The 57,400-nt window shown below is 39.5% G+C and overlaps 5 protein-coding genes across 10 annotated transcripts; 1 reads left to right on the forward strand and 4 right to left on the reverse strand.

Moving 5' to 3' along the window:
* The first annotated feature begins 6,217 nt into the window (after window positions 1-6,217).
* On the forward strand, window positions 6,218-23,875 carry LOC105025047 (zinc finger MYM-type protein 3). Of its 3 annotated transcripts, none has more exons than XM_034293450.1 (25): window positions 6,218-6,235; window positions 10,106-11,108; window positions 12,126-12,196; window positions 12,276-12,339; window positions 12,464-12,848; window positions 13,012-13,192; window positions 14,006-14,218; window positions 14,322-14,472; window positions 14,565-14,677; window positions 15,734-15,820; window positions 15,911-16,061; window positions 16,148-16,320; window positions 16,478-16,643; window positions 17,659-17,708; window positions 17,929-18,085; window positions 18,231-18,346; window positions 18,659-18,806; window positions 18,915-19,064; window positions 19,188-19,288; window positions 20,490-20,637; window positions 20,784-20,923; window positions 21,045-21,159; window positions 21,253-21,510; window positions 22,792-22,906; window positions 23,046-23,875. In XM_034293450.1, the coding sequence occupies exons 2-25, from the start codon at window positions 10,118-10,120 to the stop codon at window positions 23,230-23,232; spliced, it is 4,431 nt and encodes a 1,476-aa protein (XP_034149341.1). In that variant the 5' UTR covers window positions 6,218-6,235; window positions 10,106-10,117; the 3' UTR covers window positions 23,233-23,875. The 3 variants fall into 3 exon arrangements, with proteins under 3 accessions (XP_034149341.1, XP_012989971.2, XP_012989972.2); XM_013134517.3 differs by lacking the exon at window positions 6,218-6,235 and adding an exon at window positions 8,203-8,346; XM_013134518.3 differs by lacking the exon at window positions 6,218-6,235 and adding an exon at window positions 8,364-8,586.
* Window positions 23,876-24,823: 948 nt separating this feature from the next.
* On the reverse strand, window positions 24,824-29,603 carry cx39.9 (connexin 39.9). Of its 3 annotated transcripts, XM_010895410.4 has the most exons (3): window positions 29,288-29,602; window positions 25,579-26,753; window positions 24,824-25,449 (listed from the first exon to the last, which is right to left on the reverse strand). In XM_010895410.4, the coding sequence occupies exon 2, from the start codon at window positions 26,700-26,702 to the stop codon at window positions 25,620-25,622; it is 1,083 nt and encodes a 360-aa protein (XP_010893712.2). In that variant the 5' UTR covers window positions 26,703-26,753; window positions 29,288-29,602; the 3' UTR covers window positions 24,824-25,449; window positions 25,579-25,619. The 3 variants fall into 3 exon arrangements, with proteins under 3 accessions (XP_010893712.2, XP_019903508.2, XP_019903507.2); XM_020047949.3 differs by having other exon boundaries at window positions 24,824-26,604; window positions 29,288-29,603; XM_020047948.3 differs by having other exon boundaries at window positions 24,824-26,753.
* Window positions 29,604-32,596: 2,993 nt separating this feature from the next.
* cx27.5 (connexin 27.5) lies at window positions 32,597-36,519 on the reverse strand. Of its 2 annotated transcripts, none has more exons than XM_010895409.4 (2): window positions 36,418-36,519; window positions 32,597-35,002 (listed from the first exon to the last, which is right to left on the reverse strand). In XM_010895409.4, exon 2 carries the CDS (start codon window positions 34,986-34,988, stop codon window positions 34,266-34,268), a length of 723 nt encoding a protein of 240 aa, XP_010893711.1. In that variant the 5' UTR covers window positions 34,989-35,002; window positions 36,418-36,519; the 3' UTR covers window positions 32,597-34,265. The 2 variants fall into 2 exon arrangements, with proteins under 2 accessions (XP_010893711.1, XP_010893710.1); XM_010895408.5 differs by lacking the exon at window positions 36,418-36,519 and adding an exon at window positions 35,401-35,607.
* A 4,337-nt stretch (window positions 36,520-40,856) lies between these two features.
* igbp1 (immunoglobulin (CD79A) binding protein 1) lies at window positions 40,857-44,721 on the reverse strand. Its single transcript, XM_010895407.5, has 6 exons — window positions 44,447-44,721; window positions 43,739-44,041; window positions 43,316-43,511; window positions 43,155-43,231; window positions 42,905-43,014; window positions 40,857-41,784 (listed from the first exon to the last, which is right to left on the reverse strand). Exons 1-6 carry the CDS (start codon window positions 44,695-44,697, stop codon window positions 41,648-41,650), a joined length of 1,074 nt encoding a protein of 357 aa, XP_010893709.1. The 5' UTR covers window positions 44,698-44,721; the 3' UTR covers window positions 40,857-41,647.
* Window positions 44,722-48,677: 3,956 nt separating this feature from the next.
* wnt11f2 (wnt 11, family member 2) lies at window positions 48,678-50,816 on the reverse strand. The gene is made up of 5 exons (XM_020047981.2): window positions 50,743-50,816; window positions 50,347-50,582; window positions 49,950-50,227; window positions 49,465-49,757; window positions 48,678-49,319 (listed from the first exon to the last, which is right to left on the reverse strand). The coding sequence occupies exons 1-5, from the start codon at window positions 50,814-50,816 to the stop codon at window positions 49,145-49,147; spliced, it is 1,056 nt and encodes a 351-aa protein (XP_019903540.1). The 3' UTR covers window positions 48,678-49,144.
* Between the last annotated feature and the right edge of the window lie 6,584 nt (window positions 50,817-57,400).

The raw sequence follows: 57,400 nt of genomic DNA on the forward strand, positions 1-57,400 counted from the left end.
AACACCAGCAGATGACATGGCACCCCAAACCATCACTGACTGTGGAAACTTTACACTGGACTTCAAGCAACGTGGATTATGTGCCTCTCCTCTCTTCCTCCAGACTCTGGGACCTTGATTTCCAAGGAAATGCAAAATGTACTTTCCTCAGAGAACATAACTCAGCAGCAGTCCAGTCCTTTTTGTCTTTAGCCCAGGCGAGATGCTTCTGATGCTGTGTCTTGTTCAAGAGTGGCTTGACAAAAGGAATGCGACAGCTGAAACCCATATCTTGCATACGTCTGTGCGTGGTGGTTCTTGAAGCACTGACTCCAGCTACAGTCTTGTGGATCTCCCCCACATTTTTGAATGGGTTTTGTTTCACAATCCTCTCCAGGGTGCGGTCAACCCTATTGCTTGTACACTTTTTTTCTACCACATCTTTTCCTTCCCTTCGCTTCTCTATAAATGTGCTTGGACACAGAGCTCTGTGAACAGCCAGCCTATTTAGCAATGACCTTTTGTGTCTTGCCCTCCATGTGCAAGGTGTCAATGGTCGTCTTTTGGACAGCTGTCAAGTCAGCAGTCTTCCTCATGATTGTGTTGCCTACAGAACTAGACTGAGAAACCATTTAAAGGCCTTTGCAGGTATTTTGGGTTAATTATCTGATTATAGTGTGGCACCAGGTGTCTTCAATATTGAACCTTTTCACAATATTCAAATTTTCTGAGATACTGAATTTGGGGTTTTCATTAGTTGTCAGTTATAATCATCACAATTAAAAGAAATAAACACTTGAAATATATCAGTCTGCGTGAAATGAATGTATACATTATACATGTTTCACTTTTTGAATGGAATTACTGAAATAAATATACATTTTGATGATATTCAAATTTTTTGACCAGCACCTGTATACAGTACAGAGATTTCTCTGAATTCTCATAATCTTTTAATGATGTTATATACTTTAGATTATGAGATCCCCAAACTATTTCCAATTTTACATTGAGAAACGTTATTCTTAAATTGTTGCACTATTTGCCTGCGCAGTCTTTCACAGAGTGGTGAGCCTCTCCTCATCTTTACTTCTGAAAGACTCATTCTCTCTAAGTTGCTCTTTTTATACCCAGTCATGTTACTGACCTGTTGCCGATTAAACGAATTAGTTGTGAGATGTTCCGACATGTTCTTTATTTGGATTACACAACTTTTCCAGTCTTTTGATGTCCCTGTCCCTGCTTTTTTTTAGATGAGATGCTGGCATCAAATTCAAAGTAGGCATATATTTTTCAAGGAACAATAAATGTTTTCTGTTTCAACATCTTATATGTTGTCTTTGAGCTATTTACTATTGAATATAGGGTTTAAATGATTTTCACATCTTTCCATTCTGTTTTCATATGCATTTTACACAGCGTCACAACTTTTTTGGACATGGGGTTTTAGTTAGAAGCAATTGGATTTCAAGCGGGGGATTCTCCTTTACTTTTGAGTTTAACTCACTTGTGCTCACTCATTCCACCAGTTTGATTTAAAAACACGCAATGTTCTGTTTTGTGTCACCGTGTCAATTGCAATGGGCCTGGAGAAAAGAAAGTCTGAGGAGGTCAGACACAAGATTTTAGCATGGACGATCTCAAGACTGCAAGACCATTTCTAAATGGCCCTGTTTCCGCTATACGTCCACTGTTTCCAACCTCCCTGGACATGACTGCAAGAGACACTTGGATGGAAGATGGCTGTAAAGAATGGTTTGAAAGCATCTAATTGAACTTCCACACAGATTCCAGATTCAGACATAATGTACTAGTTTCGACTTGCACCATCCATCGATAACTCAATGAAAGTGATTTGTATGGAAGGAGACCCAGGAGAACCCCACTGCTTATAGAGACGTAAGAAAGCTTGACTGACAAAACCCCAAATACAATTCAGAAAGCACCCCAGAATGGTTCAAGACAAAATGATGTGTGTTCTGAAGTGGCTGTTAATGGTCAAAATCTAAATCCTATTGAAAACCTGTGGATAGATCTGAAATCAGCAGTTGTGAGGTCCCTTCAAATCTGAGAGAGCTGGAACTGTTTGCACAAGAAGAGTTGGCCAAACTGCCAATAAGGAGGTGCAGGAAGCTCAGCTACGGCTATAGAAAGCACTTGAATGCAATTGGTATTTAATAATGATCCTAAGTTGTCAATTTCTTGAATGAAATTTCAGTTTATTTTCCCGATTTAAAGGAATGTATTCAGTTCTGAATAAAAACAATAGTTCTGTAATGTGCCAGTATAATAAAAAATGGTGAATACCAAATTCTTTGTTAAATTTCAACTTTTTAAGGAAACTTTATTTGAAGAATGTGCACAGGTGCCAATGCTTTTGACCACCGCAGTAGTGATGACTACTTGATAAGGGAGTTGACTTCTCCAGTGAAAATCTAAATTAAATTCCATTAAAGCAGTTACTAGGCAATTGCCATTTGCAACGCCATAATTCTTAAAGAGCTCTGCCTTTTTTGTCTGAATTTCATTTAAGACAGAATATTTGCATTTAGGTTCCCTCTCCAAAAACACACAGGTTGCTAATATTCACAAATATGGAGTGGGAATGTTTTGATGCCCACAGGGATGGGATAAATAACAACAATAATTTTTTTTACCTGTTGTAAAATTTGTCTCAGCTAATTAGGTTTGACATTTATCTGACTTTTGCTGTTTTGAAATGTTGTTGAATTCCAAATCTAATTTCTTAAATTCCATGTTTGTAGATTAATAATACAGAGAGTCCAGTTCAGTGTAAGAATTGTCCCAAAGGTTACCATCATGGTAGCAGTCCAATCCATACAGTGAGGGACGCAACTGATTTGATCCCCTTCTGATTTTGTACGTTTGCCCACTGACAAAGAAATGATCAGTCTATAATTTTAATGGTAGGTTTATTTGAACAGTGGGCAAAGAGATACAGAATAACAACAACAATAATGTCAAAAATGTTATAAATTGATTTGCATTTTAATGAGTGATTGTAGACAAGATTGTAGATTGTGTAGGTCTATTACAAGATTGTAGACCTACACAAGACTGGAATGGGCTACAAGAGCATCGCCAAGCAGCTTGGTGAGAAAGGGACAACAGCTGGTGCGATTATTCACAAATGGAAGAAACAAAAGGACTGTCAATCTCCCTCGGTCTGGGGCTCCATGCAAGATCTCACCTTGTGGAGTTGCAATGATCATGAGAACGGTAAGGAATCAGCCCAGAACTACACAGGAGGATCTTGTCAATGATCTCAAGGCAGCTGGAACCACAGTCACCGAGAAAACAATTGGTAACACTACACCATGAAGGACTGAAATCCTGCAGTGCCCGCAAGGTCCCTTTGCTCAAGAAAGCACATGTACAGGCCTGTCTGAAGTTTGCCAATGAACATCTGAATGATTCAGAGGAGAACTGGGTGAAAGTGTTGTGGTCAGATGAGACCAAAATCGAGCTCTTTGGCATCCATTCAACTCGCTGTGTTTGGATGAGGAGGAATGCTGCCCATGACCCCAAGAACACCATCCCCACCGTCAAACATGAAGGTGGAAACATTATGCTTTTGGGGTGTTTTTCTGCTAAGAGGACAGGACAACTTCACCGCATCAAAGGGACGATGGACGGGGCCATGTACCATCAAATCTGGAATGAGAACCTCCTTCCCTCAGCCAGGGCATTGAAAATGGGTCGTGGATGTGAATTCCAGCATGACAATGAACCAAAACACACGGCCAAGACAACAAAGGAGAGGCTCAAGAAGAACCACATTAAGGTCCAGACCAGTCTTCAGACCACAGATGATCTGTAGAGGGAGCTGAAGGGTCAAGAACGCCAAATGCCAGCCACAAAACCAATGACTTGGAAAAGATCTGCAAAGAGGAGTGGGACAAAATCCCTCCTGAGATGTGTGCAAATCTGGTGGCCAACTGCAAGAAACATCTGACCTCATTGATTTTTTTGGGTTTTGACACCAAGTACAAAGTCATCATTAAAATCAGTCAATCATTAAAATTATAGACTGATCATTTCTTTGTCAGTGGGCAAACTTAAAAAATCAGCAGGGGATCAAATATTTTTTCCCTCACTATGTACAGTACACTCACTTAAGTATGCACCACTGTGTGAAATTCATAGGCAATCTGAAATAATTGTCTATGGCTATTTTAACTGGTCAGTGTTTATTTCCTAATAAAAACAATTTATAACATAAAATTTTTCATAATATAACATTTCAGAAATTCAACTATAAGGTGGATGGTTTTGAAATTCAAGTGGACCATTACTTCAGCAACTTCCGTTAACCAGCTTTGGGTTACAATGACTTGTTTACATTAGTGTGAGATAAACTGAAACTTTTAATATTGCTGACGTGACTTTTTATATTCTTTTATCTTCCACCATGGTGGAGTTAAGATATCACCTCAGATTTCAGAACAGTAATTCCCAATTAGCACTCCAGCACCTGGCTGCTTGTTACATAACGTAACATTAAAACCTCATACAAAAATAATATTTAAGTACATTGTTATATGGTTGAGTGCTTGCTCTGTATCTGGCAGACTAATTTGCTACCAAAGTACACACTTCGAAAGTAAATTACTTAATGTATACATATCAATGGGGAAAAAGGTCCTAAAGACATTAATGGGCACAAAAAGAAACATTCTAGACATAACTCTTCTTACACAATTCAAGCGATCAACAACAAACCAACATTAATGTGTTCAGACTGCCCCATAGTTTCTTCTATTTACATTTTTAATACAATGTTTACTTTTGTGATTATAAGTTTCCAAAATGTGTATCTGCTAACTTGGGTTTCAGTGATTCAGGTGTTTCTATTCAAAACTGTAATTCTTGACCAAGCTACAATACCTACTTTATATAATTCAAGCAATCCTACATTTTAATTACATAACATGTTTATAAACTGTAAAATATATATTATAGTTTAAGTCCTTAATGCAAATGACATTAAGGACTAATATATATATATATACATACACACACACACACACACACAGTGGGGATCACATTGTATGATTAAGTAATTAATTTGCATTTTATTGCATGACATAAGTATTTGATACATCAGAAAAGCAGAACTTAATATTTGGTACAGAAACCTTTGTTTGCAATTACAGAGATCATACGTTTCCTGTAGTTCTTGACCAGGTTTGCACACACTGCAGCAGGGATTTTGGCCCACTCCTCCATACTGAACTTCAACAGATCTTTCAGGTTTCGGGGCTGTCGCTGGGCAATACGGACTTTCAGCTCCCTCCAAAGATTTTCTATTGGGTTCAGGTCTGGAGACTGGCTAGGCCACTCCAGGACCTTGAGATGCTTCTTACGGAGCCACTCCTTAGTTGCCCTGGCTGTGTGTTTCGGGTCGTTGTCATGCTGGAAGACCCAGCCACGACCCATCTTCAATGCTCTTCCTGAAGGAAGGAGGTTGTTGGCCAAGATCTCGTGAAACATGGCCCCATCCATCCTCCCCTCAATACTGTGCAGTCGTCCTGTCCCCTTTGCAGAAAAGCATCCCCAAAGAATGATGTTTCCACCTCCATGCTTCACGGTTGGGATGGTGTACTTGGGTTGTACTCATCCTTCATCTTCCTCCAAACACGGTGAGTGGAGTTTAGACCAAAAAGCTCTATTTTTGTCTCATCAGACCACATGACCTTCTCCCATTCCTCTTTTGGATCATCCAGATGGTCATTGGCAAACTTCAGATGGGCCTGGTCATGCGCTGGCTTGAGCAGGGGGACCTTGCTTGCGCTGAAGGATTTTAATCCATGACAGCGTAGTGTGTTACTAATGGTTTTCTTTGAGACTGTGGCCTTAGCTCTCTTCCGGTCATTGACCAGGTCCTGCCGTGAGGCTGATCCCTCACCTTCCTCATGATCATTGATGCCCCACGAGGTGAGATCTTGCATGGAGCCCCAGACCCATGGAGATTGACCGTCATTTTGAACTTCTTCCATTTTCTAATAATTGTGCCAACAGTTGTTGCCTTCTCACCAAGCTGCTTGCCTATTGTCCTGTAGCCATTGGCCATTGTGGAGTGGTTGGAGTCTGTTTGATTGTGTGTTTTGGACAGGTGTCTTTTTTTACAATTAATGAGTTCAAACAGGTGCAGTTAATACAGGTAATGAGTGGAGAACAGGAGGGCTTCTTAAAGAAAAACGAACAGGTCGAGGGACTGAATTCTTACTGGTTGGTAGGTGATCAAATACTTATGTCATGCAATAAAATGCTAATTAATTATTTAAAAATCATGCAATGTGATTTTCTGGATTTAGATTCCGTCTCTCATAGTTGAAGTGTACCTATGATAAAAATGATAGACCTCCACATGCTTTGTAAGTAGGAAAACCTACAAAATCGGCAGTGTATCAAATACTTGTTCTCCCCACTGTATATATATAGTACAGTACTTAAAGTAATTTTCATAATTAGTGTTAACTTACTAAAACAGTATATTATTTTACACAGAAAGTCAAAACCAACTTTGTTTAAAATGTGTTGGCTTTCCCAACACAATATTCTTAAATAGTAATCAACTATGATTATATAACATTGCCAAATTTACATAATTAGAGTTAATTAACCCTTGAACAGTATCTCTTAAACCGTTCAAGATAGAGAGATCAAATTATCTTTGTTTCACATTTTTAGGCAATCCCAATAAAAATTATTGGGCCGGTTTCTCAGACATTGATTAAGCCTAGTGTAGGACTAAAAAATTAAGTTCCATAGAAAATTGCTATTTGTCCTAGACTTGGCTTTATCTGTGTCTGCAAAACCAGCCCATTAAGTAGAAAAAGCGAGACCAAACCAACTTTTTTCAAGAATTTGGACTGTGCCAAATTACCCAGTTTGGTTACACTTTATTTTGAGTCGAATTTCCATCTCTACATGTTCTATTGATAGTAATACTATCCACAAACATTGAACAAACCTTTGATAAGCAACTGTTTGCTACGGTTAGGGTTGGTGGTAGGGTTTAGAATAAGGGTTAAAGTTTGGGTTAGGATAAAGTTTAAGATTCGAGTTAGGGTTAGTAGGTAGTTTGTTAAAATGGTACTGATAGACCGTAGATAATCTGTAAAGCATGTCACTAGCAGAATATCACCTGTGAATAAAGACATTTAATTCAGAATAGCTTTAGTATAACCATGTATTGCTACATGAGACCTTATCACTTGAGCAAGAGGCTTGATGGCCAGAGCAAAAAGTGCACGTGTGTCTCATTCCTCTGTTTAGGTTAATTTGGGACAAGGATAGTACAGCAGCTCCTGAATAAAATGTGTATCCATTTAATGAACCTACTCTCAATGTTACAGTAATTTAGCGAGCATGTTAGATCATTCAACTTGATCAAAGGATTTTTCTGCTTCAAGAGATATGATAGAAAAGTTCATATTAGAACCTAACTTTTTGAACAATAGGACATGAACTCTTCAAATCTAATAACCAAACTTTTAAATCTGAACATTTAGATTTTGACATCAACCAGCTTTTGACATTTTATTATGTTTACAATAATTAAAGAATAATTAATCTTCATTTTTTGTTCCAATTATTATTATTTTTTATTAGAAATGGCTAATACTTTTCACTAATTGCTAGTTGATTAAGTCCATTGAGAACCAGTTCTCATTATAATGACCCAGACCAGAGGCATTCAATTCAAGAAAACAAGTCAACACACAGAACCACACAAATAACATATTACAAAAAATACAGATAGACACTTTTCATTTTTAAAACAAAAGACAAAATAATTATTCATAAGGGAAGACCGTATAGGAATATGTTTGATAAAATTTAATAGGTGTAGTTAACAGATGGCTGTTTGTTTAATTTGTTTTTGAATGTGGGAGGTTTATGTAACTAAAACTAAATCAGTTTGTAGGATATTTGTTTTAGTCACTGTCGGAGGTGAAATGAGCGACCAGAGTGTGATATTTACTGGAGCACCTGATTTTATTGTCCCAGATTAAGGAATGTATTCATTGAATTGTACCAGTGTGGCATTGTGTATGCGGGACAGTTAACAGTGTGTAATGGTCACAGTGATGATTGTTAAGGGGCTCTAGTAACAAAGTGGGTGGCAATGTGTACCTCAAGAAAAATAAATGGGATTGCAACCTCCTATGTTCAACCAGATATCTCGGGGTCATACATTATTCTGTGTGGTTGAACCTAGGTTTGTTGTGGAGTGAAGAGCTCGCGAGAAATCTGTAGCTTGAAACTAGCCAATGAGGAACATCGTACGGTTTCATAGTGCTTGCATTCAACATTTACAGCAACATTTCATATTTTCAGGTAAATTCACCATACTTTGAAGAAGTCTGTCATAATTTCGTTTTTATTCATTGATATTATCTTGAGATTTGGTTACAATCAGAATTGGCTGATGAAATAACGTTAGTTTGATGGCTAGCTTGCATGAATCAACGTAGCTCCGTAGCTAACATTAGCTAGCCCCTTTGAAGCTAGCTAGCTACAGTAGCTGCGTTGAACGGTAGCGGTCTTTGCAGAGTCAAACAGTAAGCAAGCAAGTAGGTAGGTAACTGTCTACTGTATGAATATTGTTGCGATTTATTATCTTTAGCAATTGTTGTGCTAACATCTAACTAACTAGCTAGCTTTCCAGTTACAGTAAGTACTAGCTAGCATTCGAACTTGCAGAAATGCAGACACCAGGGGATATATTCATTCCACCGTCACGGTTGTAAAACGTTTCATCTGTCTCAAAACGTTTTCCAACAAACATTGTTCACTCAATTAGTTTTAATCGGAAATTGTACAGTAGACGTTTTTATCTTTTGGAATAAATTGCAATGATCCTCGCGGAATTCACTGACTTTCATTCATGGCAGAATCGATCATTTTAGAAGTGGAGTTTCTGCAAAACACTTCACAGACTATTCAGATAATGTAGAACCGGAACACGTGGAAACCGCAGCCTTCAAATTAACTGCAACTACTGTTTAATAGGTTAATAAACGAACAGGCTTAACTTTAAACATTCGTTGGAATGAATACACCCCGGGGGAGGCGCGCCAAAAAGGCAAGTTTCCCTGATATAGCCAAGTGGATTGGTGGAACTAGGTAGCTAACTAGTACGAACATTTAGTTGTTTGTGCGAACTATATGCATGCATTTGTGGTATATCTTGATTTTTCTACGGTATAATGTTTGTACAACAATACATGTAAACCACCACAGAGTGCAACAATAATGTTCGCCAGATGTAGCTATACATTTTCACTCACTACAGTACTGATTGTACAAGGTAGAACGAAATGGAACTGGTCCGACGTTTAGCCGATTTCATAATCTTTCCAGAACAGTAAATATGTTATCAGCAGAGTGGACGTAGTTTAATTTATTCTATGCCAAAGTTTCAAAAAAGTGTTTAGAATCAGTGAAGGGGTGAGTTATTTCCAGATGTGTATCAACCATAGCGATGACTGTATTGAAGCCAGCGAGCAGCCATCTTGAGCCTCAGTAAAAATTAATTTGTGAAGCTATATAAGTGCATGTAGTATATGATCAACATTCATTTTTGCTTCATTTATTCACAGTTCAATTGTCAATAATAAAACGAAACCATCAACAAACTAACTTCTTAAATATTACTGGCCCACTACAACCAAAAATGTTATTCTTTAAAGATGCATTCTGCAATGTGTCACTACTGGTTGTAAGGATGTTGCTGTCAAACGAAAAGGGGTCTCCCCCCAAAAATTTGCTCCATTTGATCTGTGTGCCAATTTGTGTGATGTCATCAAAACCACTTGCTGTCAAAGTGCAAATTTTTTATGTTTTTCCCCCACATTTTCCTAATGTGATGACAGACATTAGATAGTGCAGTCTTGTCTGCAAGCCTAATATAATTCTCTCATAGCGTCAAGCTAAACTTTTCTACACCAACCAACTGGGAACAAGCATGTATCTACAATGAACTTGTTGCTTCCATTTTTCGATCTAACAACCACATTTTAGTGACATTAATACAAGTGCTGATATTTGAGACTGAAAGCAACGCATTTCTTTTATTTTTTATTAATTTTTTTAGGCAAAGTGTGCAATGGAACCTTCAGAGCATCCAGAAACCTCCGGCACTTCTCAGATAGCCAATGAGAATGTACACCTAGACCTGCTATCCTCACAGCCTGATATGGACCTGTTTTCTGGGCACACTGACATGGGCCTGCTCCCTGTGCAGACTGATTTAGACCTACTGTCTGCAACGAGTGATATGGATTTGCAGCCTACACAGACTGATATGGAGGTGTCCTACTCTGGCTCACTGGAAACAGAGACGCATGGTGGTGAGCGGCCGCCGGTTGATGAGATGACAAGATTTCTCACCCAGTCTGAAAGAGAGAGGCAGAAAACTCAGGACAGCCTTAGCATCCTGGGTGACCCAGACTCACTGGAACTGTCCAAAGCCCAGGTCGAGGAGTTTTATAGCCGTACAGTCCTTCCAGAATCAGACTTTCAGGAACCTTCAGTCTTTCCAGAATCTTCTGTCCTTCCCGAGCCCCCCGTCCTTCCCGAGCCCCCCGTCCTTCCCGAGCCCCCCGTCCTTCCCGAGCCCCCAGTCCTTCCCGAGCCCCCAGTCCTTCCCGAGCCCCCAGTCCTTCCCGAGCCCCCTGTCCTTCCAGAACCATCAGACTTACTAGGACCTTCAGGACCAGTCCTCTGTCAGGATAATATAAAAGTAGGGTTAGAAATGGTGGCTGAGCCAGGGACAGACAGGCTGGAGGACACAGAGGGAACTCCGACTGTAACCGAGGCACAGATGTCAGAAATAAGGGAGGAGCAGATGGACATAGTGAATGAAGGTCCTTCTGCAACTTCTCAAGACGATGTTGATCCAAATATGCCTTCGATAGTCAGTGTGGAGGGTTCACACTCTGAGGATGGTCCCGGCAAAGAGGAAGCCTTATCGTTCTATGGGTTGATGCCAAAGGTCGAAGACACAGGCAGTGTTGAGAAAAATGACAAAGAAAAGCCAGTTGGGGGCAGTATGTCTCCACTGTCATCCTGGGCCCAACCATTGACACCAGGTGAAGGTATGTGTACTACTAGGGACCCTTTAATGTTTGTATGGTGTTTTTCTTAGTATTCAATGTCACATGGGCAATTCTGGCATTATGCAAAATCACAACATTTGGCTTCACATAAGGGACAAAGAAAATAAGTTAAACTGTATTTTACATAGTTTTCTGAAATATTGTAACAAAATAATGATTATGAGACTAAATATGTCCACAATGCTATTTACATTTTTCTGGGCACTTGAAAGCAGTATACTGTTTACAGACCTTTTTATTTGACAGCATTTTCCATAGTTACTCCGTTTATGGTTATATTGTTCTTCTACAATGTTACTGCTATGTATGTCAATGCAGATCAGATCATCATAATTACAACAAATATTATTTAAGGTACATTCCTAAAGTATCACCAATATAATACTGACAGTGGCAGAGAATCCTGTCAAACCTTAAGGAAAGTTTGGTTTACAGAGAAAGTTTCAGGATAATGCATGTTGTAAAAAAAAAAAGTGTCATATAAAGGTATGGATCTTACATTGCCTGCTGCAGTCATCCGTCCTATCCTTACACAAACGCAGAAACCTAATCATTTAATTCGGTCTTTCTTGCTTCCATAACATCACTGCTTCGTTAGTAACTCTGCCAGTGTAAGTAGAAAAGCTGCCTCTGTTAACCCTTTTTAAAGGCCATGAAATATGATCTGATACGTCTGAAATGTTTTGGTCCCCCACTCTGTAATGGCTAGAATTCATGCAGATGCTGACACATTGTTTAAATACTTTGCTGACACTGGTGAAATACTTGGCTGACACTCTGGTGAAATAGTTCTACTCCTAAATGTCGACCTTAGGGATGTTAAGGAACATGGTTTAATTTGGAAGTACATTACATTTTTCGATGCTCATGGTGACCTTTGCATGGAATTGCCTATGTCTCTGTGCCAAAGACATCCTTGGGAAATGAAAACAAAAATAAACTGTCTTTCTCCTATGTCATAAACTGCCTTCAGTTTCTAATGATTGTGATTTTCAGCTGAGGAGCAACCTGAAACTGAGGTCGCCATTGAAGATCCAACAGTTTCTCAAAATGGTCAAAATACTATGGTAAAATGTTTTCCCTATAAATTCTACATTTTATTTAGTAGTAAGTGAATTTCTTAGTTACTGTTGTCATTTATTCTAGGGGAGAAGAGGCCGACCTCGTCGCGTAGAAGCAAGGAAAAGCACACAGACCCTGTCCCAACAAGGTAACACAGCTTCTTAATGAGCTGCTTATGTTTAGCCACAACATTTCCCCAAGTCTCTACAACTGTATGATGGTTCGTCTGTATGATTGTGATGTTTCCCTGATTGTTCTGGCTCCTAATGCAGACCAGCTATCAGACAGTGGCTCTGACGATACCGCCGATGATCCCAGGGACACCGACTTTGACCCTACACGCTGTGGCCTCCGGCGCTCCACAAGGGCCCTCCAAAGAAGCCACACCACCCAGTCCCCCCGGCTCATGTCCCCCAAGCCGTCTGGCTTCGCTCCTACCCCTGGGTACGCCCAAAGGTCTGCGGGTGCCCCCCCACCCCGACCGCCACCCCCTCGCCTCCCCACCAGAGTCCTCTGCGCCAACTGCAGTGGGATGCTGCAGAGCGGACAGACAGCCTACCAGCGCAGGGGTCAGCCTCAACTCTTCTGTAGCTCTACATGCCTTAACTCCTTTGGCAAAAAAGCCCCCAAGAAAAAGCCTTGTGCTTTTTGTAAAAGGTGAGCGTCTCGGGAGCTATTCAATGAAGGCATTCTCAAGCGTTTGCTGTTCATTCCAATAAGGGCAGTGGATGTATAACTGTCTCATAATTCTGTTTCACAGTACATTGGGAAGTCTGTGTGTGGGTTATTTTTAATCTCCGCAATGTTTCTTGTGTTTCAGGGACATGGGGAACAGTAAGGACACTGTGCTTGCGCAGGTTGGCCAGTCACAATCTTTCCAGGAGTTCTGCAACAACACGTGTCTCTCCCTATATGAGGCCCGCCTGGAGAAAGGCAGTAAACAGCCCCCCAAACCAAGTGCTGCTGCCCAAAGATGCAGTGTATGCAACCAGATGCGTGAGGTACTAAAGCTTTGGTCACAACATATTGGATGTACTGGTCCTAGTCTACGGGTTTTGTGTTGGATACAGTTTAGTCAGGAACTCTTAATAGGAATGAACTCCGTAGACATTAGGGGAATTATTTAACGCAAGATATGACTACACTTCCACAATGCTTTGCACTAAGCATTTTTTATTATTAAGCTTTTCATTATTTGTAATCATATTTTATATGGAAATTAATGTAAAGATTGAAGCTTCTGCTTTTGCAAAAAGTCATCAATTTGTTGCCTCAAAGCTGGCACCAGTCTTACCTGTTCTGGTTTGAGGCCCCCCCCCCCTGCTGTTAGTAATTGTATTGTAAATTAGCACTTTTTAATGCCAAGCCCTGCAACACCACACAATGATGTGATTATGGTATACATTCTTTAAAGGGGGCTTTGTGTTAGAAATTGTGTTAGGAACTGTTGATCAAATTAGGAATTTGATCAACAGACTTTAATCCTCTGTCATTTAATTGAATATTTGCAAATATTTTGGTCCTGAAGTATTTGTCTAAAGTTCACAGTATGATTTACATGTTTTTAACTTTGTGCAGTAATGTGATTATGAACTTTGCATTAGGCCGGAAGTTTGTCTTTGATAGCAATATACAAGTTCTTGCTGTTAAGTCTGCATGCTGTGAAGCGGCACTAAAAAAAATTCTTGCCAGCTACAAGATTTTGGTCAACTGAATAAACATTAAGGGAAATGAATGAATAATTGTAGCACATATTAAGTGTGTTTTAAGTGATCCCTGAGTTGGTCCTGTGTTTCTTCCATCGCCTCCCTTAGATCAACCATGAGGTGACCATGGGAAACACCATTCACCTCATGTGCAGTGACGCCTGCTTCAACCGTTTCCGGGCCACAAAGGGCCTGAAGACCAGCTGCTGTGATGCGTGTGGCACTTACATCAATACCTTCACGTCCCGGGCCGAGTATCTGCTACATGAGGGGCAACAGAGGAGGTTCTGCAACTCCTCCTGTCTCAGGCTCTATAAAATGGTGGGTCGGAGGAATTCTGTTTGCTTGAATGTACTAAAGGCTCGTTTCTGCTTGAAAATAGCGTTGATTTCGATGGCTGTTGTGTGTTGCCGTTTGATTTCAGAAAAACACTAAGGTGCTATCCTGCCATTGGTGTAGGACTCTGTGTAAGAACTTTGATATGCTGTCTAAAGTGGACCAGTATGGCAAGACGAAACACTTCTGCTCTTTGTGCTGTATAGCCTCACACAAAGTGAAAACATCGGGGCTCGCAGGTATCTCTACCCTTCTTGGCTTATTTGCTAAATCAAAATGTGGTGATGTCTGACTGTTAATCTTAATTGTTACTAATTTGTTAATTTTTCAGTGCCTAGTGAAGCGTGCAGTTTCTGCCGAAGCAGCCCGTCGGAGCCTTACTACTGTAAAACCAGTGAGAGTGTGTATGTCTTCTGTAGTCCTAGCTGTTGGAGTAGATTTCAGGTAGGATGACCCTGAATCCTCCCTGACTTTGGAAAACACAGCCATTCACGTAGGGGTGAAAGTACATTTACAGTTTGCCATCAATGAAGGCAGGATTTCCTGCACACAAAGCAGTTATCAAAATTAGTTACAAGAAAGAATTTGTCGCATTTTCTTGGTTCAGAATGTTTTTTTTATTTTTATTACCTGTAACAAATTCAGTTCAGCTATGAACTACAGATGCATCTTTGCTCAGGCAGTCAAAGTTTGTTGCCTACCCTCAAGTGCTAGTGTACTGTGTTTTTCATACAATTCTGCAATTCCCACTGCATCTTTTATTTGCGGCTGAATTACACATTTGTCTGGACGGTGGATGCTTGTACTTACGCATACTTGATTAACCTTTTCATATTTGTTGCCAAGAAAAGTTGGATCAGTTTTGCAACCTAAATACTGGCAAGTCAATTTCTCACAAGCATAACTGTCCAGTCTTTAATCAGATCTACTCATTGTTTGAACATGTTTTTTTTTTTTTTTTATTGAAACATGAATGCCAGATGCTTATGCAACATTGTTTTATGTGCATTTGTTTTAAACATACATTTTTAATGCCTGTTGTTCAATAAAAAGAAAAATCAATCAAAGGAGATTTCTGGTGAAAGATTCTGAAAGTGATTTAAAAAGGGCCTGTTAATATTTCCAGTGTGATGTACAGGCCTGGCTGTAGGTGCCTGTAAACAGAACAACTCTAATTAAAATGTGCATCAAGCTGCTACACTGGAGACCTCAAACCTTACTTAGAGCCCATTAAAATTAAAGCTCATCATGAATCACTTAAGTGTTGGGAGGGAGACCCTTTGAAAGCTTTTGCCTTTTTTACCTAAAAAAATCTATGGATCAGGGCTTATGTTCTTGCAAAACCTCCTAATATCATGTGGATGGGAACTGTCTGAGAGATTGAGTCTCTCTGTCACCAGTCCGTTGAGGTTGTTAGTTGTTTCGTTAAAATGCTTTACTGTTTATTCTCTACATTATTCTCCAATTTTACATATGATCAGTGCTGCTTTCTCTCTACAGAGAAACAATCCTAATGGAGACATCCGCTTCAACTGTCTCTCCTGTCATAACATGTTCAATGGGAAACCAGAAATCTTAGACTGGCAGGTGAGTCCGCTTTGCCTTTTTGTGTGTCTCCTACAGCTGTTTGTTTGAGCACCTAAAATAAAATGTCCAACATAATTTGTTTACTTTCAGGACGTAATATACCAGTTCTGCTGTAAGCAGTGTTGTGAGGACTACAAGCGCTTAAATGGTGTGGTTTCTGTGTGTGAGCACTGCAAGCAAGAGAAACCGCTGCATGAGAAGATGAAGTTCTCTGGGGTGGAAAAGACCTTCTGCAGTGATGGTTAGGATGATGCTTGAACTTCTGTGGTCATATTTAGACGAGACTAGACGGAGACTTATGTGTTGTTGTTGCCTTTGTTTACCAAGGATGCATACTGCTGTACAAGCGAGACTTTGCTCAGCAACTGGGCCTCTGCTGTATAACCTGCACATACTGTTCCCAAACCTGTTCCCGGGCGGTCACAGAGGAGAAGGATGGCAACATATGGGACTTCTGCAGTGAAGAGTGTAAAAACAAATACCTCCTGTGGTACCTGAAGGTATGTCCCAACCATCACATCTTTATACGCTGACCATAGGAGTGTCCTTGATCATTTAACACATGCGGACTTGGTCAGTATGTAGTGACGTCTGCTGAATGTGGAAATCTAGACATATCTGAGACATGAAGACATATAGGGCTCCGTCTTCTCCTAGGAAGCAAAGTGCCATGCCTGCAAGCGTCAAGGTCAGCTCCTGGAGACCATCCACTGGAGAGGAGAGATTAAACACTACTGTGACCAGCCGTGCCTCCTGCGCTTCTACAGTCAGCAGAACCAGCCCAACCTTGACCCCAAGCTGGCCCCTGAGGGCCGGTTCAACAGTGCGTTTGCTTCACTTACACAAAAATAATGTTGAATCCCAAATGAAGCCCTTTGCCCCCAGCCCTACGTCTGCACGCTCACACATGCCTCCCCTGACTGAGTGAGAAGGATCAGTGCTGTAGTGGCTGGTTAGACCCTCCCCTGACTGAGTGAGAAGGATCAGTGCTGTAGTAGCTGGTTAGACCCTCCCCTGACTGAGTGAGAAGGATCAGTGCTGTAGTAGCTGGTTAGACCCTCCCCTGACTGAGTGAGAAGGATCAGTGCTGTAGTGGCTGGTTAGACCCTCCCCTGACTGAGTGAGAAGGATCAGTGCTGTAGTGGCTGGTTAGACCCTCCCCTGACTGAGTGAGAAGGATCAGTGCTGTAGTGGCTGGTTAGACCCTCCCCTGACTGAGTGAGAAGGATCAGTGCTGTAGTGGCTGGTTAGACCCTCCCCTGACTGAGTGAGAAGGATCAGGGATGTGGAACACCATCAGGATTCATGTCTGGGCGTTGGATAGTCATGCCTTACCCTTGCCTTTGTCTGTTAGAACTTTGACATGGGAGGGATGAAATGGTTTCCTGAATGAAATGTTCAGTCACTGCAGAGGTATATTTTTTCGAACAGCTGCTGGAGGGATTTATTCATTTGAATGTTATGCATCTTTCGCATCACAAGTGTTTCCCGGAGTTGATCTTTTTTATTTTTTATCCCCTCACCACACTGTAAGTCTCCCTCAGAGATTCAACAGCAGCTTGGGACGATAAAGAGCACCAAGCAAGTGGGTAGGGCAAGGGTTTTGTTTGGGGTTTGCAGACATGCTCTCACACTTTTTTTCATAAACCAAATCCATATATGAGAATGTCATTTTTTTTTTTTTATAGGTGCTACTTTATGTAAACAGTATGCGTTTGATGTTTTTAGTGTTTATTCTCGAATGCCTTACATTTCCTTGAAGTCTATAAAGTGTTAACATGTGTTAGTCTCTCATGGTAATTGGCTATTAAAATTCTATATGTTTACTGAACATCCAGGTCATTCCCCTGAGTCTACATCACCCCCTGCTGCTACGAAGAAAAGTGAAGTAAGTGTGCTTTTTGACTTGTGGCTTCAAAAGGTGGGAGTGAAATACCACTGAAAGGGAGGGAAAACAATTATCCAGTAATAGTTACATGCACAGTAGTCCTCTAAGCTTGAAAAATATTTACATTGGAAATGAAGCTAAAGTATTTTTCTTTTCTATGTATGATCTGTTTATTGACGTGCCTATAAAGTGGTTTCAGTCAATATTTCTGTTATTTCAGGCCACAGGAAGCTGTGGGAAGAGGACTGTAGCCAAGCCTGCCCCTCCCTTCACTCCATCTATCTCCCAAAGGAACAAGTCCTCCATGTGTAAACCCATGATGGCCACAACCGGTGTCACGTGTAGATCTGAGATGAAGTCCCAGAGTTGTCAGACAGGTAATGTTGTATGTAAACGTGTGCCCCTTTTTATGGGATTCACTGATTGCTCTCAAAACACTTATAAAACATATACCACCGCCCTACACTGTATTGTACTGAAATGACCAATTGCTGTAATGTCATGAATGCGGTTTTGTTTCAGATGATTTCTTGCAGGCCCCACCTGCCGTGTTACCAGTCCCTGTGCCTGTGTTTGTTCCTGTCCCTTTGAATATGTACTGTCAGTACACTCCCATGCCAATGGCCTTGCCTCTGCCCGTGAGTTGGTTCTGTCCTGTTAACTGTTGTGCACAGTAATACCCAGGGATTTGTAGAATGAGTTCAGAGAGTGTAATGCAGCGTAATGTTGTTATTCAACCAGGTATGTTCTGGACCCCAGGCCACATGGTCCTGAAAGGCTCCCCCAGCCAGGGTCTCTGAAGTACTCCAGTTCAGTTTTCAATGTAATACTTCTGGTCCAGGGTTAATAGTCTGTTATGGAAGTGGTCCTCGCCCAAAGAGTTATAGAGAGCTGATGCTTGTGGTTGCCTTATTTATCCCCTTATTGTTTTGCTCTTTACTCTCTGTTAGCTCCCCGTCCCCATGTTCTTACCTGTCACACTGGATCATATCGATAAGCTTGTGGAATACATAAAAGAGCTGAAACTCCAGATCCCCTCAGATCCACTGGAGGCTGACATTCTGGCCATGGCAGACATGATAGCAGAGCAGAATAAAGGCAAGGGCTCCTGTCTCATCATGTTCTTCTACTTACTCTTCTCAAGTCAACTTGCTATTAACGTTTTAGATGGAATTTGATGATGCTTACAGGTGTTTGTATCTGCAGATCTAGCCAGTGACCAGAAAGCAGGACAGTTGTTGAGTGACTGCAGTTTATTTGAGACTTCATCCCAAGACGACATCCTCTCCTTGGCTGTCAACATGGCAGATGTACTGACGGAACCAGATCAAGAGCCTGTGAATGAGCTCACTAAAGGTGGGTTCATCCTCTATGCTAGACCGGGTTTATATTTACCCTGTGATTCCGCAAACAGCCAAATGAAAGGGATGTCTCCAATATATGGTACATGGTTTGTCTCGTTTCATGTGTGCTTTCCAGCTTCCCTGGATCTGAACCCCAATGAGGATTTGCTCTTTGACTGTGGGATGCCACCCCAGGCTACTTCACCAGAGCCAAGCTTCAACGTTGCTCTTCCAAAGGTAGAATTGTACAGCTTACAAAATCAATGTGTTCTGTTTGCTTTAAAAAGGGGTCGGGAATTAGGGAGACAAAGTTGGACGTCGTTCGAACTGTTCACATGTGTTCTCCACCAAAAAGACAAATAGGCTTACTGAACGGCCAAACCACTAGCCTATGTCATTTTACTATCCCCCGTAGTAGTAGAAGTTTAGCCTACCTATTCAGAACAGCTGTACTCCAAACAAACTAAGACAGTTGTGGGAATATGAATAGAATCAGGCCTGTTTTTATATTACAAATATTAATTGGTAAGCTTAAAATATTTGTATCCATATTATAAGGTAATCAATGCGCTAGGTTTGTGCAAATTCTCAAGCGCATGCAAGCATATGCAATATCAAATAAATGCCCATTGTTTCAGTGGCATATGAGGAAGCCAGTTGACTATAGTTTGACTCAATTTCAGAATCTGAAAAGTTACTTTTTGAATTATTTATATGTTTCTTGAGACATTGCTTTTGGATTATTTTGCTTAGTGGTGCTGAGGCTTTTTCTTTGTTATTATGGGAGGGGTTCCCAAATCAATCTTTGGATCCCCAAATTTTGCCTGTAGCCGACCCCTTTCCCATTGACGCTAACTTGAGTATCCCCTTCCTGATTGACCAACTTGTAGTTTTTCTATATTTTTAGAGATCTAACAGTGGTACTAATTTTATAATACATTAAGTGGTGTCAAAAAAGTTAAAATTATCATATGAGTGTGAATGTTTTGCGTCAGTTAATTGTTTTGTTGCCAGTCATTTTTTGATTGTCAGATTTATTGATAACCAGTGGTCATTTTCAATGTACTTAAACAGGTGCGAGGGGGTCAAAGGGTGAAATGGTTATTGAATAGCAAAGATATCCCTGTGGATTGGCAGGCTGGTAGGGGTGCGCCCCTGCACGTCTCATGGCTCATTCTAGTTAGGGCCACCGGTCTAAAAGATGGGCAGCTTACCGCTTACGTATTTCAGTATATTTTTAAAGCAAACGTTTTTTGGAGTATTTCCTGGGAATTGTATGCTCTTGTTTTGGTGGTCTCTTACTCCCTTCAACATACTGATGGTGAAGAGTGTTTTTACTGTGAGTCCTCTGAAGATATGAGGGTAACAAACAGACTAGACTAACTACTCCTTAACAGGTCATAGCAGTCGGAGGTCTAATATTGGCTTTGTGCTACAGGGTTCCAAGCGTCAGGCCATGTCAGAAATGACCCTCCATGACCCCTTGGACTGCCAGCCTCTCGGTGCTGGCTTAAACAGCTCCCTCGGGGTCAAAGCCTGGAACTCGTGGTCCAAAAGCAAGCACTCAGACAATGATGACAAAAAACGTAAGAATAGTCTGAAAGCTGAGTTCATAGAAATGTGTGGTATGGTTGTTTAAGTGCCTATCCTTGATATCCTTGAGTAAAATATACGTTATAATGTTTCACTTTTATCCAGATAATAAAATGTCCTGTAATTTTATTTTATACAGAGAAACCATTAGACCTTCTCTTGTGCAGTCCTACGGAATTGAATCATGGCCTGTCTGAGTTTGTCCAAGACATTGTTCATCCGAAAGGACCGTGCTATAAGCCTGACAGTGTATTTTACCTCTGTCTTGGGATTCAACAGGTCAGTCCCAATGTGTCATCATGACTTCAGTATACATATATTCTAAGAGTTCCTCATCCAAATATAAAATAGTATTATTTTTTAATACTAGTAGTTCAAAATGGTCTTGTGTATTTTCCAGTATCTCCTCGAAAACAACCGGATGGTGAATATCTTCACAGACCAGTTATATGTAACCTTCGCACAGGAGCTGAATAAAATTGTCAGCAAATGGCTGCCTTCCATGTCACCTAATGGTCAGTACATGATAGCATTTCTGTTTTTCTTTGTCTGTACATCATTTGGATTTATTGTACTTGGGGGTCTCTGTAATGTTTTCTGGGGTGCAGGTGGTCTGGTGTCTCGGGTCCTTGAGGAGCACCTGTGGGAGTGCAAACAGCTGGGTGTGTACTCGCCATTCGTCCTGCTCAACACCCTCATGTTCTTCAACACCAAATACTTTGGCCTGACCACGGTGGAGCAGCACCTCCAGCTGTCTTTCTCCACGGTCACGCGCCAGGCCAAGAGGAGATCCACACCGCATGGAACGGTCAAGTCGTCCAGTGTCTGCTACCGCCCCAAATCGCATCACAAAAGAACTAGCAAAGGTGAGCGTTTGTGCCCTCAAATCATAGGTGGGAGGGCTGGTCACCTGTCTTGACTTTGGCGTCACCATTCAACCCAGTAGCAGGCGGCAGGCTGGGATATGGAGTCATTTAATATGGTTTACTACAATGTCTACGTTTCAGTCATTTGGCTGCCGCTCCTATCCAGAGAGAGGCTGTTAGTGCCTTTGCTTTAAACTTGTGAATGGTCTGTTGTGTTTGCTGTTTGCTGCTTTCCCTCGCTGTCACCCTGCTTTATTGTATTGTTTGCGTACTCAATCGTGTTATGTTTGAGTACTTTTTGTTGCTCTTACTAATGATAATAATCATATTTAGTGTTTGGCGTTCTGTTCACCCCATCGCCCAGGACACCTGCTGCCGTGTTTTTACTTTCCACATTTGCTACAAAAGCAACCTGTCGCTGATACTCTTGTACTCATTACATGTGGATTTTAACTTGGTTCAAGTAGACGATGCCCTCATTCTGATATTGATTGGTCTTAACTGTATCCATTCAAAGATTGAGGAAGTAGACATCTGGCTGGGGAGGCTGCTCTGATATTAATCTGACAGCACACTCTAATATTCCCTTATATGGAAGTGTTCTGTGCTCAGTCAATGGCATTTTTCCCCCCCGGTTTTATACAATTTACATTGATGGACCGTTTTGTGATGAATACAGCCTAGACTCACATTAAATTGTATGTTTATAGGCTCTTTTGACTGACATAATTGTGTTTTGACGTGAATTTATTCTGTACTATTTCTGTAAGTGTTTCGATGACTGTGAGAATGGTTTTATAATATTTTACCTGTTGACCGTTTGTTGTATGAGACTAGGTTAACAACAGTGGGAGCTGTTGATGTAGATAGAAGGAAGATGTTGGTCCCCTTCCCCCCAGTTGGTTTAGTCATATTGCTATTCTGAGTGTGTCTGACAACTATTTATACCCCAGAGTGGAGTTCTTTGAAGAGCTTCTCTCAGCATAGGAGGTGTACGATGGTATGTGTCTTAGAACCAGTCCTGGCCCTACATACAAGAAATACTAACCCCTGACCTCCCACTGTTGGTCGACGAAAAACCGAGAAGCGAGAAATCTGTGGAGTAACTTGTGTAACATGATATTAGACAATATCTGATTGATTGAAACCTGTTTTAGATATAGCCTCAAGACTTTTTCTTATACATTTCCTGTCAGTGTTTTTATTCTGGCTTGTCCCTAATTGTAACCAAGTACCTACAATACACAAATGTAACCACAATGTTTTGTTCTGTTCATACAGAGGGTGGCTTGGGAAAGAGGAAACGGGATGAGCCGACTGAGCTGGAGCAGCAAGAGAATCGGATGAACCCCCTCAGATGCCCTGTCAAATTCTTTGAGTTTTATCTTTCCAAATGGTAAGCAATATGGATTGGCCAGGTATTCCCAACTGGGTTTGAAACACCAGTTTGAGGGCGTTGGGCTGGCTGAAGGTATTCATGTGACAGTGCGGTTTCCTTTTATTGGAGTCACATGTCTGTGCTTATGTTGTTCCAGCTCTGATGGTGTGCGGAGCAGCTGCAGTGCATTCTACCTGCAGCCAGAGCGTACTTGCATGGCAGAGAGTCCACGCTGGTACTCTGATGTCCCCATGGACAAGGGCAGGCTGGGAATTATGCTCAACAGGATCCTGGCTGTCAAGGACGTTTACGACGAGCACCCGGCCCAGGTCGACATGGACTGACCACGGCACTGCCCGACTACACGACAAGACCCCCATGTGGAAGCCGCTGCCCATGTGGAAGCCGCCAGCACAAAGGATGCCTTTTGTTTCCATGCGTGATCTGTCTCCTATACACCAGTAGTTCAGTGAACATTTACCCCACAATTACCATTGTAGCTAGAACGGAAGAATAAACTCAGCACTGCGCTGTACCACACTTGGTTGAAATAGTGTGTTTTAATTGGTTAAATACTTTGGGCATTGTCCACAACAATTATTAGAGATGACATGTCTCTGGTTTGTATTGAAACCCATATTTGTTTAAGAAGCAGCGGTGTAGAGGTACTTCAGAAACCTTCTAATTGACATTGCATTTCACACCCTACACCAGCCTCACTGGATTTTGTTTCATTCAAAAACCTCATGTTCATACAGTGATAGTATCAATAATGTGCAATTTGACACTTTTCTATTTACCATGTGGTCAGTGAGGGGTAAGCCATTTATTGCTGCCAGAGGGCTTCACATGTACTGTATCAAAGCTCATAGTAATCACAGGAAATTATTCATAACTGATTTGTGTGTGTATATAATATTGCCCCCATTTAGTAATTTCATATTGTAACAATTATAACACTTATTAAACTACCCAAAATAAGCTTAACATGATACCTTATTTTCAACTTATTTCTATCCTCCTTAATTGTTTTTAATTGACAACCTATTATGGTTTCATTCATTTTCAGTCCTAAATGTCTTGAAAAATTGATATGTACTATAAAGGTTTTTTTTGTCTTTTTCTAATTGAAGAATACATATAGAATCAAGAATGTCTTGTACAAATTATTTTGTAAACAAGTCATGGTTGTAAAATCAATGAGATGCATTCTGTATCTTGGAGACAAATGTAAATGTGGTCTGTTATTAAGTCTGTGCCCAAAACATTACACAGTAGTAAACTAATTTCCAGTCAACTTAATCAGCATATTAACGGTTCATTAGGAAACTGTCCCAGCAGCTAAGGAGTTTGACCTGTAGCCGAAAGATGTCCAGTTTGACTCCTGTGCTGGGAAAAGGGCGAGTTCAAGCAAATGGATGGCTGCTGAGTTGAAGATTTTTCTCGACTGTTGGGCTGAACAGCAAACTCCTTAACCCAGCAACATGCTCTGTATCCAGGGCCAATGCACTGTATCTTGAACCTGTGCTTGTTTCAAATGTATGTGTTCTGTCTGTGGGTGTGGTGGGGTTAGTAATAGATTAGAAGACACATTTCTGTTGTGTGCTGTTACATGGACAATAAAGTTATTGTATTGAACACTTTAAAATATGCTTTAAATAGCAAATGTTTGGCTGATAGGAGAAAACGGTTGACAAAGCTTTTGACCTAACCTCTCTCTGCATCCTTACTCCCTAGCATCCCTATCTAGAAATGGTATTTGTCCAGTAACTAACCTTTTCCTTTGGGTTGCAGTGTGAGTCTTGACTGTTGGCCAAGAGATTGGTCTGTTCAGTGACATAACTGTTTAAAGAAAAGTGGTATGCTGTTTACAAGACAGTACACATGACCAGTGGCATTGAGGGAATTCCAAACATTTGATGCAGTTTTCTGAAATAAGTTTATTATGATTGGAACAACCTTGAACATGTAAACAGAATGATCCTAAGCCTCTACAGAAGGTTTCTGTTGCTGGCCCCTGTCATGTTGGGTGACTTTCTGTTTCACCCCTCAAATTTCATCTTTAGAAATAGATTCATTGATTCATATGTCTTAGAATTTTTTTTTTTTTATTGTTTCTCCCAATCCTTTTTTTCTCAATGAAAGACACATTCTACACAGTGATGTTTAGATATGAGCAGCCTAACAAAGCAGGCTTAAAAGTTCACTTGACTGGATGGCGGAAACCAAAAGTAAAAATTTTCCGTGTTCAATTTTGCCTCCTCTGCTGAAAAGCTGGATTGTGTTTCTTTCTTGTTCTGATGGTTCCATTGCAGGCATGGATCCAATCATTTTCTCTTAATGAGGCCAGAGAATGTGACATCCATTTAAAATAAAACCAGAGTGTGCCTTATTGCTATAGTACACCAGCTACCAATGCAATTAGAAAAGTAAAACGTTCTGTGATGTCATACCAGCTTTCAGCCAATCGACATTCAGGATTTGAACCACCCAGGTTGTAACAGTCTTGTATGCACCCTGGTATTCCACCAAGGAAATTGCTTCCATAGCTCCAGCTGACCCTGAGAATGTGTTAAGAGCAGAATCAACAACTACTGAATAGCAAAGTAATTTAATTTTAAAAGGCCAGTTACAGGTTAAACATTCTGTTATAATATATTTAAAAATGTTTGAGTCTTTAGGCCAAGCACCTGTATAAAAGCCTGTGGTGGAAATGTGCCACAACTGTTCCTCAGATCTTCAGATCATCTAGTCTGGTCTTTATGTTGCTGTGTTTGCTGGATCGACTGGGTCGGCGTTGGTTCTCCGCAGGCGACCCTGGAGCAGAACTGGATCCTTTCTTTTCTGTTGTCTCACCCCCTTCTGGTTTACTGTTCCTCTCTACAGCCAGGTTGTCTCTGTTCTGCTTGTACGCTACTTTGCTGCTGTAGGGATGGTAGGTAGAGCCCGGCTCAGTCAATATATACTGGTCTGCATGGTAGGGCTCGTGGACCGGGGGTGGCCTAGGAAAATAGTTATAGTCTGGGACAAACGGTACCACTGCCTCGCTATGGATTTTGGACCCTGTCTCACTAATGGACTGGGCACGCCGGTAACGGAGTCCCTGGCGAAATTTGGTGTAACCCAGGTGATACATCTCCACCAGGTTCAGCAGCAGTGAGATGCACGCCACTGCCAGCATGAAGAGGATGAATATAGTCTTCTCCGTGGGTCTGGAGATGTAGCAGTTCACCACGTTGGGGCAGGGCGACCGGTCACACGTGTACAGGGGCATCAGCTCGAAACCGTACAGCAGGTACTGAGCCACAAGGAATCCAACCTCAAACAGGGTCTTGAAGATGATGTTGAAAACGTAGGTGCGCAACAGCACCCCCCGCAGGCGGATGCGGCCTTGGTCGTCCCGGACCGGGATCTTCTTGGCTTTGGTGTCAGTCAGCAGATGCTGCTTGTCATTGTGGGTGACCAGCTGTTCAGCCAAGTCTTTCTCCTTCTGCTTCTGTTTCTCTTCCATGCGTACCAGGTGCAGGATGTGACCCAGGTAGATCAGCGTGGGGGTGGACACAAAAATGATCTGCAGCACCCAGAAGCGGATGTGAGAGATTGGGAAAGTCTTGTCGTAGCAGACATTTTGACAACCAGGCTGCTTTGTGTCGCAGGTGAAGCCCGACTGCTCGTCACCCCAAACCTTCTCCGCCGCAGTTCCCAGCACCAGGATCCTGAAGATGAAGAGCACGGTCAGCCACACCTTGCCCACCACAGTGGAGTGCTCCTGGGCACTCTCCAGTAGTTTGCCTAATAAGTTCCAGTCCCCCATAGTGGCTTATTCATTCATAGGTTATATCTTATGGCGATCCGGAACAGGAAACTGTAATCAGAATAAAAACAATATAAATTAATTTGTATTTGAACTTGCTAAATGAGTATTGGTGAGAAGAAAAGAAATCTAAACTCTGCTATGGTAGCTCCCAGTTAATGCAGATCAAAGAAATGTCCGTCTTTCAAAACAAAACTTCAACAAGGAGACTTGAGAGAAGCCCTTCGAAGTAGCTACATAGTTTAGTAGCTGGGAGTGGAGTAATGGGGCACAAGTCAAACACATCATGAGCTTTGCATATAACTGTCCAAACATTGGACAACCTGGAGCAAATTTGTTAAGAGGAATGGATCTAAATCCCCCTGTGTACTAAGCTGTTACTGCAGCTAAATGTGGATATTAATTTGTTTCATGTTTAGTTTCATTGTTTCAAAATAAAATATCAAACCAAACAAAATGAAGTCTGAATGCTGTTGTAAGACCATATATATAAATGTGCATTTGTATGTGTTTCAGGGTTTTCAAGTTTTTGTGGCTTTTTATACTATTTTTTTTAAATATATTATACATTTATTTCCTAGTCCTACATTCATTTAATCTATGCAGTGACCAATAAACTAAAATATACGAGCGACAGGAATGTCCAGGCTTTGACCAGTTACCAGTCTACAGTCTTGCCGTTGGGAGAAAGTTAGAAAAATATGTAGAAAAGCCAAGGGTGGTTCATGCATATGTGTTTAGGTTTTCCCTTCATTACCCTGAAATTCCTTTCAAAAAGTTCCGTTTTTATTAGCATATTTAATTTAATGGACACACCATAGGCAACAGCAGGATATCCCCTAAAGTAACACCTTTTTCCTTGGTCTGCATCCCATCAGGCATTCCCCTGTCCTCTTGTTTGTTATTTTGAGATGCCAGCACACTGTGGACTTAATAAGGTTGTTTATTCATCACACTTGTTTTACTAGGCTGTTGCCTATATGTTGTATTCTGTATGTGATATTTTGTATGTATGTGTATATTTGGAATGTCATACCAATAGGTAGGCTCCCATATGAACAGTTGTAGTGCAGTATACGGTATCCTATTAACTGAATCCTGACTGTTGATTGGATGATAGCATTGGTATATGAGACCGCACACCACGGGCATGACATCACAGCACTTTATGCTGATCTAATTGCTTTGCTAACATGTTTACTCCATGGTATGTCATGCCTGAGAACAGCTCTTAGCCGTAGTACAATGCCATATCCGCTCGTGCCTTATTACTTATTATTCTCATATAAAAACGTATTAATTGTCCCAAAAGTCCCATGCTTGTCATTTTAAAATTACAGGTGTGATGCATCAGTGCCGATTGCATGTAGAGAGTAAGCATTGACTGTACCCCCTACCCAAAGAGTATCAAATACACGCGCGACCCAGCATTGTGTAGCTCCTGTCCCTACATATAGGCTTCCAGTACATTCCCAGGGGCCGGGTGACACTTCATTAGGCACATTCATGTCAGTTAAAACTTGCTTCAGGAAGTGCTGGTGAGGTTCCTGGATGACAAGGCAGCTGTAACTCAGGATGCATCCAGGACTAAATCAAATCTACTTCTTTGATCAAGGTCTCAGTTCAATCAGACCTGTATTGCACATTGTACACCGTAGGTATTTCCGATGGTTAAATGTACTGCCCTGTTGATCTTGGGTACTGTATGAAAACATACAACTACTCCCAGGGCAGAATTAAAAGTTTGTGCATTTGTGATCTCACGGCTGGATTATTGCTCCCAACAGGTCCCGTCAAACCCCTGTAATCCAGTATGCCGCTGCCCACCTTCTCAAGTCTTCCCATATCACACTTGCCTCCGGAACAGCTAAGGGATCGACCCCTCCCTATCTTCAGGTAATGCCCAACCCCCACATCTCTACCCAGGCTATTCGTTCTGCCACTTCTCAGCTCTTCATCTACCCAGTCAAATCTCTTCTCTGTCCAGGCACACCAAGGATGGGAACATCTTCCCCTTAAGGCTAGGATATCATAGCATCTGCCCATTTTCAGAAAACATCTGAAAAAGTACCTAAAATAACTCCACACCCCTCTGCCTGTGTGAACGAATGCTTGCTATGTTTATTGTCTTCCCTCTAACGCAGACTTTTGTTTCATTTAAAGAGCAGAATGTGCTTACGGCAGTTCTGTGGTTGTCATACCTTCTTAAAATGTACGCACTAAATCCCTCTGGATAACACTGTCTACTGGGTGACTAACATGTAGCCAGGTTTATGTTTCATGTTCTAAGTATCTCTCCCTTAATCTGGTAGACTCTGTTCTTATTACACATTCATTTTAGTTTGTAACAACACAGGCCTGTTACACACTGAAATGTCATGTATTCCCTCATTAAAGTTTTAAATTGTTACATCATAAATTCGGAAACTGATGCTTTCCACCATGCTTTTGTAGGGGTAATACACACTTTTACGATAAAGGAGAAATTATAGCTTTACTTGTCTTTCACAACACAATTTATTTTTACATAATTCAATACATTTTTCTTCAGTTGAAAAATGTATACACAGTGCATCAAGACCTACCTTCCCATAATGGTAATCTCCAGTGAAACTGCAGATCCAGTGGTGTTTCCAGTTAGGTTCTATCACAGGTACACTGGTAATCCTGTGCCCTGCAAGGCCATGCCCTTGGATAGTGATAAAAGTGCCCTACTAAAGTTAAGTTGTCACGTCTCCAAATGTTTTAAGAGGTTTTCAGCTCTTGTCTACGCAACATATATGCCCTGTAAAAGTAACCACCATCCAGACCTCTGCTGTAGAACCCAAACCCTTCACTTTGTCTGCTAGGGTGAGAACACTTACTCCCAGAAGGGAATTATAAAAGCCCACTGCTAATGTGGTGTTTCTTTACAACTGAGTGACGTGAAAGTAGTCCAATGGGGGGGGTGGGTTTTAGTCTTACGTGGTATGGTATCTAAATATAAGTCACTGTGAAGGGAGTGGCTTTGCTATCACGCACGGGGGGCTTGGGGAGTTTGAGTTGAAAGGTGTAATGTTCCAGGGTCTGGCTGGGAGAGCATCAGAAAATGGAAAAGGTGGGCCTCTCCTTATACAGTACTCCAGGGTCATTGTCGACAGGCAACGGGAATCTCAGTCTGGTGGTTGTAAATTAAAGGACATAGTTCCAAACAGAAGCCCATAAAGGGACTGTTTGGTTTGATTGACTGCTGTTCATTGTGTGAATAAAATTATACCTCTTTAGACATCACATTGGATTGAGTCAGATGAGTCAACAGAACACAGCACTAACAGGGTGAAACTATTTCCATCAGTTATCTTGTTTAAGGGAAAGTGACAGAGAACTCTAAAGTTTGCATCTTCATTAAGTGGAGTTGTACTTAGCAAACAGTGAAAATCATTGTCATCATTAAATATTTATCTTCCTAGACCTCACACCTAATTGGCTTTCTATATAAGGTCTTTATTGATGTGCTCCAGAAAAAGCGAAATGCCCTTACACTTGCCCCTGCTAAGTCCAGCTGTCCCCTGGGGAAATATTTCTTAAGCTGAAAGACTGACCTCTCACAGGGCTACGCTATTGATAACCTGGGACCATGCACTCTACCAGGCCACTCTGAGTCTTTAATCACTTAGGCTGCCTGAGACATTTTCTCACAGGTGGACTGACAGCTCCCGAGAGCTCCAGCATATCTTTGGCTTTACAAAGCTTCACAAGAAGTGTTTAATAAATAAAAGCTGTGGTTTGGACATACATTTCTTCAGTTCCAACAGAGTGACATTTGGTGTCAATTGTTATAACATCATAAATCATAAATCCAATTGTACCTACTTACACAACCTGTTGTTTCAACATCCAATTGTAAGGAAACCAGCTACCATCAGATTGTGATTATGGCTAAACATTTAGGTTCAAAACTGAACCAATACTCTCCAACAACCAAAAAGTGCCTGCCCTTTTCAGTGAACTACATTTCCAACTCATGATTATTCATTTGTGACAAATGCATAACTGATGTGTGGGTGTAGTATTCAATGGTTATTTGAGCATTCACCAAGTAAAGTGAATATATCCTATTTCAAATTAAACATTATATGACAATTCCAGGAAGCCATTTTGCCAGGGCACCATTGAAAATAAGAAGTTCTTCCTAATGCCTTGTCTGGTTAAATAAAGGTTAGTTAACAATATGGCACACATGGCAACCATTTTAACTTTAATTACTTTTAACCTGCACACTGAAAGACTGCTGGGGTGGTAGTGAAGGTTGATTATTGACACTAACTAAAGCATATAAACTGGAACAGCCATTTTGTAAATTGTCCAATTAGTCAATTATTAGCAGACTGGATTTGGTTATGAAGGAGTGTGTTTTACATGTTTGTGTATTGTAACATTTATCCAATCAAAGTGAATAAAAAAATATACGTATTGAAACAAACTATTATATCTTTTGTTTTGAGCAAACAATCAAAATGTTTTGTCAACAAACCTTGGTTTTTTGAGTAAATACATTAAAATATTAGCTCAGGTCCTCTTGAAGTTTACTCACAGAATAAAAGGGATTAAGCAATTAAGTTCGCTTTTTTACTGTAGTTTGGAGATTTATTTGATATGTTTATGGTGCTCTCTAATGGTTGTCTGCAGTACTACATAAATACCTTGTATAGACATGTTTTCTAATACCTCATATATATATCCATATAGCTACATAATGAAACCCAAGTGTTTTATTAGACATTTCTAATTTAAAAAGCTACAGCAATAAAAATATGTGTACAACATTCTATATACAAAGGCATTATATAGATAAAACTATAATAATATAATAATCTAAACAAGAAATATAATTAATCAATAAGGCATGAAGAATTGTGTTATATGACCAATATACCATGGCTAAGAGCTGTTCATATGCAAAAAGCATAGCAGAGTGCCTTGACCAGTGTTTCCTACACTATACTGGGTTGACATAAGGACATTTTTCACAAAAAGCCAAAACATACGTAGTAGAAAGATGTCTAGGTTTATATCATTAGCTTGCTAGTTTACACAGAGTTGATAATGATTCTCATGTAAAATGTAGAAACAATTTACAAATGGAGCAGTCATTTACTTTATCCCTAAACAGCATGAATCAATTGATCATTTACCAGGCACATGAAGGCAGTTTCTCAAAGCAGAGGAAATAAGAGGTGGAGAAACCGTCAGAGGTGAGGTCTTATCATGGTTTAGCTAGTGATTACAACAGTGAAAGTGTTACCCAGTTTAGCAGCCAATCGGTGTAGGTAGTTAGCTGTTAGCTTAAGAATTTTGTTTATTTTAGATAACTACATGTCTCAAAATAAATAATATTATTATAACTTCTGCCATTATTATAACTGTTAATATACTTCTGCCATGTACAATGTATGGGTGTGTGCGTGCATGCAAGCTACCATCTGCATTTTTAAAGACAGGACAGGTATATTAATAGGATGGTTAAAAAAGTGTGTCCCCATGTATGTTCAAACGAAACCTACAACCCTGAATGCAATGATGAAACTGTCCCCAGAACCCCAGGACAATGGATGCCCCTGATGCTAACACAGAATGCTGTATTCATGTTCATTCAGCAATGATCATTAAATGGAGTTCTATTTTGCTAACTGTTGGTTATCTTTGACTTAGTAGAGGCTATTTCATGATTCGCCATGTGCAAAGTCTTTATTAACTGCACTATTATTGGGTAAGGTTTCAAATAGGCTAGCTCAATATTTGCAGCTATAGGTGAAAATCTATTTTCTTGTAACCATTTTGTCATTAGTATGGTGTAATAATTCTCATGTCAAGGTAACATTTAAATTGAAAAAAGTGATCTTAGATTACACAGCAATGGTTTTATTTTTAATTAGTACCGACACATTATTAGTATTGACACATGTTCACTTTTTATTTTACACTGTAGGAGATTGACATAGGCTAGTGATTTTGCTGTTAATTGCCACATTGTTATATTGTACGACAGTTGAATGCAGTGCCCCATTAAGGCTGTTTAATTATAATAATGTTCCAAAAGTGTTATTATTGAAGGAAAATGAAAATTCACCCTCAAGATTTTTACTTGCAAACAATGATTAGGACCACCAGTAACAGTAACTGTAGCACCACTGTGTTTATGAATGTAGATATCAGCGTGACCACTTGGCTTTGTGGCACACTCGATGCCACTCTGGGTTAATGGCCAGACGTGTTGGTCAACCATGAGCTCAATCTCCTGTGTGTCCCATCAGTCTATGGTCAGTGCCAGCAGCAGACAACAAGCATCAAAGGGAGCAATCTGCTTTTCAAAATGTTTATGATGCAGTATACAAATAATGATATAAAATACACATATTTTAGGTTTTTATCATGTTTTTTGCATGATGAAACTAGTAATTGTCAATCTTACCAAATAGAAACTACATCCAGAGTTTGAGACTTTTATGTCCCAGAATTGTCCTTAAGTGCAACAAGTGGAAGATGAGCCGTCCTTAATTACAGTACTACTATTCCCAAAGAAATGTTGATATGCCAAATAGCCTGTCATGTTTGACAAGTATAATGTCCGAAGGCACTGTTGATGCTGTTGACATGACGCACCATTCATTCAGATCAAATGGGCAGAGAGAAACGTCCCGCTTACACCTTTCACCCTAAAATCTGCAGTCAGTCAACATTTTGAAACTATCAGTAAAATATATTTTTTTAAACCTGTACTTTTAACAATTTTAACAATTCATTTGGGCTTTGCTAAAACTCGCTCAAATAAATTATTTTATTATTTTATTAACAGCAACCAGTGTTATTTGCTATAATGTTTCATTAAAACACTTTCTTTCAGTGTGCATCTGTGGTCCAGTGGTCGAACTCCCAGCTTCATTCACTAATGCAGCTCCCTGCCAGAAACCTGGGTTCAATACCCATCTCTATCTTTCACCAATGTCTCCTATGCACCTTTCTCCCTGTGGTTCCCTCTGTCAATAAAAGCCTTGAAATAACAATACAAAATATGCAAGGAATTGTCCTTTACAATATTTTCAGTGGTGGGCAAACATAGTCACAATCCTAATCAGAGTGGCAAGCCATTTGTTCTTGCATTTTCAGATCAGCCCCATTTTCAAATGTCTAACATAAACAATCACCTCTGTCACAAGAAACCGATTACATGCACTTTGTGAAATGCTTTACGGCCAGCTGCATTTTGGTATATCACTGTTGTGTTACCATCACTGTACCATGTAAATAATAGTTTATCAACATTTAAAGCTAAACAAAGAAGAGATAATACGGTAAAATTATTATATATGGAATATTACTGTTGATATTGCAATTTTCATTATTTTCTTCAGTCTCCTTTTCTGTGGTGTGATGTATTTTGAAATCGAAATGGTCCTTCCAGTCATATTTAAAGTGTAATTTCAACAAGAATAGAAAATGTGTGCACACATCATTGTTTAAGTCTTCACCTTGAGCATGTTGTGCCCAATTACAGTAATCCAGTCATTGTCTGTTTAGTTTTTTCTAGAAGGAGCAGAGCTTTCGGGTGATCCATGCTCCCATATTTGAGTCTCCAGGATTGCTTAAGTGCTTACTGCAGACCTTTGCTACCAAGAATACTACCTCTGCAATGTTAAGTAGGATGCAAATCCCAGACACAGCCAGCATAAACACAGTAAAGACAGTCTTCTCTGTGGGCCTGGACACAAAGCAGTCCACCGTGTTGGGGCAGGGGTATGAGTCACACTTGACCAGCCGAATCATCTTGTAGCCAGGGTAGATCATGTAGAATAAATACATAAAGGTCACTTCAAATATAATGCGGAAGAACAGGCTGATGATGTACGTCCACCACAGGCCACCTGTGATTTTCATCTTCTGGGTTTTGATCTGCTCCAGGTCCTTGGGGCTGGTGCGCCCGGGTGGTTTGTAAAGCTTCTTGTCGATGTGTCGGCGGTGGGCCACATGCATGGACACCAGCAGTGCCGGGGTGGACACCAGGATGAGCTGGAGGGCCCACAGACGGATGTGTGAGATGGGGAAGAAGTGGTCATAACAGACACTGTTGCAGCCGGGCTGCTGGGTGTTGCAGGTGAAGCCGGACTTCTCGTCGCCCCACACACTCTCCGCTGCGACCACCAGGACTAGAATACGGAATATGAAGAGGACCGAGAGCCAGATGCGTCCGATGCCCGTAGCATGTCTGTTTACACCGCTGATGACGGCATAAAAGGACGCCCAGTTCATTTTCGATTCCAGGTCTGAAAAACAAGGATTGCATTAAAATAGTTTTATTGGACATTTTTATCATTAGTTTACATAACCTTACATAACACAAAAGCTCTACGTACGTTAATTACTTCCACAAGATTTTTGCATACAAATACTCGCTCATTGTAGTTTGTTCTTAAATTTTTAAACCGAGTTAACCCGCATTAACCCGCTTCACCAGTCCACACCACTATCCAACCAGCAGCGGTTAGCGACTGGAGATTGTGGAAATTTCCATAAATTATTTCAAAGCAGAATGTAGATTGATATAATGTATATAATCTTTGAATCGAACAGCAGCTAAGCTTTCTCCTGCTTTTTTATATTTCAGAAAAATGCTATTCCATTCCAAGCCAGAAGATGAGACTTGGGGAGATGGAGAGGTTACCAAGCTCAATAGGAGGTGTAAGAGGCATAGACAGCATCCAGGGTGGAGGACCACGTCGAGCCCCCGCGGTAGCATGGACATTGAAGTGTGTCCGGTGGAGAGTCAAGCATCTTTGTCAGCCCTGACATTAGAGGGCAGCTTAAGAGCCCAAGCCTTTGGTCTCGCTCTGCCCCATGTGACCAGTGTGCCATGATGACACTGGCACCAGCCTGCATGTCTGTTTCCCTCCCACAGACACGCTGACCACAACTAGAATCAAAACGGGAACTTCCATTGAATGTTCTACAGACGTGCCTCCACAATCACTATGATATGTTAATGGCAATTGTGCTACAAATAACAGGGTTCTTTCTCTTTAACTCAGTCAAATCAAGATAAATAAAATATGAATATGTGGCTTTTCCTGATAAAGAGGAATGATAAAGGGAAAGAAAGAATAGAATTCCTAATGTTCAATTACATATCTAACCCTGAGTGGAAATGACTATATTATATGTAGTACAGCTAAATTAAGGGTTCTAAAATATTACCTTGGAGTAAGTTATTATTCAAAATGTGTATGTGTTTATTTTGCTTTATAATTTTATACACTGAGCATCCCAAATGTAAGATCTAATATTTCACAAACAATACTTGTATGAGGGTGACAGGAAATGGCACATCTTATTTAAACATTATTGACGATTGAAATTAGAACATAATTGTGCTTTTAAATTATGTTAAAGCTCTTCAGTTATAGAAATTCAGGATTACAGTGTGATTGAAGAGTATGTTCCTGTAATACCATGTACTGCAACTGAATGTTAGCTTAATAGAAAATGATATTACAGATTGTATAAAGCCCTAAAAAATGTTTTCCAGAAACTGTAGACTAACAACCAGGGAGATAGATCTCACTTTAACTCAAAACCTGTTTAGCACTATGTTCATTTATGACAACAAAAGGGAATTAAAAACATTTTAGTGAACTTATTTACATTCCATAGATGTTACAAATTATTAAATTCATAAAATTACCTTCAGTAGAAGTAGTACACAAACACCCCCAGAAACAATTGAGTTACCATCAGTATGGATTGATTTTTTTTCTCCATTAGTGAATGTGAGCCAGCACACCATGAGTTTACATTGCCAATGATTTCTCTCACACTAGCCACTGCCCTGCACAGTCAAAGTCATATGCTCTTGTGTGAATAATTTACATACAATAGCTGCTTTTATTGGATCTAACAAGCCCCTTTAGAATTTGGATCAAGCGCCTCAGTATCCGCCTACCCTTAGCAAAGGAAAGAATCTGTGTGGACACAAAGAAGCCTGCCCTGTCTATTGTGCACTGTGCTGCAAGGGAAGTGAAGGCCGCTTTTGACGCAATACGAAGTAAAACATACAAAACCCGAACAAAGGAAGTCCAACTACATAAAGAGGGAGTAAATCGTACAGATAAAAAATACATTAAAAAAAGACATGCTTTGCTGTTTGCATATTTATTAGTTGTTTAAGTGTGTGGTATTTAATAAGAGATGCTGTATTTCTGCACACCCACCTGCTGTCAAAAGGTTCTGAGAAATACTTTGGGGAAATGATCCTGAACAGGCGTCAGACAGAGAACTACAGTGGGGAGAACAAGTATTTGATACACTGCCGATTTTGCAGGTTTTCCTACTTACAAAGCATGTAGAGGTAAAAATTAAAATCCAGAAAATCACATTGTATGATTTTTTTATAATTAATTTGCATTATATTGCATGACATAAGTATTTGACCTGTTAGATTTTTTTTTAAGAAGTCCTCCTGTTCTCCACTCATTACCTGTATTAACTGCACCTGTTTGAACTTGTTACCTGTATAATAGACACTTGTCCACACACTCAATCAAACAGACTCCAACCAATCCACAATGGCCAAGACCAGAGAGCTGTGTAAGGACATCAGGGATAAAATTGTAGACCTGCACCATCTGGATGATCCATGTGGTCTGATGAGACAAAAATTTTGCTTTTTGGTCTAAACTCCACTCGCCGTGTTTGGAGGAAGAAGAAGGATGAGTACAACCCCTAGAACACCATCCCAACCGTGAAGCATGGAGGTGGAAACATCATTCTTTGGGGATACTTTTCTGCAAAGGGGACAGGACGACTGCACTGTTTTGAAGGGAGGATGGATGGGGCCATGTATCACAAGATCTTGGCCAACAACCTCCTTCCCTCAGTAAGAGCACTGAAGATGGGTCGTGGCTGGGTCTTCCAGCATGACAACGACCCGAAACACACAGCCAGGGCAACTAAGGAGTGGCTCCGTAAGAAGCATTTCAAGGTCCTGGAGTGGCCTAGCCAGTCTCCAGACCTAAACCCAATAGAAAATCTTTGGAGGGAGCTGAAAGTCCGTATTGCCCAGCAACAGCCCGAAACCTGAAGGATCTGGTCTGTATGGAGGAGTGGGCCAAAATCCCTGCTGCAGTGTGTGCAATCCTGGTCAAGAACTACAGGAAACGTATGATCTCTGTAATTGCAAACAAAGGTTTCTGTACCAAATATTAAGTTCTGCTTTTCTGATGTATCAAATACTTATGTCATGCAATAAAATGCAAATTAATTACTTAGAAATCATACAATGTGATTTTCTGGATTTTTGTTTTAGATTCCATCACTCACAGTTGAAGAGTACCTATGATAAAAATGACTTACAAATGACACTTACGTGCTTTGTAAGTGGGAGAATCTGCAAAATCGGCAGTGTATCAAATACAACTTGAATTGTTGGGAAATTGCAGATTGAAACTCCATTAAAATTCAGTATCTTGATGTATGCAGTGTTTGTTGCTGAACCATATGCTTTTGTCAAGGACAAACAACCTTTTGCAAGAAAAGGTTAATATCCTTCTATAAATCATAAATCTGTTAAGTATTATATAACCAGAGTTCTTTCTGTGTCCAGTGTCTGTGTTCTTTTGCCCATCTTAATCCTTTCTTTTTATTGGCCAGTCTGAGATATGGCTTTTTCTTTGCAACTCTGCGTTGCAAATAATGTAACTCTGCATTTTGAACTCACAAACACTGATGCTGAAGATACTGAATTGGTCTAAAGAAGGCCTGTTTTATTGCTTCTTTAATCAGCACAACAGCGGTGATAACAATCGCAAAAGGGTTTTCTAATGATCAATATTTGTCTTCTAAAATAATCAACTTGGGTAAGAAACACAACGTGCCTTTGGAACACAAGAGTGATGGTTGCTGATAAAGGACCTCTGTACGCCTGTGTAGATATTTCATTGAAAATCTGCCATTTCAAGCTACAATAGTCATTTACAACATTAATGATGTCTACATTGTATTTCTGATCAAATGTTATGTTATTTTGATGGACAAAAATGTGCTTTTCTTTTGAAAAAAGCGACCCCAAAATTGAACTGTAGTTCACAGAACTGTAGTGTATATAGACTTATTATAACCAGTTATAAAAAGTTGTGTCCGCTGTTATGACATGAGGGATTAGCAAATTTGAATTTCATGCTAGTTTTTATTATTTAAAGTGGAACATTAATTGCATGAAAGTCACGACCAACAGTTGTGTTGATGGTTTAATGATCCCCTCACCACTCTTTGGAAGCCATCCTTGGAGTTATCAGCATTACGTGACAATAAAGGGCACTCTGAAAACGTGAGTAGGTTAGAGCTGCTGGTTTGGGATTCACGGTTCTTCTAGGGGGGAAAACAAACAGGAGGGAAGAATGGGGAACAGTGCTTGTTCTGATTCAATATTTACAGGCAGCCAAACTAGTCAATTTAGATATTAGATCCAACACTGCACTTTTTGAGGGATAAATGCATCCTGCTGCAATGTTTTTTTTATCCTATCCATATCTTTTATGTTTATACTGCTCACATTCTGATTGAGCCCGCATACTCAAAAATATTTCATGAATTGTATTAAATGTATTTTACTATCTGTTCACTGTGACAACACAGGGATATTTACTTGTCCCACTCTTTACGCCATTATTTGACTGTTAATTCTTAAAATAAATGACATGTATTAACAATTAAATAAATATCCACAGTGAAAAGCACACAGGATTCCAAAGCTATATACATTAGTATATTCACAATTCATTTACAGCCAGCCCAAACAAAAAACAAAAACAAATGGGGATGCCTTTGTAAACACAAGCCTGTCATACCACATTGCATAATGTATAGTTCACACAGCTGCTATTGCACAAGCAGCCCAATTATGATATTCCAATGTGCACAAAATTAGGACTATGGATGTATGCACCAGGTATAAAAGAGGCAACCATTGAATCTCTTCACATCAACAGAAGCCCAGTTTATACCTGGTGCTAATATTGGTCCTGTGCGCTGACCTTGTCCATGTTCTGATTGTGCATATTTTTTGATTATAGACTATTAAAAGACTGACTGGATAGGGTAGTAATAGTCATTTTGAATATCGAGGTGCCAATAATATTCTGCTTTTACATAGCGGCATATCATATTTATTCAAGACCACACCCATATTTTCAGTACATTAGCAACTTACTTGTCCTTTTAGAAACAAAGTACAAAACCATCATATAATTTGTTTGTACAGTCTGACATTTTCAAAAGAGCAAATTGGCTTTCACACAGCAGTCCATTAACACATTTCAAGTGCATCACACCTGAATAATAAACCCCTTATTCTTGTTATAACTGACATCAAGTAATATCTATAATATTCTAATAATAACAATGAGCTGGATTTATATAGCCCCTTTCTACAGAGATATTCATATCCCTTTACACAGTAAGGCAGAAAAATACCTCATCCACCACCTATGTGGTTGATGAATGGCAAGTGATTTGTGTCAGAATGCTTACCACACAGCACCTGAGATGGAGGTGTGAGGAGTGATATATGCCTATTAACACTGGAGATGCAGACTTTAGCTATATTTATGTTCAGACGTTTTTGGTTTCTGAAGCTAAAATTTTACATTTGGCTCCATACTCCAGCATTTTAGAACACAAATAGAATCATCCACAAAGTTTCCACCATCAACAAAAGACTACGTTATGAAATGTCACCTGGACGAATGGATTCTCCCCCAATGGAATGCCAGACACTTGCAGAAACGATGCTAACACACACAGTAGCCGTGTTGGTGGGTTGTGGTTCCAACACCCTATTCTTTGTATTTCCTCTATCTAGCCGCCCGTTTTCATACATACATTTACATATATGTATTAAAGTAGTACACAAAGTACATCAACCTTGAGATAAAAATACAGAGTAACAAGTCATACTCTTTTTATTGATAATGTAAAGCAGATTTTATTGTAGACCCTGAAAGGCATTTAACCTATTATTCCTTCCTTTTTAAATATGAGGCCATAATATCGAGAGAATTTGGATGTTCAGACACATTTACTTATTTGTCATTACTAGCTAAAACAAAATTGCAAATGCATCTAATGAATTTTTCACCAGCTTGATGTAGTCATTTATTGAATATGGAACCAAATACTTAACGCAGAACAAATTAAATATACCAGGAGCGAATTTGTCAAAGTACTTCTGACTTCAAATGTTGGACTAGACTCACATTTAAATGGTAAAACAGATACCAACATCAAATAAAATTACAGAATATAATTAGGGTCACCGCTAATGAAAAATGCAATCTAAAATGCTGGAGTAGAACAATATTTTCAATGTTAGCTTCACTATCCAAATACATACTGATCAATCAAGGTATAAGCACAAGCTACATTTCCCATCAGCAAACACTGTGAAACAACCTGTAGATGAGAACATCAAATAGCAACATGTAATCACCACTCCTCTGCTTTTTACAACAGGGTATTTAAGTGCTGTACTCTCAGCAAACACCTGCAAAATCTGCTTAGGAGCAGTTCAAACAGTTTTTAATCAAAATCACTTCATTGATATTCTCATGCATACGTTTACTGTTTCAACAGGCCGGGCCTTGATGGCAGTACTTCGTTTTCAATTTGTATGGAGCCTGCAGATCACATTGGCTGTCAATAAAGTTCTTCTGATATGGCTACAATGAAAGATGTGATTTCGCCACATCAGAATAAAGAGACCATAAACAGACACTGTTATAATTTCTGTCTGGGATTGTATAGGCCTGTTTTCCTCAAGGCCATCTTTCCATATAAACTGGCAACTTTATTTTGGGAGGGACAGAGTGTAGATGAATATTGCAGACCAGGTTTGGCACTATTGTTATGTTTGCAGGTTGTCAACCCATGTTTTTACGGTTCCCATAGCCTCTCCGATGTGTATCCTTCCAATTGTCCCAGTCTCTAGCTTTCTGCAAGGCCTCTTCATCATCATTTTCCACCCTCTTCTCTTTCTCTTCTTCTGCATCAAAATCCTCTGAAAGGAAAAGAAATAGATACATTTTGAGACTGAAATGGTTCCTGGCTAAATGTATATGTACAATGCCTTTGGAAAGTATTCAGACTTCTTCACTTTCCTGTGCTATAGACTTAATATACAATTCTTAAACATATGTTTTGCCAATCTACATACTAAACCCCATAATGACAAAACCAATTGGCAAAAACTAATGTTTTAAGTTTTCCAATTTAATAAAAAATGTCATAATTAAATCTCTCAGGTATACAAGTATTCAGACCCATTTATTCCATACTTTGTAGAAACACTGTCTGCAGTCATTGTAGGGCTCTGGCTGGGCCACTCCATGACATTAACAGACTTGTCCTGAAGCCACACCAGTGTTGTCTTGGTTGTGTGCTGTAGGTTGTTGTTATGCTTAAAGATTAATCTTCAACCCAGTCTGAGTCTGTTCTGGATCAGGTTTTCTTCAAGAACATCAGTATTTTTGCTTAATGTATCCTTCTGTCAATGACAGTGGCAGGGATGCTTCTCAGTCCCTGCCACTGAGAAGCATCCCCATAGCAAGATCCTCCCAGGACCACCTTTCACCATAGGCATGGTATTATCCTAGAGTGTTTCAGGTGGCATATCAAATGCCTTTTACTCATGAGTAGCTTCCATTTAGTCACACTACCATAAAAGCTTGATTAATGAAGTGCTCTGAATCTCTGTTAGAGTGTTAAATTCTATCAAATCACAGAGCTCTATGGAGAGGTCATTGGACTTCATAGCCTGGTTTTGTTCTGACATGAAGTTTGAGACCTTATATAGACAGATCTGTACCTTTGTAAATCACATCCATTAAGGATCCTTAAGGAGGATCAAAGGATCTAGGATGCATCTGAGCTCAAATTGGTGTGTCGCGGCAAATGTTTTAAACACTTTTGTACATAAGATATTTCAGGGTTTCATTTTTGCATTGTAGTAATGGAGTATAAGATTGATGCCAATTTCTTTTAAATAAATTATAAATTAAGTCAAAAACTAAACAGCATAACTAAATGTAGAGAAAGTGAATGGGTCTAAATACTTTCTGAAGGTGCTGTACAGTTAGCTATAAACAGAACACCATTAGGAACATCTCTGTGAACCCTACCAGCGCTGTGTGGGATTCCTTGGTCCGGCAGAACATTTTTCTTTTTGTGCTGCTCATACCAGTCATCCACAGTCATAGTAGGTAGGCTGGGATACCCGGCCCCAAACACACTGAGAAGAAATATTATGCATAAATTAACTATTGGATTTAGTATTAGAGATACACGTGACACAATAAGCAAGTACCTATATACTCTTGATAAGGGAGGTTGGACAGAGTACAAAATGTGTTTGTTTGAAAAGATACCTACCGGGCCTGGACAGCATCTTTAGTGAGAATAAAGGGTTTCATGGGAGGCCTTTTTGATTGTGATGGCTGAGTTGAACTCTACACACGGAAAACATAAAGAGCACTCATTCAATGAGTCACTGGTAAATTAATGGCAGTAATTTGATCTTCAAATCGAGGTACCTGTTTCAGAACATCCATCCTGGTCAAAATCTCCATTTCCTGGTCAATGCTTTCGATTTCCTCCAGGGACACAGCAATCCATTTCCTCACATTGAGGAGGTAGAAGTCTCTGATTATTTCATCATCTGCCTGCCCACTATCCACTGCGGCCTTGATCTCTGACAGCTTGGCCTCTGTGTCCTTCCTCTGTTTGTATCTGCAGAGTAAAGAACAATAAATGAATAATCAGAACAAATGTCAGATGAATTGCCATGAAACAAATGAAATAGGTCTTCAATTTGTTAAATGGCTGAGGGATATAAATGAAGAGGGTTATAACGGGTGCTGGACCTAATAGCAAATATAGGCCCAAACGTTACTTGTGCAATAAAACAATGTCTCTTAAAACTTTCAATTCTGTAATGCAGACTTATTTTTCTATACCTTTCTATCTTTGCAGCTCTAACTGTAGCCATTGCAATCAAATCCGGAGGTTTGGGGGGTCCATTTGCAGATTCTTCTTCTGGCGTGTCAGCAGAGTTTTCATTGGTTTTGGGTAGTTCAAACTTTGATATGTTATATTCCTTACATCTTTTCAAGAAGTCCAAAAAGTAACATCTAGCTATCTGAACTTGTTCTAATCGTTTTGCTAAATTAACTTGCTTCATAGTTAGAGCCCCCAGGAGAGCAGGTAACACCAGATACTTCAGATCAGTGGTTGCTACCTCCTCCAACTCTTCATTTCGGCTGTAAAACAAACATGGACAATAAACAGATTAATTAAATCAGACCTCTCCATGGAACTAAATAATGATGTTGAGAACTGCACACAACATGTTACTGTAACTAACATGATAAAATGTCAACTAGTGTTCCAATGTGTTTCGTGACTGCGTAAACAATCTAGTGGTACACACATTGTGAACGCAGATATATAAAATAGCCGTTATTGGCATGATTTAGCTTAATCTAACGCTAGCTTTTTATCTACCCATCTTGATTATGACTCACCAAGCAAATTACTGTAGGTACCTAGTTATATTTGTTAATTAAACACACAGAACAGTCTCATGTCACTGCCTTTACCTTTTAGACTAGCTATTCGCTAGCTAGCTATATGGCTAGTAGCTATCGTTTGCTAACTCTACCAACCTGAACAGGTCGAGTTGGGCAACCATTCGCGTTGCCTCTTCCAGTTGCGTTATTCCACGCTTGATTTTAACCTGGATATGAGTAGCAGCGATGGGATCATTTGTCGTGTCCACATCCTCATATAGTTTCCATCCACGATCTAATAAATCTGACAGTTTAAGTGGCTCTTCTGGCTGATTTAGCGACAGGCTAGCGCTTTCAGCAGCTGCCATTTCTACAGTGTTTTTGGACGTAATGATGATGACTACCATCGGCTACCGTACGTTCAAGTCCCTTTGTGCGCATAGCGAAGTTTCCTAAGGATGGCGCTCTTTTCAAATCCCTCAAGGTACTATAACTACAGTATATCGTTCCAGTTGGTCGTAGTCCTTCGTCCTGGTTTTGTCTCCGAAAATAAAGGAAATTCACGAGTAGGCCTGCGACAATGTCTACCCACATAATTTCACAAACTCCCATATGGTTTGTGCTTTTAAAAAAATCTGTTTTCTCAGGATTTTGAACTCCCTCAAACATCACCCATATTTACATATTTGAGCTAATATTCCTATTCCTTTTAAATAGTACATTTACCAGCATAGCAATTGATAAAACTGCAGGCCTATTTACCAATTTTTCTTCCCAGTGGGTTCAATCAAAATGTAAATGTCTGTTGAAACAATTCTCTAGACTTGGTCTTCATTAGCAAATTAAAAATGATTTCCCACAACATCTTCCCTCACGTGTCTTTTACACACAGTAACATTTCCTTACATTGCTAAATGCGAAATATCCCCGACCTTCATTCCAATGTTCGTACATTCGAATCCAACTAAAGATTTTTTTCTCCTAACTTTAACCATAATACCGTAACATTTACATGTTTGTGTAAATGTGTACGATAAGATACTTTTTAGTAACGTTCGTGAAATATGATATATTTTAGCAAATGTGTAACATAATTACACATTTCAATAGCACATTTTAATGTAACTTAATTCATCAGATTTAATCTCATGTACTAGATGTACCTATTATAACGGGGAGAGACACAGGGAAAGAACACAAAAGCAAAAAGGGTGAGTTGAGGAGGTGAAGGAGAAATCAAACTTAATGGACAAACCCCTTTTATGTGGAGGTAACTTCGTCTCTGGGGCTGCTTCCCCGAGGTTTGAGAGGAATTATGCTGGTAGCGGCTGGCAGTTGTGATTTTGGTTAACCTGGAAAATCTTCCGGAAGGTACCAGCTGTTTCTTTGGGGACGTTGGTGCAAGGCTGACTTGTGGGGTGCAGGCACGTTTGCGTCACAGTGTAATACATTACGTATTCCTCGGAGACCACGTTGTGCTACTACAGTTGCTTTTATGGTTGAGTTTTAGCTTGCATGGGTTCAAGTACAATTGAATATTCCAGCACCCGCAATGTATTTATGATTTGTGAGGGGATGTCTGGATTTGTTTGCTATATTTTCCTTGAACCAATAACTGTAGATATTAACATTATGCTGACAAAAAATGTACTAAGCAAGGCTACCTACTAAGCTTGCTAATGCTATTTTTTGCTTAGGTTTGTTGGGTACAGAACACATTTGTTGAAAGACAAGATTGGGAGATGGGTGTAAAAAATGAACTGTTACACTGTTACACTGTTAATGACCAAGGGTGGTCTAAGTGTGTGTGTACCAAAAACATCTCAAGCACTCCATAAATCTGTCCTGCTTGGTAGGGTGGCAAGAACATGTTGAATCCTGTTTGAAGTATGCCAAACACCATTCAGGAGATTCTGTAGCCATGTGGCAAAACACTTTGATGTCTCATAAAAATTATATTGAACATTTTGGCCTATAAAACATTAAGGTTGGTGCAAAATCATGATTCCTAATATAAAGTATGGTGATGGTAGCATAATGTTATCGAGATGTTGGTCATTGTCAGGGAATTAAGCATTTGTCAGGATATAAGGGGAAATCTGTGGAGGCACAGAATAGTCCTTGAGGAAACCCCCTGCAGTCTAGACAACTGAAACTGGGATGGACGTTTACAACTGAATGCACATACCCAAAGCTAGAGTAGAGTGGTTAGGAAATAAAAATATGAATGTCCAGAGTGGCCTCAACAGAGCCCAGGCCTGAATCCAATCAAACATCAACACTCCCCATCAACACTCCCCAATGAACAGTTTTGTAAAAAATTGTCAAATATTGCTGGGATTTGCTTCTAATTTGATTGGTTCCATAAAAGTAGTTATCTGAAATCCCATAGAGAGAATTCATAAATTATGAAATATATATATATATATATATATAAAACATTAATGAAAAAAATAGTGTTACTAACATTTGTAATAAATAGATAAAAAAGTAATTGGACAAGGCCTAGTGAAATCAATGGCAGCATACAGTATGTTCAACATGGCACACAATGCACTGGTTATGTTTCTCAGTAACCAACCAAACCAATATTCTTGCTCAAACAGGAGGAAACTAAAAAAAGAAATCACTGTTGACCAAAATAAAAACAGGTGGGATGTAGAATGGCTTCTTGAAGGCATGCACAGGAGTATCCACTGAAAGTAGACTTGCAACCATAAACCTTAAAAACACCCACCATGGAGTCCACTGAAGAAGGAAAATACTCAGGCCAGCTTTTGATACAGAGTAAAAATAAAACTGGAGTCAACCAAATAAGGGAAACAAACTTGTATAATCTCAGTAAGGGGTCAATACAAATGAAAGGGTTTCTCTCTCTGATCTGCTCATTCCCCAACTGAGCCAGCAGCTCTTTAACTTTAGCTGTTCCAGTCCAAGTCAAAGACACTAATGAGAGACAAGCACAGGTGAAACATGTCTAACAAGATGACTCCCAACAGTGCCGAACCTGATCATGTTGCTTGAATTAAGGTATTTTGTCTCCCTTCAAGGACCCCCAGATGTTTCACAATTTTGTTGTAACCAAGGCACACCTGATTCACTAATCAAAGGTTTGATGATTAGCCGACTAGTCTAATCACATGAGCTAGCCCTGGATTAGGTCAAAAACAAAGAACGTCTGAAAACCTTTCATAATAAAAGTATAATGTTGAAATCTCATTAGGGTGTAATGCTAAGATTGATATAAACCTGCCATAACAATGTTACGAAATCTCTTTATTTACAATTTTTATCCAGTGCAATCCCACTACTAGTTTTGAAAAGTGGAAGCATACGTGTTGCCCTGTTAGTAATTGTAGGTTTTTGTACAACACCGAAGAACAGTACATGATGTAATTTCATTATAAGACCAAAGACTGCTCAATGTTTGCAGTTCACAAATGTAGACCTAACACTCAAAATACTTTTTTATTTCAGCTTAAAGAAAACCTTGGTGTATTTTGGAGGTAGTTAGAATGTGAGCACCTGTTTCTTTTATAATTAGTCTCCATAGCTACAAGGTTTGAACCATTTGAAAGACTAACAATAGCTCTTTTGAAAATAGTTGTCCACACATTTCCACCATAATACTATTAGTGCTGCAACAATCCATAATATCTAACATGCAGTCAGAAAACATTTAGAATGGGCGACCACTGACAATTCAATGTCATCTCAAGCACTAGAACTCCATGCTTCATGTAAAAAATGGGTCTGTGGAGTTAACTTAATAGTCATTAAGCTGATGCTCTTTCCTTAGATATTTTCCTGGGATGGAATTCCAATACAGATCTTTTTGTTGACTGTGGAATTAAGGTGCAGTAAGCTTGCTCTCCACAGTTAGCTTGATAAGTTGTGGAATCAGCCATCCTCCAGGTACCATTTTAGTGGCTCAGTCCGTTGAGACATTGTCAAGGAGTACGGTCACGTGAATATGGTGCTGTTTGACATTTGTAGGAAGAAATTCATACCAAGCAACATCCCTTCTGCAACATAATGTATAAACAGAGCAAAAGTGTGGATTTGTAATTGTCATGTTACTACAGCCACCACTGCATAAATATCTGAGATCCTGACCAGTAACCAAATCCAATGCCAGCAAGTTGGTTGTTCTGTCCTTGGGCAAGACAGTTTACCATAACTACTCCTGGAAGTCGTTTGAATTTGTTCTTAATAAATGCTACAATATATTTAAAAAAATTCACCTGTATAATCTGTGTCATAGATGGTTAAAACAAAACAGGACATGTATTGTGTGTTGTTTTAAAAAAATAAAGAATATACAGTAAATTGTCCATATGTACAAAAACATATTGGTCAAATGTATTCTAAAGATGTATATCTTATAACTACAATTGCTGAGCCTCTGTGTACTAAACTGGAAAATATATTCAAATTAGGAACATCAACCATTCAGCCACTCATGAGCAATTTCAGTTAATGAGTAGATGGAAATTGTTTAAAGCTTTTCATCATCAGTTGGTTTTTTTAAAGCCAACTAGGTGGATAGCATTTCTGCTTCTAAGCAGTCTTTGTTGTGATTCATGCCCTTTGTAATCTATTCAACTTGTCTTCAATTGAAGATTTTACTAATCAAGCAAGAATAGCTAACAATCAATCACATTTTGCCCTTCAAGTAAAACATATCCAGCTTTTTATGTTGGTAGTTCGCAAGTTGCTCTTCTTGGTTTTTCATTAGGCTTTGTAGTACTACACAGAGAATTCAATTGTGACCTCTGTGTCAGTACATTTTGACAAGTCAATATGGTATGGAAAATAGTGCTTCATGTTTACTCAAGTCTCTCTGGGCAAAGTTCATTTGCATACATATCTCTCCACTGTCCTTTCACACCTCTTGCAGGTGACATAGCAGCACCAGTGATACTTGCACTGGCATCTCTCCACAATCCTCTCAGTGTAGGCATTGTAGCCACGACCGCAGCACATTAGATTGCAACTCCCACTCTCGCTGGATGTCTTATTGCACTGTCTTGAGACAAGAAGATTGTGCAAATTAATAGACAACAATATATTAAACACTTATGAAATGGGAAAAGTTACAAATATTGACACCATGATAGTATAAAGACAACAGTAAAAATACACATTTTACACAGAAAGAAACACAAACCAACCTGTCCTGTGTGCCAAGCGAGCCGTACTTGTCATTAGGTGTGCAATAATCAGAAGAGCTGACCAGGTAGACCAACTCACTCTCTCTCACTGGCCGAACATCCAACTCTTTCGGGACCAACTGTTTCCTTGTCCCGACATGACGATGGATTACTTTGGTTGCAGACAGGTACTTGGTTTTTAGATCCGTGGCAATGTGGTTAATATCATGGAGGCCCTTCCAACATGTTTTGACTGAACAAGACCCAGACACACCATGGCATTTGCATTTGGTCTCCAGGGCATCAATAAGTGCCTGAAAATGAAGTGAATAAAATACTTACACATTTGTTGACAACATTTTCAGATAGTTAATATAATACTATGTTTTCTATCATGTTAATTAACAGAGTTTTGTTTTTTTGCCACTGCCACCTAAAGAAAATAGGTCAATAATAATTTACTATGGGAGTTTCATGTCAATTGCTTTACTAAATGTAACAATTACCTGTCTTCCAACGGCATTATTGTGCAAGTGCATCAGTCTGAACGCTTGAGAGCCTGATCTGCTGTTTCTCATTGGTGCATCAGAAAAAGCAGATCCCATTTGGAGACCGTAATGTAGGTTGTCACCGCATCCCCCCCATCTAAAGTCGGGCCCGGCCTGTTCCGCCGGAGCTGGGGCGCAAGAGCAACTTGGGAGCTCTCCAGAAGAGCAGGCTCTGGCGATTGAGTGACTTACTATGGCAGCAGCTAGTGAGAACACAAACGCAGACTCCCGGGTTCCTGCAATACAGCACATTCAGTAGTGAATTAAACGCAATCTCTGAAAAACACAAATAAAATACAGCAATATGTTTTAAAATATGTATGACATATGTCTGAATTTTAAACGTTCTGCCAACCTTTTGCTAAATCTGGTGTAAAACGAGGAGCTTTTTCAACAGAGGAGCAGTTCCAGCGCATGTCACCGAAGGTCTTTTGACAGGTATTTTTTGTCAGTTTGGCCGCGTGGACAACACTGTGCATCAGCTCGAGATTTCGCCGACAAAGTTGTAACTGATCCGGGGCCAACCCGTCTAGTAACTTGCAATGATGAGTTTGATTCCAGCCTACAGAGCTCCCATTGACAGTAAGTCCACTGCAAAGATTAAAAACAAGTATATCATCAGCTATTTTATATGGCATGGCCTAGGCTACATCAAATAGAAAGTAATAATACGTTTGTAAAATGTGTCAATAAACAAAGTATCAGACTAAATAACACGAACTATATATTTACTGGCGAATGAAATACTTACAGCCAATATATTGCAGCGCAGCAGTTTGTGTTCACAATAAATGTCCATAGAAATAAGTTGACATGCAGTTTCATTGTAAAAAAATGTTGAATCCTCTACCTAAAATACAAAAAGATTTCGTTGGCAATCCGATGTGATAATCCAGGGATATATTGTTTTAGTTTGCCGATGAAGTCGGGGTAAACCACTGGTGTGACCTCAGCTCCACTGAGTCTTCTTTTGTCGCTCTGAGTGACAATAGACACGCCCCATTCAATTAGCGATTTGTGAATGAACCATGGAAGTAACATTGGCAAAGCCACACTGATCAAGCTCTAATCTTTTGAATTCACGGGGATAGAACGGTAGAATAATCCCTTTAACTATAAGCATTTCAAAAGATGGCCACTTTATATTGTTGTTTAAGGTTATATGCAATTGATCATGACTGATTAAACAACATCATGACTGAGTGTGATAAATCCAATAATGAATAATGCAACACATTTCTAGCCTACCTAGCCCAGATGTCCTTGCAGTTCATTGTTGTCTAAGTCAAAAGGGTCTGTCTGAGGGGAAGTCTTGAGGAAAGGTGTTATTGGATGTTGTGTAAAGGCTTTACTCCAAGTGTATTATGTACAGTGTAGCCTATGTATAATAATTGCTGCCATATTGGCCTGCCTCACTGGAAGATGCCTAGGTCAAGGACAGAAGATGCATACACATTTACTATAGTAAATATAGTGTGTCAACTAAATGAATAACATTTTAATATTTTAATTCATTAAGAATAATGTTGTGGCTATGCTAGGACTGTTGTCAAGAGTCATACACTATTCCTCTCAGGTGCAGAAATTCAACTTGAATGTTTGGTTGTTCATGCCTAAATTTCATAATTTCCATTTTGCATTTGTATAATGGTCAATATTCCGTCAATACCACATGGCTGTATTAAGTAGCACATTTACAGAGTGGTCTTGAGTAAAAATCTACCATTTCCATGATGACCTCTCTTAGCATGCTTTAACCTTTCAAAATGGTATGTGTGTGGTCAGGAGGTGAATATCTATGGCGGAATGGAATCTAGAATCGGTGTAGGCACTCGAAACCAGTTTTGTTTGTTCTACAAATCCATGAATGCTCCTTTGGTTTATCTACTAAACGTAAACATTTGGACCAAACCAGGCTCTTATAATCAAATCAACACGTTCTATTGTCGACCGACTAACTTCTAACCAAAAAGGCAAAGCAGTAATACTTAAAACAACACATTTTTATTTTTTCAGACGTTTATTTGAATTACCTTTTGCCCGCCATTTGAATGTAAATCCTTTAGGCTATCTTCCATGTATCGGGGGTTATCGGTCTGTATCTAAGCCTATACAGTATTGGGCAGCCAAACAAAGACAAAACTAGGTATTTCAGACGTGAAGTTCTTGGACCAGACTAGACACTTTTTTCACGTCACGAGCTGAAACACCTGCCCGATATTGGCATGCAGTAGATAAACATTACATTAGTATTTTTATGATACATTTAAGTTCTGGTACGACAAGGGATAAGGGACAATTATTTCCAATATGGTACTTGTAAGAGAAAAATTAAAGTGCGACAGAATTTCAGTATCGCTATCTATATGCATTGATTTCATCTCCCATTATGCGGCAATGACGCAGGTTTCTTTTGTGAAACCATCTAAAGTTGATTTCGTAATGGGTAACAGTTATTGTTAGATCATTTATGCAAATGGACACAGATCTCCCTGGAATACAGTAGAAACAAGATGTACATGTTGTAAGCAAAGAAGATTGGTCCTGTATGTTTGACAGTGCATAACTAAATATAAACGGTGTTTAAACTCATTCATAATAAACTAATTTAACACCTGAAACGTAATATAATGAATGCTGAAATGTATTTATTTTGTTGGAGCTGTAAGATTTATATAGGTAGTTTTTATCTTGTTTTTCACAGTGGCAGTTACATTTTAGGGATTCAATAATCAACAAATGACATGTCTCTACTTGGTACTAGTGAAGTAGATCAAAGGATAAAACATCCAAAATATATATTGATCTCTCTGTTTTGGCAGCAGATATATGCACATCACTATTTTGGAAATCAGACAGTCCTTCTACCCTTATAACCTGGCTTAATAAGATATCTAGCTAATTTGTCTGATTGTTTGCAGCCTATGCATTGTTGTACATTTTCTGGCTAGGAAGTTAGAAAGTCCAGTGGCGCAATTGACTATTGTATTTCAATTAATGTTTGCTAAGTAGATGCAGTTTCTCCTAAAATGACTGCTTTGAAAAAAGTTATTTTGGACCTGATATTCCGCTACACACTGCAGTGTCCTTTCATACAGAATGTGTACACATGGGGATTCAAAATCCAGCAACACAGAAATAAAGACCATACATTTATTATATAATTGTGTAATTACATTTATTGTAATAACATTGTATTTAGATAATCTTGTTGAAACAGAAGGAACACATGCTGATAAAAGATATTATTTTCAGGCATTTTATGCTTTATAAACAGTAAAGTAGTGAAAAGGGAGAGTTTTTACTAAACGAGTTGTAAGGAGGATTCAAACAGACTGCAGCAGCATTATATGCACTGGAGGCATGATAAAATGACACTATAGCCTCTGGACGTATAATGAAGTCTATCCACAAATCCTTATCCACAAAGAAACAAGGGAACAAGGACAAGGGATTTCAGTGGTATGGTCAAATAAAGGAGAATAATTGGTTAATTATCTGCATGTGGTAAGAGCACAGGATTAGTGGTTGAAAGAAGGTTTTCAGGGGACATCAGTGTATCATTAGTGAGAGGATTATTCAGACTTGTGTTTATCTAACCCCTATTAAATTCCCTTTATGATAGAGGCTGGCTTATCTCTTAGAAGTAGTCTTATGGTAAAGGCTTTGCCAAAACACCTTAGTATCTTGATTAGGCTACTGTCAATGGGAACATGGTAGGGGATAACGTAAAAAATGTCAGGGTCGAACTCTTAATAGGGTCTCTTTTTTTAAAGAAGGGGACAATAGTGCAGGGACATGCCACTTTTAATTTCACTATCAGTGCTTTTCTATTTTAATTTCCTTTTCACAAACAACAGGTTCATACATACCTTTACAAATTAGACTTATTCATAAAAACTTCTGGCAGAAACAGTTAACAGCAAAAACAAGATACATGCTCTGTACCCCTGTGGTAAGAGTACACATTTTTCATTATCAGCATTGTCCCTGAACGGCAGCACATTTCTGTCACGGTATGCTAGGGCTTGACTTTCTCATCAACCTCTTCCTGATTCAACCTGTATTACTGATGTTCTATGTTACAGGGCACTTGATGTTTAAAGGTCATTTCTAATGAAAGCCGACAGCTTCCAACTTGAATGCAGTTACCACCTTACTGCCCAGTGAAAAACTCTGTTTAAAAAGTTGACTCATACCTAAATAATTATTTTGTTTTGGTTGTTTCAGTTCTGTACTTCCCTATAGATTGTATGATTATTTTAATCTTTTGCTGGTAACTCAGTACTGCATCTCATTATGGAAACAATATTCACTATCAAAACAAAAGCAGTGTTAAATCTGTATTTGTCTCCAGTGAGGGCTGTTATTTTAAATAATGTCTTACTCTTACCTACAATATCTAAATTTAAAATGAAGGGGAGATCACTTGCCAGACCCACTCCCCTCCCCCTGAAACATTCCCTCTGTTGTTAGAAACATTTTACCCCAAAGCAGCTCCTTCCTTTTGTTGGATCCCCAGGATTGGATTGGGTGTTAGGAGTCTTGAAAGGTGAGAAATGTCATTCATATTTATGAAAGGTGCATTTTGGGGTGTGATCTGACACGCAACATCTTGCCCTTCCTGTTTCTATTTTCATTCATCTTGGAATGTTTATTCATTGGATCCTCCAAAAGAATGGAAGGAGCCAATAGCTTACACACAGACCTACACATAGTGTGTATTGGGTGTTCTTGAGGCAGACATTTGAAGTTTTGCTAAAAGGGTATTGGGTTTTATGAGAGATTAAATGGGTTTGAAGCTCTTAGATGTTATTTGTCTTAACAAATGATAACAGGAAATACCTTTTATTATTATTTTTTTTAAATCAACCTGAATTACGACCCATTTTAAGCTATACTTACATGAAATACAGACAAAAGTTAAAGTACACACAGCCCTTGCAGGTCTACACAACTGACCCCAGATTTTCAGTAATATAATCAAGATAATACTCCTAATTAAAAATTAAAAGATGTAATGATTGTATGTCTTCACTCAGCCCAGAATTTAAACTGCAAATCTTTGCATAATTTTAGGCCAATGTCCAATTTTGTTTTCAAAATGGCACAAATTCCCCAGTCCCCAGTGACAAGCATAACATCATGATGTCACCACAATGCCTAAACATAGGAACATAGGTTTTCACTGTTTGACCCAAATCTCTAGTTTTTATTTTAGGGCAGTCATGGAATGTATTTCCTTGCTGATTTCAGAATTCTTTAACAGCAAGTTGCAAACAGAATGTATCCTTTGGCATTTTTAACGCAGTCATCCTTGCTTTCACTCTGACATACAGGCCAGGAATGTGGAGAGAAAACAATGAAGTTGGTCACCTTGTATTTTGTACTGTGGTGGCAGCATTAGGTGTGGATATTACTCCAAAAAAACAGTATAATTAAAGTCTATTATTTTGGAACCACTTAAGTTAATACACTAAATTGTATGAATAGTATACTTAAAGGGGCCATAGGTAAGATTTTAATAATATAGCACAAATACAAGCAAAAAATCTGCGGCTAATGTTTTAAGTTAATGTTTCAAATATTATTAGCTACAAAATTGTTTAAAGTGCTTGAGATATTCCCCATTAAAACTTTCTGGATGATCTTTCTAACAGATTGCTTTGACTTGTAATCTGTTTATACTTGAAACTACTTTATACTATCGTAAACCACCCAGGATTAGCTAAAGGCCATGTCATACTGCAGCGATTGTAGATCTTGCGACCACTTGGGGCTTGTCCTACCTCCAATCTCTAACTCACCTCACGCTTTGTTTAGTTGACCACCCATAACTAGCGTCTAACGCTTCGTCTGTTGAACTGCTTATCGCTAGATGCCAGCTCAGAGCGGGTGGTCAACAACGGGGGAGTAGAGATCGCTAGTAAAAGTCAACGAGGAGAAGAGAATATTTCTTACGTGTGCACATTACTTATAGGTTACCCTGTGGCCCCTGCTGAGAAGTAGTCAGTGTGATCGTGACTATCGCTAATTGGGACAAGGTGCTAATTGCTGTTGCATCTGAGCGTAAACCAAGCTCCAATATGTGCCCGAGCCATAATACTACACTGGTCTCATTTGGTAAGGGAAGGTGAGGAAGAGTCTTGTTGTTGTCTTCTAAATGTTAGAGGCAGGATTCTACACAGTGCCCCTTTAAGTGTGTTAAATGGAAGACACATCTAATATAAAACTGCTTTAAAGATGAGTGAGACAGTCTTATAACTTCCTATTAATATTTCCCTACAACATTTACACATTTCTAGCAATAAAAAAAGAATATTGTAAGTATTGGGACATGAAGCATGTTTTCTTCTTTTGCCTCCAAACTCCAGAAGTTTGGATTTGAAGTCAAACATTTGAAATCCAACAAAGATTCTCAGCATTTATCTCACTGTATTTTTGTACATACTGTTTTCACCATTAGATGTTTTTCAGGGCATTTCTGGTACTGACGCTCCATGTCAAACCCACAACCTTGGTGGGTTGCAAGGGACCCCGCCATGCTTGACCTTAGATTTAAGAATGCTCTGTGGACAGAGGATAAAAAGTCTTATCAAGTGTGTTTAAGGAAGTCTTGCTGTCTCAGGATCCGAAGAGTGGCCACCATTGAAAGAACCAAGAATTCTGCTCTGTATCTGAGATTTCAAAAGGAGAATGTCCAACCATCCATCCTTGAGCTTACTTGCACCTGGGTCATGCAACAAGACTGAATGACAAGAATTTTATCACACAAGCAAGTCCACATTAGAATATCTAAAAAGTAACCAATTTAAACTATGCAATGGCCTAGTACCGACGACTCAGCTCCGAGGTCTGCTGGTTTTCATCATCAATTCCACCCACCTGGTCTCCCAAGTCTAAATAATTTCCTGATTAGGTTTGCAGTAAAACATTTTTTAGTGTAACTAGCTTCGATGTCTAGAGTTGAGATTGTGGGACCTAGTCAATATCCAGACACAAACCCTATGGAGCTGTTGTGGCAGGACATAAAACGAGGTACATTTTTCCCTACAGTGATGTGGGAGACTGAGAAACAACTTCAGGAACGGTTTGATTGAAGCCATGGCAACTAAAGGCAGCACAGACATTTATTTATTAGTATAACAATGTTGTTATTTGATCACTCAGGTTTCCTTTATTTGATTCCTTATAAAACTTTATTAGGTTTTGCTTGAAGATGTGATAACATTCAGTGAAAAAAGAAATCCAATATGAAGAAAACTAGAAAGGGAATAAATACTTTTAAAGGGGCACTGTGTAGAATCCTGCCTCTAATCGGTAACACCTGTCTCCTCGTCTTGCCTTACAGAATGAGACTGGAATAGTATTAGCTAATCCAGGGTGGTTTCACTGGGAAGGATGGTACT

This window comes from Esox lucius, chromosome 7, assembly GCF_011004845.1.
Source record: "Esox lucius isolate fEsoLuc1 chromosome 7, fEsoLuc1.pri, whole genome shotgun sequence".
Classification (NCBI taxonomy): domain Eukaryota; kingdom Metazoa; phylum Chordata; class Actinopteri; order Esociformes; family Esocidae; genus Esox; species Esox lucius.

Excerpts from the sequence above, each read along its gene's own strand:
- LOC105025047 (XM_034293450.1), top strand. The coding sequence starts at position 10,118 with ATGGAACCTTCAGAGCATCCAGAAACCTCCGGCACTTCTCAGATAGCC. Across the intron at positions 18,807-18,914 it reads GATAGCAGAGCAGAATAAAG|ATCTAGCCAGTGACCAGAAA; the intron begins GCAAGGGCTCCT and ends TTGTATCTGCAG. Across the intron at positions 21,160-21,252 it reads GCCTTCCATGTCACCTAATG|GTGGTCTGGTGTCTCGGGTC; the intron begins GTCAGTACATGA and ends TCTGGGGTGCAG.
- cx39.9 (XM_010895410.4), bottom strand. The coding sequence starts at position 26,702 with ATGGGGGACTGGAACTTATTAGGCAAACTACTGGAGAGTGCCCAGGAG.
- cx27.5 (XM_010895408.5), bottom strand. The coding sequence starts at position 35,437 with ATGCTGTCTATGCCTCTTACACCTCCTATTGAGCTTG. Across the intron at positions 35,003-35,400 it reads TACACCTCCTATTGAGCTTG|ACCTGGAATCGAAAATGAAC; the intron begins GTAACCTCTCCA and ends CTTGTTTTTCAG.
- igbp1 (XM_010895407.5), bottom strand. The coding sequence starts at position 44,697 with ATGGTAGTCATCATCATTACGTCCAAAAACACTGTAGAAATGGCAGCT. Across the intron at positions 43,232-43,315 it reads GGATGGATGTTCTGAAACAG|AGTTCAACTCAGCCATCACA; the intron begins GTACCTCGATTT and ends TTCCGTGTGTAG. Across the intron at positions 41,785-42,904 it reads AGGAATCCCACACAGCGCTG|AGGATTTTGATGCAGAAGAA; the intron begins GTAGGGTTCACA and ends TTTTCCTTTCAG.
- wnt11f2 (XM_020047981.2), bottom strand. The coding sequence starts at position 50,816 with ATGAAACTGCATGTCAACTTATTTCTATGGACATTTATTGTGAACACA. Across the intron at positions 50,583-50,742 it reads TGCGCTGCAATATATTGGCT|TGGACTTACTGTCAATGGGA; the intron begins GTAAGTATTTCA and ends TAATCTTTGCAG. Across the intron at positions 50,228-50,346 it reads TACACCAGATTTAGCAAAAG|GAACCCGGGAGTCTGCGTTT; the intron begins GTTGGCAGAACG and ends GCTGTATTGCAG.